The following is a 60,948-nucleotide window of genomic DNA, read 5'->3' on the forward strand; positions in this document are numbered from 1 at the left end:
GGGCCGGTGAACAACCACAAAATGCTTCCCCCATGAGTTAGAGCGAGGCTCCACGAAGCTTAGAAAACCCTTCTTGGACACAACAGATCTGAAAAGAAGAGATTTTATTCATTTATTTATTTTTTAAGAGAGCGCTTGTTTTTCTGAGGAAGAAGCAGAGTTGGTTTGTTTCCAGCTGAAATCATCCAGGCTCAGGAATTTGAATCGATCCACATCATTTCTGCTTGAACTAGAGAACATGAGTGTCGACTTACATTTGGTCTGTGAGACACATGTCATAGTGACAGTATTTGGGTTAATATGGCATTACTCACCCTGGTCGCATTTCTTCACCTTATATTATTTCTCACCTTGCAGTCACTGATGCTGTTCACCAGCTGCTTGTATTCAGTATTGAAGGTGTGTGTCAGAAGGCGCAGGCACTACAACACAACAGGAACAAGACCGATCAGCTCCGAGCAGAGAAGGAAGAAGGCAGCAACAAGAACGCCCACTAAGCCCACGTTTTTCTCACCTTGGTGGCCAGCTCCTTCTCACGCTTTCAAAGGTGGTGCTGGAGATCTGCGAGGAGACGGAGGTGGACGTGGACAGAGTGCCGGAGCTCACGCTGGGGGACAGAGACTCACTCAGGGACTTGGTGATGGGAGCTGTTCCCACGGGAGCCGCCTCTCCCAGAAGGTGACGGGTCTTTTCCACCTGGACGAAAGATGGGGGCGAATGTGAGGTGGGGAGAAGAGGGGAGGTTAGTCATGTAAAGTCTGTACTCTAAGAAAAAACTTTTTAGAATAGCACTTTGGTCTTTGAGTTGAAAAGTCATTTTTCCCTCTACGATATTAAACAGATTTATTTCTTTATGAATCTTTTAAGGCCCCACCTCCTGCAGCTGCTCCATCTTCTCCAGCTCCCACTGGTGCTCTAGGATGAGGCTATCTCCTCTGGGCCTCCAGCCGGCCAGGTTCTCCTCTCCACGCACATAAGCCACTGATGTGTCCAGGACCTTCCTCCTCCTCCTCCTCTGCATCCCTGCTCAGGACATGAGCCCTCATTAGGATGAAGCTCTCCACAGAATTATGATAAAACAGCTGCCGTTCTTTAAACATGTTTCATGGCCGCTCACCTGGGCTTCCAGTGTCAGACATCTTACACAAGCTCAGCTCGTAGATCCCAGTCACTCGGTTGCTATAATGAAGCAGAAGTTTTGAACAAGGAAACTTTGTAACAGGGCAGATATCTTTGATTGTGAAACAGAGATGGCCACAGTGCAGCAGCCCAGATTTACCAGTCAGCAGTTTTGGAGTATCCAGTCCCAAAGAGGTTCTTGAGAGAACGGGGTGGGTAAATCTTGGCGTCTCGGGAGTAAAAGACCGTGCAGATGTCTTTGGTGATAATGGCAGGCTGGATGCAATGGTCCAGCTGCAGAGAGGAGATAAAGGGTGTGTGTTAGACACGATGACATCAAGAGACTTAAAAACACGTACAAACAGGTACAACACGGCGGAGCAGCGGCTGACCTCCAGCTACGCAGATAAGGTCATGTAGATCTTCTCTCCGTAGGGAGTGACGCGGTTGAGCAGGAGGGAACCTTTTAAGGGTGTTTTTATTTGTGCTCCCTGGCCTGGAAATAAACGGTTTCCGATCAGACCTGCTTCATCTTTGTGCCCTTGGTATCTGACTCGCTTGCTCCCCCATGCATTTTAAAAGAATCCTTCTCTTCAGCATGAAGTTCTGGCTCAGCTTTAGTGTCTGCGTTACATGTACACAAAGACTGAAACGTTCAATGATAAAAACACACAGTGGAATAAAATTGTAAGACGTCATCAGTTGATGCAGTTTAAGGACACTTGTTCTTCTGTGCAGTCTCACCTGGAGCTCACGCTTCTAGTTCATGCCATCATCACCAAAGATTCTTCAATTAATATTTAAAGATGTCCATGAATGCACTGCTAACTGCTCTTCACCCTGATAAAAATCAACATGCATTTAGAATAAGAAACACTTTTACAAAACCAAAAGCTTCACTGTACTTAGTGATTTATACGTCTACAAAACAGGTTCAGTTTGTAACTGAGAGAGCGGCTCAGTGGTGCTGAATTATATTTCCAATAGAAACACAATTTCATATGTTGTAGTAACAACACACTGCCACAAGATGGCAGCCTAGGCCTACTTTAACATGCTGTTCCAGTCAAAAAGAAAAAGTGACAGAGCCTTGAAAGAGTGACAGAGACACTTTTTATGAACTCATCTGTAATGTGTCACCTTTTCTGTAGGATGAAGAAGTGCTTCCCTTCTTTTAAAGTAAATACAGGCTTACAAAGATCCTCTAAACATGTTTCTGAAATAATCCTAAACACAATCATTAAATCAAAAATGCAAGAAACTATTTATTTAATCACTCTTCTTAACTTAATTCCTTAACTTAGTAAAAAAAAAAAAAAAATAGACAAGAACTTTTCTGCTGTCTCACCTCTGTCAGTTTTCATGCTGTTGCAAGAACAGGTGGAGGTGCAGGTGGAACTTTGACTTCAGTGTGGTTTGTATGTGCAGGCAGGAGTGTGACATCTCAGGACAGCAGAGGGTTGTCGAGCACGGTGACTCCTGCTGCGACGCCCCCGTCTGACTGTCCTGAGCTCTTGGTCCTCAGCAGACGGCCCACACACTCATTCATCACCATGTCTTTACCCTGCCTGTAAGAAAGCAAAGACAAGGCTAACATTAGAAACAGCCACCAACCAATCCCTTTTACTCCACCACCCAAAAACCAGTGAGAAACACTAGCTAGTATTAACTTGGAATCAAAGTGCACTAATCCCCAGGCTCCCAGCATAACATACAGTCCAACACAAACTCCACAAACTGTCTTGCTTCAGCTGACTTTCCTTCACCTTCTCTCCAGACAATCTGTTGTGCTCTTTTCAGCACAAAGCCACACTCCTGCTCACTGATCCTCACCTCTTTTTAACCTAGTCTCAGCAACTTTGTCCCATAGCTTGCACATCCTTTCCACCTCCATCTTTCTTCCCAGCCAACTGATACATACCTTTTCTCCTTCCTTAAAAGCCAGCCTAAGAAATACGAGTTCATAAACGCCACAGAGAAATAAATCAGAGGAATAAAATGCAAATGATATTGCTTACACTGAACAGCAACACCCAGGTGAGGATTATCTAATGCCAAATTTTCCAAACAATGAAAAAACTGTGCCCTTTTTCTCACCATGTCTAGAGTGTAGAGGTCAGCCAATGTCGCTCGGATCTGCTGCACAGCTTGAGGCTGGTCTGGGAAGAATCTGTCCAGGACTCCAGGTCTGGGGAGCACTTGCTGAACCTTCTTGGTACCAGCCAGGTGAGCGCTGATATCTGGACACAAAGCCATAGGAAAAAAAAAGAAAAAAAATGCATCTATTAATCACCTGGATCACCTGTTGAGAAAGAAAAAAGAAAACAAGCAGAAGAGAACAAGAGTAATAGAATAAACAACATCACAATGATATATGGGAATATGACAGTAAATACTAAATATTAAACATTATTGTGCAGCACATAAGATCAACAGAACACAGTGTGCTTTGAGGTAGGAGCCAAAAAGGGTGAAGTTTGTGTGTGTGAGCACCTGTGAGCATGGACGCGCTTGTTTTTTAAAAAGGTTTCTCCATGTAATGATCTGCTAGAGGGTGTGGGGGGGCACAGCCCCGTCCTCCAGGGCATGAAGCAGGTATGGAGAGATCAAAACTCCAGACATCCAGAGGCCCCCAGAACACAACAGACCAAGAAAGACCAACAGAGGGGCAGCCGCGCCACTGTCCCAGAAAGAGCTGAGGAGAGTCCCAGATGAGGGCTCACTCAGCAGCCGCGGAGCAGAAGCCAGGGGGAGTTGCAGTGACGCGCCCGTGAGCTCCGCCGGCAGCCAGCTGTGCCTGAGTGACCGAGCCCCAGGCCGAGAGGCCGGGGGCACCCCCACCTCCGAAGTGGCCCGAGCGAGCCCCAGGCTCCAGGCCCCGATAAGCGGCCGCCAAGGAGTGAGCCGGTGTGTACCTGGACGCGCATCCCCGGACACAAAGAACCACCAACGCACCGATGTCTGAGGGAGTCCGCCACTGGCAGGGGAAGTGGTGGTGGGGGGAGATAGGCCTCCAAACCTTGGAGGGCCTGAGATGTCCCCAGAGAGGTGGCGTCTGATACCCAACCTGACATATAGACACAGACATACAGGCACACACAGATACAAACATCCATTCCCACCCTCATGCTCTCATATGTACTTACTCCACACTCAACCAACGTGGAGACAGACATAAAGAGACGCTGTACACACGATCACACTCCCCAAGCGTACTCTACGAACCGGGTCTAGGTACCCTTGCCCCTGGAGGGGGGAACTGCACCCAGACCCAGGTAGTGTTACCCTTTTCCCTGCGGTGGGGAGAGGCAGACCACCCCAACTCCGCAGCAGCAGGGAGGCCCCACACTCCAGACCGCAGTCGGACGGCCAACTCCTCCTCCTAGCCCCCCTGCTCCAGCAGGCCGCAGAGAATGGGGGTGAGAGAAGACTCCAAACCTCCCTCCACCCGCTCATTGTAGTGTTGATGCATGTGTGTTCTAAGGTGCATTTAAAACCCAGGAGGGCATGGAGCTACCTGCCAGAGAGCAGCAGGTAAGCGCATAGTCCCTCCTGCTAGCCCTCAATGTCTACGTGTATTTAAAATTGAGAGGTGGGCAACGACACCAGGGGTGGGGTGTACATGTATCGTGTATCCATGTATCCATGTATTGTGCCCACCCCCAAGATCCTATATGTATGTGTAATGAGAGTGTGAGTAATGTGAATGTCTAAGTTGTGGGATAAAATTGAGGCAGAGGCAGCCAGAAGGGGACAGAGGGGGGGTAGCCTCCTCTGCACCCTGGTGACACCCCCATACTCCGCGCCCCGCCAGGGAAAGGGGGCCCAGGCCCATCCAGACCGGGGCCCAGTGCAGCAGCGCCTCCCGGCCCCACAGAGCCCGGGACAGTCCACCCAACCCCACCACAGAGAAAACTGCACCCACCCCACCATCCACTCATCTTCCAGACTACATAAGACAATAGACGCCCAGGCTGAGATCTTCCTCCACCTCTCCTGTATCTCCCCCTCCTGCAGAGAGAGTTCCTGAAGAGCGGAAAGCTCCAGAGAGTTGCAGCATGGCCTGGAGGTGTCACTATCACAATCTGCGGGGAGTATGATCATTTGTTATGAAAAAAGAAGACCCAAATGCAGACTCACAGGCTGGCAAGGATAAACTAAAGGCAGCCTGTTTATTTTGGACGGAGAGAATGATATGAAATATCTGACAGGGAACTCAGAAACTCAGAAACCTATACTGGGGGATAACACTAGGAAACATGACCAGTGAAGCTGGGTGACGAAAGGAGAAGATTAAACAATAAACACACGGGACGGTTATTAGGGAAGAGGAGACGGCAGGGACAAATCAGGAGTAACGAGACAGTTACAGCAAAACTCAACATAACCAACAAAATAAAATAGGAAGCACGTGTTTTGATCGCTGGCTCCAGTCTGCATGCTGAAGCTTCCTTTGGTTACAAGATACAGAACCAACGTTAGTGTGAATGAGACTATGAGAATGTTATATAGCATTTGCTCCACTTTGAATTCAGTTTGAAGAAGTAAAGAGACAAACAAACTTAAAAGAGACCATAGGATTAAAAAAACACAGACACCGCAAAAGGACGAAACACGGGCAAGAAGCAAAGTAAACAGAAAAGGAAGCAAGGAAATAGAAAGATAAGATCCACATGAATAGAATAGACAAAATATGAGTGCTTCAAGCAAACTGTGCAGGAATAAAATATAAATAGCAAACAGCAGAAATAAATAACAAATGGGGGAAAATATGTAGGATGAACAGGAACAAAGACACTGGAGAACAAAGTGGTGAGGGTTACTCAGACCACCATTAACTGATTAAATACATGGGAACTGGCAAAGTGAGACGCGGTCACAGAGAGTGACAAGGTACAAGGCGCACAAAAAGAGGGACTGGCAAAATTAGACGTCTATCAGAAGTACAGAATACAGAGACAGACAGGCAGACAGTGAAACAAACATGGAGACAAAACCTGCTACACACAGAGACAACACTAACACGGCCTGAACATGAAAGGAAACAAATTTAGATCAGCAACTAAGAGGAAGCACTAATTTGGAAGGGAAATAATACCAGACATATGGTGCACTCTGAATATCACCAGTCTGTTGCAAAGCTAACAGAGAGACAGACAAGCATTCACACCTACAGCTAATTTAAAGATACCACTTCAGCGTCACAGCTGGGTCCTTCTCTGTGTTATAAACGACACAGAGAAGGCCCCAGCTGTGACGCCACAGTAGTTCATTTGTTGACTGATACATCGATGTAGTCTCTCAGGAACGAGGGCGAAATGCCAACGACCGCCTGTCTGTTTTCAGGGCTGTATTTGAAGCCATGCTCCAATCAGGCAAAGTTTTAAGTGTTGCACATTTCGATGGGTTTCTTTCAGCTGACATAGTTTCCATTTGGGTCATGTGGTGTTAGATACCCCAGCGTGTGGTCAGAGGGTGAAGAGCCCGGACGATTAGTGGGATTTTAGGTGTGGTGTAAAAATGACGCTGCAACTTTAAAAACGTTGTTGCTTTAAGGATTAACGTACAACCATACTTGGGCTGAGTTTGACACTGGTTCTCTTCAGTAATTAAAATAGCTTTAACACATGATAAGATCAAATGTCAGCTACACTGTGACAGTCGAGGGGCCACACTCAGATATATTTATTCGCTTGTTCTCTTTGTGTGATAAGAGTTTCCATCTGAATTTAACCCCTGTGTGGGGCTGATCTTTCATTTCATTTTATTTCAAGCTCAGATTCTTTGCCTTTGGCACATTTTCTGTGACGAGACTTCAAACCATTCCCACCGTCCTTATTAATCAACATGGTGAAGTGATTCTTCGCAAGGTGATGGGATAGGAAGAGTTTCAGAAAATGAGGCCTTTTGTCTTTATTGGAGAGGTCAGTGCAGACAGGACGGATGGGGGGAAGGCGAGGGGGGAATGACACACAGGAAACGGTGTTGGTCAGACCCAAAGACAGGCGTGGGCAGTGAGGACTCTCACCTTCAGACTCACTGTCTAATCAGTCTGACAGTGAGTCTGAAGACAGAGCAACCCAACACACGTTACTATGTTCATCATCATCATCATTGTTTATTTATATAGCACTTTAAAAACACACAAGGCTGACCAAACTGCTGAACAATAGAAACATAATAGATACCATAAGAATAATAAATACGATACAATAATAAACATAGCGAAAAACAATAAAATACAAGTCAGTCAACCACTGAGTCAAAAGCCAGTGAATAAAAATGCTTTTTCAATCTGGATTTAAAAACCAGCACTGATGTCGATTGCCTAATGTGAAGAGGAAGATTATTCCAAAGCTTAGGAGCCACGATAGAGAACGCTCGGTCTCCTCTCAGTTTCAGCCGTGATTTGGGGACTGAGAGCAACAGCTGCTCAGCTGACCGGAGCGAACGAGTGGGGACATAGGGCTTCAGCAGGTGCCAGACCATTTAAAGATTTAAAAACCAATAAAAGAACTTGAAAATGAATCCTAAATTCAATTGGAAGCCAGTGCAGGGAGGCCAAGAGTGATGTTATCACTAAGCAGGACATTAAATCAAATTAATGAGACACCAAAACAAGAGCTGGAGCCCAAGACAGCCATGAAGTCACAGTGTACACAAATACACAAGAAACACAGAAACCAGCTGGGTGGATGTGGCTCGGGAACCTTCTGTTACCTTGAACGTCGGTGTTTTGAACGCTGGCTGCTCCAGTCTGCTTGTATTTGTCCAAGATTTCCCCTCATATCTTGGTTATGGTTATTTTTTCTTTTATTAAACTGATCACACTCCTGTTCATGAATAGAAAAAAACCCCATCAGTGTATTTTCACTTAAACAAGCAGCTGTTTTTTTTGCATTAAAGTTATATAAAAATGTAACAGTGCAAATTCCTCGCTGACAGTTTAACCAAAAGGCATTTCCAGTGGAAAGTAGCCGACATATCCTCAGCATAACCATGTATAATATCCACAAAACCTGAGAAGGTTGGAGAGAAGGTAGGCGAACTCTGCTGGGATCTGCGTTTAACAAAGTGTCTAAAGACGAAACAAAGAAATCTTTCTGTAAATGTTCAGATGCACAGACTGGACTGAAAAAGAGTGAAAAAGCAGCTAACGTCCAAAAATAAGAAAACTTTGAAAGAACTCCAAAAAAACCTGGAGAACTTTTGCTCAAAAAACAGTTTTGTTTTTTTTAAATTACAAGGCAATCTGACAAAATGTCATCAAATGAGACTCAAGACTTCTGCAGGTCTCTGCCATGACTCAATTTTTTTTTCTTAACGGCAGAAACAATTGTTCCTTTTTTACTTTGTTTCTATTTTCTCTTCTTGTTTTTATCTGTTGAACAACAAACAACATTCATGCTGATTCACATAATATCCTGTCTCTACTCTCTGGGATTTCCTCGTAGCTCTTTGATGCAAAGAACATCCATCAAACGCTCCAGCTTGTGCTCAACATCATCGTGAACGGTGAAGGTACTCTGACGAGAAAATACTCAGTCGACCTTTTGGTTGATTTGTTAAAGAACCCCAAAATAGCTGATTACCTAACAAGGTATGCAGATAATTCACAGCTCTTTTCCTGAATAGCTGCTTTAAAACTCTGCTGAAAGCCTTTGTCCATTTCCAGGTATCCCCACTTCTCGGCATGTGTGTCTCAAGTGTTAGGACTGCTGCATTGGAAAGACCCAGACCCTGCAGCCAAGGTGAGAGACGACAAATATGATAACCCACACCAGCTGTGCTTAACTCTGTAAGTTCCCAGTATTCCCTGAAACCATCACGTGTGACACAGTTTACATCAGACGTGATGCAGCTGACGTCAACACTGACCTTCTTGTGGTAACAGAGACTTAAAAAAATAATAATAAAGCAACAAAGTGGGTCGCTCTTTGACAGTAAATTCCAGTGCGGTCCGCTCCAATCTCCTCAGGCTGACTCTCTTCTAGGCTCTCCTGACTGTTCCCTTTACATGTTGATGATGTGTCTTGTAAATCTGGATCCCTTTCCAGCAGGACGCTCCTCTTTTTCAGACAGTACCTCAGCTGCTCTCTCTCCTGACAGTCAGCTGTCCACCTCTGCATGGCCAGTCGAGCCAGCGCCGGCATTTGAGGCAGAGCTCGGAGCAGAGCGGGCAGCCAGGCTGAGCACGGAGCAGAGGTTGAAGGTCGCAAACTGACATCCACGTCTTCCAGAGAGCCCAGACCTCCTGCTGCAAACAGACTGCACCAACCGTTGTCTCCCACCAAGCTGTTGTAGGACAGATCCAGTGCACGGAGTGAGGAGAGACAGCCCCGTCTGCACACGGCAGCTGCACAGAGGAAGAGGACCCATTGATAACTGATCACTTTATGCCTGTTCACTTTACTGTTTTGTTCACAATGTTTCTGATGGAGACAAAAATAACACCGAATAGTTTCATTGTTTTGTTTTATACGACAGCTACAGATGCTGGCAGCATGAAATAAATGAAAGAAATATCAATTTCCTTCAGGCTTTACTTGTCTTAATATACATTTATGCAGCCTAATGATCCACTACAGACCAAAAAAGAAAAAGTATAATGTCATTGTGTGTTAGTTACCCAGATGTAGCATGTCATCAGTGGTGAGCTCGCAGCTGCAAAGACGGAGCTCGCTGACGACTGATGGCTGCAGAGCATCCAGCAGGAGCGCCAAGTGACCGCCAACCACTTTACACCAGGAAATATCCACCGTGCGCAGATAGGACACCGCCAGGGCTGATGCATAAACACAAAGTTTTCACCATTTCATGCTAGAGGGTGGAAGAGGTATTCAGGGAGAATGACTTGAAGGAAAACTTCTATAAATAAACAAGTGTGTGTGTGTGTGTTACCCAGAGCAGTGAAGGACTCGTTGCTCATGTAGCAGCTGTTGAATGGCAGCCGCCTCATTTGTGTCGCAGGGAGGGCGGAGACCAGCAGGTGGACCACACCTCCCACTTCCTTATTGGATGACACATCAAGCTCGGTCAGTGCAGTGAGAGAGGGCAGCACCTGGACTGAAAAACAATGTCACATGACTGCTGCAGCGAGCATGCGATTAGTGTCCGGCGTGTGAGATTGGTAGCAACTGACTCAGAGCCTCTAGATCATCTCGCGTGAGGAAACACAGGTGGAGGTCGAGTCTCTCCAGGTGTGTGACGTGAGCCAGGTGAAAGGTGAGGCGGCTCAGTCCACCAGCTAGAAGCAGCTTTACAGTATATTAATCAGAACAATGCTGCTCTCTAATGTATCTTGGTAAAGTGCAGAAAAATCTAATGTTTTATATGATACAGTGTGATTTCAGTAACATATCATAATGGAGGCTTCAGCAAGTACTTACGAAGGAAATCTTTCCTCTGCTCTTCAGTTAGTTCATCAAATACCTCCCAAAACATCTGTATGGTGGGGTGGCGGTCATGATATCTCCAACCATAACTTGTGTTCTGAAAACAGTGAAAATGACTGTTATAATCATAGAGTTTGTAAGGTCAGGCATACACTATGTTGCCAAAAGTATTCCCTAACACATCCAAATCATTCAATTAATGTGTTCCAATCACTTCCATGGACACAGGTGTATTAGATCAAGCACCTAGGCATGCAGACTACTTCTACAAACATGTGTGAAAGGACGAGTCGCTCTCAGGAACTGAATGAATTCCAGCATGGTAATGTGATAGGATGCACCAGTGCAACAAGTCCAGTCATGAAATTTCCTCGCTATTAAATATTCCATAGTCAGCTGTTAGTGATATTATAACAAAGTGGAAGTAATTGGAAATGACAGCGAGTCAGCTGATGCTAAGGCTCATAGTGCACTTAAGTCACCAATATCTGCAGTCTGCTGTTGTTACAGATGTCCAAACTTCATTGGTTTCCATGGCTGAGCAGCTGCATCCCAGCCTTACACTGACAAACACAATGCAAAGCGTCAGATGGAGTGATTTAAGCATCTCAACACTGGACTCTAAAGCAGTGGAGATGTGTTTACTGGAGTGACGAATCACACTTCTCTGACTGGCAATCCGATGGATGTGTCAGGGTTTGGTGGTTGCCAGAAGTACTTGTCTGACTGCACTGTGCCAAGTGTAAAGTGTGGGCATGTGTGCACATGGCTGGGCACCAGTGCACAATACAAGGTCCATAAAGACATGGATGAGTGAGTTTGGTGTAGAAGAACTGGACTAGCCTGCACAGAGTCCTGACCTCAACCTGATAGAACATCTTTGGGATGAATTAGAGCAGCAACTGTGAGCCTGGCCTTCTCCTCCAACGTCAGTGTCTGACACCATAAATGCACCTCTGGAAGAATAGTCAAAAAATTCCCATAAACACACCTAAACCTTGTGGAAAGCTTTCCCAGAAGAGTGGAAGCAGTTATAGCTGCGAAGGGTGGGCTGACTATTATATTATACTATCATACAAAAGTCTGGATTAAGACTGAGATGTGACTCAAGTTCATATTTGTGTTAAAGCAGCCGACTGAATGCTTTTGACAGTATGCAGTACACAGTTATTGTGCTACAGGACAGCTGTGAAACTACAGCCTGTGTCTGTTTGGCTGACTGTACCTGTTTGAACTTTTCCCAGTCATGCACGTCCTGGCCGACCAGCACTCCCTGCAGCTCCTCTGGTCGAAACAGCCTCACCAAATCCTGCTCACACACCAGGAAGAAGCCTCGCTTGAACTCCTGGAACAGACTCTCCACTGATGTGTTGAAGGCATGATTCACATAGGCCTCCACAAACTCCTTCCTGTTTAGGAGGGAAAATGTTAAATTAGCAAACATTTCACAGAGACAAAGGTGCTGCAGATGAACCTCACAAACACTTCATGTTTTATATGCTTACCGTATTTCCCGGACTACAAAGCGCACCTGAATATTAGCCGCACAAGCTAAAATCAGGGGAAAATCCTGTTTTGTACATACATTAGCCGCACCTGACCAAAAGCCGCAGGTGTTTCAATATTGACTTATCATATGTAAGAGAATATGCACAAAGCGAATTGTCAGGAAAGAGATGGCTGTTTGGAGACACACCCCTTTTATTAATATTTTGAAAATCAAGTTATGGGTACATATTTGCACATGTGCTGTGCTTCATAAATGAGTAACAAATGTAGTACATAACAGTAACCTACAGCACACCAGAAAAATAGATTCAGACTACCTTTTAGGCTCAGGTGCAGTGACACGGCTTTAACAAGAAGAAAAGTCAGTCATTCACCACCATCTTCCTGCGCACTAAAACCACCAAAGTCCTCTTCTCCAGTGTCGGAAACGAACAGGCTCAGGATGGCTTCGTCATCCACTCTCAGCTTCTTTCCTTCGTTGTCACTTTCAAAACCAAAGATAATCCTCATTGTCATTGTCAGTGTCGGAGTCGAACACCCTCTGAAGGGCCGTGGCGGTGTCCTCCTCTTCATCATGCAGCAGTCCAGCCCTTCGAAATCCGTTGGTGATCGTGGATGTTTGCACACTTTTCCACGCTGTCAGAATCCACCGGTAGAGTTGAGCACAACTTGCTTTTCGCAAGTTTATCGCCGCTCGTCATCCACGACTCCCGCTGAACGCATAGCGCTACTTTGAAGTTTGTTTTTCGCGCTACTTGTACGGCACTATGTTGCCTGGCGGATGGACATGTGACCAACATACCACTCTTGAACCCCGATCCTTCCGCCAGGCAACGTAGTGCCGTACAACAGCGGAACAAACAAAACAAATCGTCTTACGATATCACAAAAATCATGGACAATCTATAGAAAAGCCGCACCTGACTAAAAGCCGCAGGGTCCTGGTGATGATACGGGCAGCAGAGTTCTGGACGCGTTGAAGCTTGTGGATGGATTTTTGAGTATAAAAATAACCTGAATAAATACAAATAAAGGGAAAGAGCTGTCCAGACCTCTGTCTCTGACCATCTGTGTTAACACTTGAAATCGGAAACATGTAAATGTAACAAACATGTTAAAACATAAGAAATCAGGAAGGGGCAAAAAAAGCATTTTGCTAAAAAAAGATTTAGAGCAGAAGTTTTTAAAATGAAGATATATTGCATTTATTTACAATTAAAAACACACAGAGCAGAAAGTGTGTTACTGTTTTACATCCACAGACACACAAGAAAAGAAGCCGGCAACGTGAGGTCAAGTTATGGCATTTTTATTTGTGTATTTCAGTACATGTATTCAGAATAGAGTTTTTAAAAACAAACAAACGTCCCAAGTCAAGTTTGGGGGGATTTTTGTGAAAGAAAGGTTGAGAGAGGGGGAAGGAGGAAGAAACTATTGCTCTCCTTAAACTTGATGCTGCTGGGTCAGTTTTTTCTCAGCAGTCTGCTCCAGAATCCACTCCTGTCCTCGGCTTTCTTTTCTTTTTCTTTTGCCTTCAGCTCTTTTAAAGTTTTGTTTAGCTGCTCCTCGGCGTCTTTAAATGCTTCTTTCAGCTGCTGTTTGGCCAGTTTGACTTTCTGTTTCAGGAGCTCTTTAGCTTCCTTTTTGTGCTTTTGCATTTCTTTAAGTGCATCTTTGCAGCCTTTCTTGGTCACCTCAGAGGCTGTCGTTTCTTTCTTGAATACCTTCAACTCAATTTTCTCTTCTGCAAGTTCTTCTTGCACTTTCATCAGTTTCTTCTTCAGAGTTTCACTTTCCTGTTTTGCCTCCCATTTTCCATGTGTCTCTTTTTCTATTTCTTCCTCTGTTTCCAGCAACTTCTTCCTCATGTTTTGAGTGAAACTCTTTGTATTTTCCATTTCTTTCTTTGCTTCCTGTATTTTAAATTTCTCTTCCTCCAACACTTTTTGAGCTTCCAACAATTCTTTCTTCATATTTTCAATCTCATTTTCTGCCTCGTGTTTACGTTTTTTCTCCTCTTCAAGTTGTTGCTTTACATGCAGTAATTCCTTCCTGAGTATTTCAGCTTCAGCCGTTACATTTTCAGCTTCTTGTGCTGCCAACTGCATTTTCCTTTTCTCCCCTTCAAAAGCTTCCTGCACCTCCTGTAATTCCTGCATCACATTTTCTGCCTCCTTCTTTGCAGTTTGATATTTATTTTTAGCTTCTTGTGCTGTGCTTTTCTCTTCCTGCAATGCTTTTTGAGCTTCCAACAGTTCTTTCTTGATGTTTTCATTCTCATTTTCTGCTTGTTGTTTTCCCATCTTCTCTCCTTTAAGCTTTAGACCCACATGCAGTAATTCCTTCAATACTACTTCGGTTTCAAACTTTGAATTTTCAGCTTCTCCTCTTGATTCTTCTGCCACTTCTTTTAATTTGACATTTTCAGCCTGTATTATTTGAAATTCTTCTCGTAGTTTAATCAGCTCAGACTGTTCTGTACTGTATGGTGACGCACTCACCAATCCTCTTCTCGATCTCCCTTGATTCATTTTGGCCTTTTAAACAAAGGAACCAAAGTTTTGTAGAGAAGTGAAGTTTTCGATGTGTTTTTTTCTTCAACCGTCGTCTGTCCTGCACAGAGATGCTGCTGTAGATGTGTCTCTAGCTGTGTCTGGATAAAATGAAAAATGCTGTAACTAAGTGCTTGTGTTGCACAGTTCTACAAAACATTCCATTCCATGCATGCTCCGCCCACATGGTCAGGAATGTCAGGTGCTGCATCACCAAATGCTGCTCCCGTTGCCTAGCAATAACAGCTGTTTACTTTTTGGGGTCTGGTTCATTATTTAATAAAGAAAACATGTCCAAGTATTGCAACCATGGTGCTGAGGCTCAGTGCATATTCTAGCCTGCTGTGTGGGTGGGCAGCTAGAAATCACTGGTGGGCAACATGAGAGAGGAGAAAACTGGAGCAGCCAAGCAGGGAGCTGCAGGTTGCTGGTTTGAGTCTCTGTTCAGATGCTGGTGTCTCCTCTCTCTGAGATGTTTGCAAACAGTCCCAGATAAAACAATAAGGATAATAAACAAACACGTGACTAAACTAACATTTATGACACTGATATATTTTATGTGTAGCAGGATGGCCTCTAGTTTGCAAAACTGTTGGAGCGTGGTACTACAGTGGCTTGCAAAAGTATTCGGCCCCCTTGAACTTTTCCACATTTTGTCACATTACAGCCACAAACATGAATCAATTTTATTGGACTTCCACGTGAAAGACCAACACAAAGTGGTGCACACGTGAGAAGTGGAAGGAAAATCATACATGATTCCAAACATTTTTTACAAATAAATAACTGCAAAGTGGGGTGTGCGTAATTATTCAGCCCCCTGACTCAATACTTTGTAGAACCACCTTTTGCTGCAGTTACAGCTGCCAGTCTTTTAGGGTCTGTCTCTACCAGCTTTGCACATCTAGAGACTGAAATCTTTGCCCATTCTTCTTTGCAAAACAGCTCCAGCTCAGTCAGATTAGATGGACAGCGTTTGTGAACAGCAGTTTCAGATCTTGCCACAGATCTGAGGGGGGCGAATACTTTTGCAAGCAACTGCAAGTGTGGGGGAAGGCTGAGTGAAGTATTTCTTTGATATTGTTTTTCAATAAGCAGATGCAAATATTTACTCCTCTGTTATGTTTCTGTACATACAGACTGGGCGTGCCAAAAGCGATGCACTGCAGCACAGCTTTCTTGATGAGGAAGAGCAGCTGTGCTGTGATGTCAGCTTCAGCTGCCCAGCATGCACACCTGAAATGTTGGCGGTTTCAGTTGATGGTAACAGAAAGCTATATCACTTTCAGCAAAAAGAAAGGTGCTCATTGTTGATGTTCTTTGTGTTTGTGTTTGTGTGACATAATAGTTTTTACTATAGTAACCAAACGACTGTCTTCTGCAAGATGACTACTGTTAAATTAGAGTAAATGGAAAATCTTGTCATTTACTTTATAATTTCTTGCTATTTTATTATATTTGTTACATGTCGTAGACACGGGGAAGAGGCACATGTGGGGATTCCCAGTGGACAGCAGCACGAGAGACTTCAAGGAAGGCCTCCAAACTGGATGAAGAGGAGATGGAGGTCGCTGTGTGTCGACATGGATTGTGTCTTTTGTGTCACTTTCACTTCAGGGACGGCAAACTGTGGCGTGTTTCAGGAACGGTTACATGCCCGACAACTACACTTCTGAACAGGTCCAACTTTTGATTTGCACTCAGAATGATTACATCAAAGAGTTTAGTTAAAAACACTAAATGAAACCTGCAGACTTGCTTAAAGTGATTCGTATTCATGAGAAACTGGAGCGTCATTATCATTGAGTTTATTTCTTTCCCTGCTAAGCAACACCAAGTCTAGCCCTGATTGGCTGATATAAGTGACCACAGACCTGTCGCTGTGTGAGTTTGAATGGGTGATTAGAGACCAACACATGTTTGTTGCTGCTCCATGTTTTCTGCAACATTGTGTGTAGTTACTGCAGCTGTGTATGCATTCTGCTGGCAGGAAACAAGTGAAAGAAAACTGGCGAGCATCCTGGAAGGAAAACTTAATCGGACATAACAAGTTAAAACAGTTTGCAAGCTTCAAGCCAAACTGCTGAATCTACCGTCCAGGTTCTCCTTGATAGCGTGACTCTGTGTTGTTCTCCTTCATTCTTCTGTCTCTGTCTGTCAAATCTCAGCGTATTATAAACCAACTGTTGTCACCCTCTGCTGCTCAGTGTGCTGGCTGTTTTCTCGAGAATCTCAACCACAAGAAAGTTTATACGAACGAAGCTAAAAAACCTGTGACAGTTTGTGAAACGTCATTAGCAGCAGTGAAATAAGTTAGTTAGTGAAATGATAGAGGCTATTTTATGCTGGAAAAATTCTTCTAGCACAAAGTGGCCCAATAAACGGAATTTTTTAATACAGAAATACATCTAATGATAAAAAGCAGAGAATTCATTGTCTGTTTTCCATTGCAGAGCTGGGATGCTCGTCTCCTCATGGAGCGCTCTCGAGCTGTGAAGTGTCCAGATATCAGCGCTCACCTGGCTGGTACCAAGAAGGTTCAGCAAGTGCTCCCCAGGTACAGGATTGGTGCACATGTTGTTTCCTTATTACTCACACAGTGGTAACTGCTTCCTTTGTACACAGTTGAATATCTTCTTTTAAAGCGTAATGTTGCTCTAGCTGTGCTCACTGTGATCCTGAGCTCCTGTTATGTTTGCTGCAGGGGATCCAGCGGAGGATCACAGTGACCCTCATCCACGAGAAGGGCAGCGAGCTCCATTGGAAAGATGTTCGTGAGCTGGTTGTAGGTGAGCAGCCTGCCTTTAGGGTCTAGTCGTGCTATACCTCTGTGTAGAAAACAAAACCCCAAAGCACCGAAACAATGTTTTATAGTGTTTGTGTGCTTTTGATAGAGGAAGACAGGACAGAACATCATTAAAGGGATTTGACTTTGTGAGATCACCCTGAAAACGCACCACTCGGTTCACTCTGAGATATTTTCAGTCTGGAAAGATGAATCTGTCGGGCTTCAGGCTGCTTCTCACTTTAAGCAGTTCATGCTGTAGCTGATGGACCAAAAATGACATTTGATATTTTAGACATTCAGCTGCTGACTCTGAAGCCAACAGGCTCTTGAGTGTGGATGATTGTGTTGGTACTGGATGCTGTGATCAAACAGCTGTTCTGATCTGTCTTCATTCATGCCTGTTGTTATTAAGCCTCCTAAGCTCCAAACCAGTAAAAGCAATCTTTGGAGGCAACACCCTTTTTAGTACTTTGCTGTATTTGTTTGTGATTGTGTGACACTGAACCACAGTGCTATGTATATCCTCTGTAACACTCAGACGTTTCCAGATCAGTGTTTCCCCCTCAGCTGTTTCTCACTATAGAGTCTTTCCTCTGTAACAATGAGGCACCAGCAGAGCATATCTGGCTCCCAGTCTGTGGCTGATAGTGCCCCCTGCTGTTAATAACAGGAACAGTGTAACCTTGTATGGAGCTCATAGTGATGGTCTGAAGATTGCTGCTGCAAGGCAGTAATTTGTATCCATGTGTGCTGTCTATTCTGAGCATATGCAGTTATGTGAGCTCTCAGGTTTTATGTATCAGGACATAATTAAAAACAATCAGGTCCTTAGTAGGTCTTAATATGAGGTAAATATAAAACATGAAGTGTTTGTGAGGTTCATCTGCAGCACCTTTGTCTCTGTGAAATGTTTGCTAATTTAACATTTTCCCTCCTAAACAGGAAGGAGTTTGTGGAGGCCTATGTGAATCATGCCTTCAACACATCAGTGGAGAGTCTGTTCCAGGAGTTCAAGCGAGGCTTCTTCCTGGTGTGTGAGCAGGATTTGGTGAGGCTGTTTCGACCAGAGGAGCTGCAGGGAGTGCTGGTCGGCCAGGACGTGCATGACTGGGAAAAGTTCAAACAGGTACAGTCAGCCAAACAGACACAGGCTGTAGTTTCACAGCTGTCCTGTAGCACAATAACTGTGTACTGCATACTGTCAAAAGCATTCAGTCGGCTGCTTTAACACAAATATGAACTTGAGTCACATCTCAGTCTTAATCCAGACTTTTGTATGATAGTATAATATAATAGTCAGCCCACCCTTCGCAGCTATAACTGCTTCCACTCTTCTGGGAAAGCTTTCCACAAGGTTTAGGTGTGTTTATGGGAATTTTTTGACTATTCTTCCAGAGGTGCATTTATGGTGTCAGACACTGACGTTGGAGGAGAAGGCCTGGCTCACAGTTGCTGCTCTAATTCATCCCAAAGATGTTCTATCAGGTTGAGGTCAGGACTCTGTGCAGGCTAGTCCAGTTCTTCTACACCAAACTCACTCATCCATGTCTTTATGGACCTTGTATTGTGCACTGGTGCCCAGCCATGTGCACACATGCCCACACTTTACACTTGGCACAGTGCAGTCAGACAAGTACTTCTGGCAACCACCAAACCCTGACACATCCATCGGATTGCCAGTCAGAGAAGTGTGATTCGTCACTCCAGTAAACACATCTCCACTGCTTTAGAGTCCAGTGTTGAGATGCTTAAATCACTCCATCTGACGCTTTGCATTGTGTTTGTCAGTGTAAGGCTGGGATGCAGCTGCTCAGCCATGGAAACCAATGAAGTTTGGACATCTGTAACAACAGCAGACTGCAGATATTGGTGACTTAAGTGCACTATGAGCCTTAGCATCAGCTGACTAGCTGTCATTTCCAATTACTTCCACTTTGTTATAATATCACTAACAGCTGACTATGGAATATTTAATAGCGAGGAAATTTCATGACTGGACTTGTTGCACTGGTGCATCCTATCACATTACCATGCTGGAATTCATTCAGTTCCTGAGAGCGACTCGTCCTTTCACACATGTTTGTAGAAGTAGTCTGCATGCCTAGGTGCTTGATCTAATACACCTGTGTCCATGGAAGTGATTGGAACACATTAATTGAATGATTTGGATGTGTTAGGGAATACTTTTGGCAACATAGTGTATGCCTGACCTTACAAACTCTATGATTATAACAGTCATTTTCACTGTTTTCAGAACACAAGTTATGGTTGGAGATATCATGACCGCCACCCCACCATACAGATGTTTTGGGAGGTATTTGATGAACTAACTGAAGAGCAGAGGAAAGATTTCCTTCGTAAGTACTTGCTGAAGCCTCCATTATGATATGTTACTGAAATCACACTGTATCATATAAAACATTAGATTTTTCTGCGCTTTACCAAGATACATTAGAGAGCAGCATTGTTCTGATTAATATACTGTAAAGCTGCTTCTAGCTGGTGGACTGAGCCGCCTCACCTTTCACCTGGCTCACGTCACACACCTGGAGAGACTCGACCTCCACCTGTGTTGCCTCACGCGAGATGATCTAGAGGCTCTGAGTCAGTTGCTACCAATCTCACACGCCGGACACTAATCGCATGCTCGCTGCAGCAGTCATGTGACTCGTTGTTTTTCAGTCCAGGTGCTGCCCTCTCTCACTGCACTGACCGAGCTTGATGTGTCATCCAATAAGGAAGTGGGAGGTGTGGTCCACCTGCTGGTCTCCGCCCTCCCTGCGACACAAATGAGGCGGCTGCCATTCAACAGCTGCTACATGAGCAACGAGTCCTTCACTGCTCTGGGTAACACACACACACACACTTGTTTATTTATAGAAGTTTTCCTTCAAGTCATTCTCCCCGAATACCTCTTCCACCCTCTAGCCTGAAATGGTGAAAACTTTGTGTTTATGCATCAGCCCTGGCGGTGTCCTATCTGCGCACGGTGGATATTTCCTGGTGTAAAGTGGTTGGCGGTCACTTGGCGCTCCTGCTGGATGCTCTGCAGCCATCAGTCATCAGCGAGCTCCGTCTTTGCAGCTGCGAGCTCACCACTGATGACATGCTACATCTGGGTAACTAACACACAATGACATTATACTTTTTCTTTTTTGGTCTGTAGTGGATCATTAGGCTGCATAAATGTATATTAAGACAAGTAAAGCCTGAAGGAAATTGATATTTCTTTCATTTATTTCATGCTGCCAGCATCTGTAGCTGTCGTATAAAACAAAACAATGAAACTATTCGGTGTTATTTTTGTCTCCATCAGAAACATTGTGAACAAAACAGTAATGAAGGAAATTGCCTTCCCGGGTTTCCTCCGTGGCGTGAGCTATAAGCAGAGTTCTGTCCTTTCCTTCTAAGATTCCTAATTATTTAAAGTAACACTCAGGTATGCCATTCAGCGTGTTAGTACGAGCTCGGGAGCAGCTTGGGAGAACAAGAAAACAGAGACTGCTTTAGGTTGCCTTCCCAATCGACTCAAAGGTTTATTTGATACACAGCAGTTTATATAGATGAAAAAAAAGGTTCGTGTGTCAGCTTTCCCAGTTCAAACCGGTACAGACCAAATAAGGAAACGTCTTCCTGCCTTGTGAGCCAAGAAGTATCCTGTGTGTAGTTTATCAGTTCAGCTATAATTTATGATCATCCCAGCAAAATACACTCCTAGACATAAAATACAGAGTTCTTTCATCAGTGAATTCTGAAACAAACCACCTAGCCTTTAACGAGCCTTTTCCAGGAGATAAAGAAAAAGGGAGGATGGGAGTAAGGAAGTGGTCTCATCTCTGTGGTGTTTTCGACCTTCTGGTACCAGCCTGTGAGTCCTACACATTAATTCTTGGGTCACAGAGAAAGAGAAAAACAACTAGTAGATCGGCCTTATTGAGTAACAGTTTTCCTGTATAAAACAATATCCTGTAAATGCTAACCGTGGTATCAAAATATCATAACAGTTCTCCCCTTTTATCATGTAATGATAACATAGTATAAAGACAGAATGTAATAACATAATATAAAGATAAATCATAAATGTGAAACAAATCATAAATGTAACTGGTCCTTCGAGCAAGCTTAATATCAAAATTGGAAAAAGAAGAAAAGAAAAAGAAGAAAACGTCATTCTCTTCTTTGACAATTGAGTAATTCACAATCTAATGCTCAATACATACATCAGGATCATCGATGACATCTGACACATAATCTGGGTCAATTTGTGCCAATTGCAAATACATTGAAGTAGCTGTACTAGTAGCCATACGGGTTATCATTGAACGTACACAGGATACCACACAACAGACAATAATCATCAAAAACATGCTGCAACGGTTACAAAGGCTACAATTAGTTCCTTCCATCTTCCAAACGTGTCCTGTAGCCACTTATGTAGCCACTGACCGTGACCTGTATTGGCAATTAGTTCTATCTGCAATGCTTCAAGTTTATTCATAGCTTGTGTGAATGAACCGTTAGGAGCAGTATTATTGGGAATGAAAGTACAGCATACATCAACGGTTACTAGACCACAGGTACCGGTCCAATTAACAGGTAAAGCTAATCTAAGGGTATTATTGCACAACCAATAAGCATGTGGGATTGGTCTAGTTAGGCGCGTGACCATGTGTGATTTAACTAACTCCCCCCAGTCAGTGTCATTCAATACACCGTCTGGGGGAACAATGATTGATTCTCTGCTCGAACTTGAACTGTGTGTGTGTTCCTCCAGATATGATACAACTTCAGCCATAGAGACAGCTAGCCATGTCTCATTACAGCGTGCACCTGGGGAGTCAGAGAAGAATGTATAGTTATCCTTTGTATAATCTATGTGTGTGTCTGGGCCAGTTAACTTTAGTCTGCGCAGACATATCATACTAGTATTAAAATGGAGAGGGATCTGTCCTAAGGGCAGTGAGGGCTTTAACCTATTCTTAGGGCGTTTCATTGGGGCGCAGGTCCCTGCGGTGTCATTAGATAACTTCAATAATTCGCCTAATGGAGTCTCAGGGTTAGTTCGTGTGTGTGTGTGTGTCTAAGTAAGCAGTCGAGAGGGCTCAGAGTCAACTGTAAAGCGTCTTTAAAGAGAGCATTATTTCCGCTGATTTTCTCTAGTCCCTCAGTGAGGGGGAAACCGGATATGGGGTATCCTACTATTACCTGTTCTGGATTAGCCTTTGAACAGACATAACAGTTACTGTTTCCTAAATCACGAGCGGCTGTTCTGGCATTTTCATACCAGGCGTTAGCTCCTGCTCTAGAGGGTGCATAAGATGGTTTATTAGTGGCGTCTATGTTGCTATTTACTGATTTTAGGGAGCGTGAGGAGTGCATTAAGTAGGTGTCTTGCAAAATAGAACATGAGGTATCGTCAGCAAAATATGACCTGCAGAAATGTGAACATGGTTGCAGTTTACAATACAAAATAGCAAAGAGAAATCCTAAGGTTAATGCGATAGATATGATAAATAACCTAAATATATAAGAAAGTATATAAGAAAAACAGTTCTTCAGTTGTCTCCTGGCCTGGTCCCAGGTTCGAGAGACACAGAATAAGCGCCGTATGATGACAATGGGCATTTCATTTTCTCCATTATCAGGATGAAATGAGTCTGGCTTTATCAGGTTAGACATCATGTGGTACTTTTGGCTTTCTGTTCCTGCTGCATGTTTGAGTACCTTGTTGTTGTTCTTTCAGACGTTGTGTCTTAATCAGTGATTGCGTGTGTGTATGTAACTTTTGGATCCGGGCGCTGGCTCGCCTGAGATGTCATCTACCCGTGTGTGTTTATTTGCTCTAGTTCCGGGCGCTGGCTCGCCGGAGATGTCGTCTGCTTGATCCGACGCCTGAGATGGTCCGATTGGGCTGGTCTTAACCCTGCTGGCATGAATCCACTGAGGTTGTCCGTCTGTGAGGATGCTGGTTCTTCGTCACTGCCAGTAAAGCCTGGGGGCTGGAACACGCGGCCTCCCAGAGTGTCCTTGGTTTTAGTGGCTTCTCCAACATGCGTCTCCTTGTCTCCACTGGTGGAACTGTGGAGGGGAAAAGCTGAGAGAGACAAACTTTCTGATAGTTATTATTCAGTTTTTCTACCAGGTTGTGAACATCAGTGGACAATGCAATATACATCACCTTCTACTAGCGGTGCCCCTCTGGAAGCTGACCATGGTGTTGGAAATAGTCTTATTTCAAATGGAGATAATTTGGTTACTGCAGATGGAGTCATTCTAATCTCACACAGGACTTGAGGAAGTAATTTGACCCAGGTCATTAAAGTTTTAGCACACTTTTGAATTACTTCTAATGTGAATGAAGATCCTCTATCACTGTTAATCTGGTGAGGTATTCCGAATCTGGGTATTATTTCATTGCTCAACTTTTGACAGACTACTTCTGCAGTTTCTTTTGAGGTTGGATAAGCTTCTACTCATTTACTAAATTGATCCACTATTACCAGTAAGTACTTGATGCTTCCTTGCGCTGGCATATGTGTAAAATCAATTTGTAATGTATGAAATGGAAAATCTGGTTATGGTAAATGCTGATGTTTTGCTTTTGAGCTACCTACATTAGTTCGCGCACATGTTAGACAGGTTGCTAATATGCTTTTTACTGCATGTCATGTTTTCTCAATTACAAATCTTGATTTTATTGCCCCTATTACCCCTCTTTGTCCGACATGACTCACACAGTGAAAATGTCGGGCAAGGACTGGCAGCAGGGAAGATGGGAGGGCAATCAAACCCTTAAGATTTTGTATAAGCCATCTCTGTCATCTAAGGTACAGTCATTATTCTATGCAGAGGCTTGCTTTTGTATGAATTTTAAATCAACATTTCTTTCTAAATAGTCTGGGAGTGTAACAAGTGGCAGCTGTAGGGGCACAGATAATACTTCCTGCGGAGGTGGGAGCTGTGATGCAGCTGCAGCCTTGGCTGTCACGTCTGCTAAAGCATTACCTGTTGCTTCGTCTGTGTCAGCTGTACTGTGTCCTTTCGTTTTTACAACTGCAACGGCCGATGGCAGCTGTATAGCCTGCAAAAGTCTTTTAACAAAATCAGAATTTGCAATTTATTTTCCATCAGCAGATCTAAATCCTCCCTGTCTCCACAATGTGCCAAAGTCATGCACAACGCCAAATGCATAGCGGCTGTCTGTGTAAATTGTCACATGCTTATCCAAATGTAGCTCACAGGCGCGTATTAAAGCCATGAGCTCTGCTTTTTGTGCTGAGTGAAATGGTAATGAGTGAGCCTCTAGTATGATGTCAGGCAATGTCACCACTGAATAGCCACAAAGAAATGAGTTGTCACTCGGCCTTGAACAGGACCCGTCCACATAAACCGTGGCTGAGTCTGGGATAGGTGTTTGCTCTAAATCTGGACATGGTGCTGTGGATTCCTGTATACGTGTCATGCAGTCATGATCGTCAAGCCTGTCTGAGCCATCCTGTCGGTCAGAAGAACACAGAATAGTATCAATAAATGTCATGGCGAATCAGGTGTGCTGCTCGCTTTTATAGTGAGATTTGCATATGTTGTTTAGTTATGTTTGCTACAATGGTCGTGACCTGGTGATTGGTGTGTAGAATAGTGTCATGTGAGAGTGTGAGCTTCCCGCAGTCCCTTATCATGATAGAGCAAGCTGCTACTGCCCTCAGGCAGGCCGGCATTCCTGAACAATTCAGGCAGCACCTTTGAGTGGCGGAGGTCAGCACTCCCTGTAATGCATTGAAAGAGGCAGTCATTTCTGTGGACCACAGTATTCGAGGAGGCTTGTCTTTTTTTTTTACAACAGTCACGCAGAATGTGGTCATGAAAAGAACAGTCTGGTATCCACTGTCTGCAATAGTTCACCATGCCTAGGAAGGACAACATTTCCTTCTGTGTAGTGGGACGAGGGACGGAGGTCACAGCTTTGACCCTGTCTGCAGTCATGGAACGTTTTCCGTGAGACAGTGTGAATCCCAAATATTGAACAGAAGTCTGACAGTACTGCATTTTCTTTGCAGATGCTTTGTGGCCAGTCTTTTGGAGGTGCTGGAGAAGCATGTGTGTAGCAGTTTGACATAGTTTTTCACTTTCAGCACAGAGGGGAGGTCATCCACATGTGGATCAGGGTGCAGCCCTGGAGGAGTGAAGCACCATTGAGAAAGCAGCAGAGCTGTCTATCATGCCTTGGGGCAAACGAGTCCAAGTGTACTGCTTATTTCTATGTGTGAATGCAAATAACGGCTGTGTGTCTTCATGCACAGGTACTGAAATCCACCACGGTAAAGTGTGTATGCAATGCATGTCAATATGCTGTGAACATCTGAAACGAGAGGTGGCAGAGGAATGTTGACTGCATTAATTTGCCTTAAGTCTTGTATGAAACGCCATACGCCAGGTTTGTTAGGCTTTGGCACAGGATTGACAGGAGTGTGGGCTTTATTACTCCTGTAGTCAATAAATCTCCTGTGATGACATCTAGGGCTGCGGCTTTTTCCGTGGAAATGGGATGCTGCTTGACATATACTGCTTGTTGTGTTTTAATAGGTGTACGTGATAAAGTGTACAGTCAATAAATCCTATATCATTCTCACTTTTAGACCACAATGTCATATTCTGGTATTCAGCTGGCAATGTAACTGCAGAAATAGTACAGTGGATAGGGTAGGTTAGATCTATGTGACGACATGGTGTAGTTATGTCATAAACTATGTCTGAGTTATGTGACAAAATCACTGTTTGACCTTCACTTGTGTGAGCAGTTATCATGTTGTTGAACAGTGTGAGAGAAACAAAAGTGTGGCTCCCAGTCATGGGATTACCTGTTAGTGGCGTCTGTACACGTTTTTTTTGGCACAGTGTGTGACATAGAGTACCGGACAAAAAGGATGTTGAGTTCATTCTCTGCTGAGGGTCCAGCTGACACAGAGGATGTTCCTTCTCCATCATGTCGGTACATAGGGCAGAGAAAACATAAGCTGTTATCAGTGTCAGCAAACATTTCACCCTTTGTGTTAAATTAAATACACAAATTCATTTTTGCTTTGGGTGTCTGCGGCTGCTGGAAAACTGAGCTAAATTTGCACCTCTAGCTTGTCCAACAGTGCATAAAGCGTTTTATGAATACTAGGATAGATTCATCAGGCTTCTGTTTACACATAGTTACTGCATTTAAGTCAATTTTGTCTCTGGACATTGTTAGCAGGAATTTCTTTAGATTCTTAAAGAAATCGGCGACTTTGTCATTATTTACCCTCCTTTTGTCCATAGCGGTAACATTTGATGCATCACGTCGCGGCATTCTATCATATATTTTCTACAGGACTTTTTAAGCAGACTACTTTTCTTATCACAAATGATATTCAACATTTCTACTGACCTGTTTTCTGGCGATAATCGTTCGGGATAAGGCTCCGAAAAGAAATTAGAATGCATTGAACTTCTTAAGTTGTAAACAAAGTCAGTCACATAAGCACTCCCGCATGTTCTGGATACGTGATCATGGACGTCTTCACCGATTCGCGGACGTAGGTTACACGTAACCGGAAATGGGAGTTATACTGAGCCGTTATTTGAGACTTTATTTTGTATTTTATTAATTTTTGGTTTTACAGGTACTTTAGATTTTTTTATCGGACCTGTCTGTGGTCTTTGAATAATTCTGACCCATGTTCAGTGATTTCCAGAGGGGTTTACACGCTAGGAGGATTTAGGTTAGTATTTTCGCTGCGGCACAGCTGAGGTCACTTTAAATTTATTGCTAGCAATTTTTTGTTTGTGTGAGCAACTCTCACTTAACAACAGGCAACTCCCTGTGTCTTTCTGCTTTTAATTTACTGCTTTTAACCCTTGAGACCCGTGTTTTTTCTTTTTTTGTTTTTTTTGTTTTTTTTGTTTTTTTAAAGAAAAATTAAACAATTAATTATTATTATTATTATTATTATTTACGTATAAATGTGTTGTGTCTTTCCACTTGATTATAACTGATTTATTTATAACATTTTATATAAAAGAAAATTGTTTGATAGTGTTAATTTGGAAAGCCACAACTCTAGCGGGTCCACCAACACCACACAAGGGTTAATTTACTTTATTCGGGGACTGAGGAAGTCAGTCAGTGTATCTCTCTGGATCACTAAGTGAAACTTCGTCAGCATATCCCGTTTTTTTTTATGGATCGATCACTGAGAGAGGTATAATAGGTCTTTATATAAATATGAAAGACGCATATTTACCTTCTGTCAGCCATCCCACTTCTGACACCAAGATTGAAGGAAATTGCCTTCCCGGGTTTCCTCCGTGGCGTGAGCTATAAGCAGAGTTCTGTCCTTTCCTTCTAAGATTCCTAATTATTTAAAGTAACACTCAGGTATGCCATTCAGCGTGTTAGTACGAGCTCGGGAGCAGCTTGGGAGAACAAGAAAACAGAGACTGCTTTAGGTTGCCTTCCCAATCGACTCAAAGGTTTATTTGATACACAGCAGTTTATATAGATGAAAAAAAAGGTTCGTGTGTCAGCTTTCCCAGTTCAAACCGGTACAGACCAAATAAGGAAACGTCTTCCTGCCTTGTGAGCCAAGAAGTATCCTGTGTGTAGTTTATCAGTTCAGCTATAATTTATGATCATCCCAGCAAAATACACTCCTAGACATAAAATACAGAGTTCTTTCATCAGTGAATTCTGAAACAAACCACCTAGCCTTTAACGAGCCTTTTCCAGGAGATAAAGAAAAAGGGAGGATGGGAGTAAGGAAGTGGTCTCATCTCTGTGGTGTTTTCGACCTTCTGGTACCAGCCTGTGAGTCCTACACATTAATTCTTGGGTCACAGAGAAAGAGAAAAACAACTAGTAGATCGGCCTTATTGAGTAACAGTTTTCCTGTATAAAACAATATCCTGTAAATGCTAACCGTGGTATCAAAATATCATAACAAGTAAAGTGAACAGGCATAAAGTGATCAGTTATCAATGGGTCCTCTTCCTCTGTGCAGCTGCCGTGTGCAGACGGGGCTGTCTCTCCTCACTCCGTGCACTGGATCTGTCCTACAACAGCTTGGTGGGAGACAACGGTTGGTGCAGTCTGTTTGCAGCAGGAGGTCTGGGCTCTCTGGAAGACGTGGATGTCAGTTTGCGACCTTCAACCTCTGCTCCGTGCTCAGCCTGGCTGCCCGCTCTGCTCCGAGCTCTGCCTCAAATGCCGGCGCTGGCTCGACTGGCCATGCAGAGGTGGACAGCTGACTGTCAGGAGAGAGAGCAGCTGAGGTACTGTCTGAAAAAGAGGAGCGTCCTGCTGGAAAGGGATCCAGATTTACAAGACACATCATCAGCATGTAAAGGGAACAGTCAGGAGAGCCTAGAAGAGAGTCCGCCTGAGGAGATTGGAGCTTTATTATTATTTTTTTAAGTCTCTGTTACCACAAGAAGGTCAGTGTTGACGTCAGCTGCATCACGTCTGATGTAAACTGTGTCACACGTGATGGTTTCAGGGAATACTGGGAACTTACAGAGTTAAGCACAGCTGGTGTGGGTTATCATATTTGTCGTCTCTCACCTTGGCTGCAGGGTCTGGGTCTTTCCAATGCAGCAGTCCTAACACTTGAGACACACATGCCGAGAAGTGGGGATACCTGGAAATGGACAAAGGCTTTCAGCAGAGTTTTAAAGCAGCTATTCAGGAAAAGAGCTGTGAATTATCTGCATACCTTGTTAGGTAATCAGCTATTTTGGGGTTCTTTAACAAATCAACCAAAAGGTCGACTGAGTATTTTCTCGTCAGAGTACCTTCACCGTTCACGATGATGTTGAGCACAAGCTGGAGCGTTTGATGGATGTTCTTTGCATCAAAGAGCTACGAGGAAATCCCAGAGAGTAGAGACAGGATATTATGTGAATCAGCATGAATGTTGTTTGTTGTTCAACAGATAAAAACAAGAAGAGAAAATAGAAACAAAGTAAAAAAGGAACAATTGTTTCTGCCGTTAAGAAAAAAAAATTGAGTCATGGCAGAGACCTGCAGAAGTCTTGAGTCTCATTTGATGACATTTTGTCAGATTGCCTTGTAATTTAAAAAAAACAAAACTGTTTTTTGAGCAAAAGTTCTCCAGGTTTTTTTGGAGTTCTTTCAAAGTTTTCTTATTTTTGGACGTTAGCTGCTTTTTCACTCTTTTTCAGTCCAGTCTGTGCATCTGAACATTTACAGAAAGATTTCTTTGTTTCGTCTTTAGACACTTTGTTAAACGCAGATCCCAGCAGAGTTCGCCTACCTTCTCTCCAACCTTCTCAGGTTTTGTGGATATTATACATGGTTATGCTGAGGATATGTCGGCTACTTTCCACTGGAAATGCCTTTTGGTTAAACTGTCAGCGAGGAATTTGCACTGTTACATTTTTATATAACTTTAATGCAAAAAAAACAGCTGCTTGTTTAAGTGAAAATACACTGATGGGGTTTTTTTCTATTCATGAACAGGAGTGTGATCAGTTTAATAAAAGAAAAAATAACCATAACCAAGATATGAGGGGAAATCTTGGACAAATACAAGCAGACTGGAGCAGCCAGCGTTCAAAACACCGACGTTCAAGGTAACAGAAGGTTCCCGAGCCACATCCACCCAGCTGGTTTCTGTGTTTCTTGTGTATTTGTGTACACTGTGACTTCATGGCTGTCTTGGGCTCCAGCTCTTGTTTTGGTGTCTCATTAATTTGATTTAATGTCCTGCTTAGTGATAACATCACTCTTGGCCTCCCTGCACTGGCTTCCAATTGAATTTAGGATTCATTTTCAAGTTCTTTTATTGGTTTTTAAATCTTTAAATGGTCTGGCACCTGCTGAAGCCCTATGTCCCCACTCGTTCGCTCCGGTCAGCTGAGCAGCTGTTGCTCTCAGTCCCCAAATCACGGCTGAAACTGAGAGGAGACCGAGCGTTCTCTATCGTGGCTCCTAAGCTTTGGAATAATCTTCCTCTTCACATTAGGCAATCGACATCAGTGCTGGTTTTTAAATCCAGATTGAAAAAGCATTTTTATTCACTGGCTTTTGACTCAGTGGTTGACTGACTTGTATTTTATTGTTTTTCGCTATGTTTATTATTGTATCGTATTTATTATTCTTATGGTATCTATTATGTTTCTATTGTTCAGCAGTTTGGTCAGCCTTGTGTGTTTTTAAAGTGCTATATAAATAAACAATGATGATGATGATGAACATAGTAACGTGTGTTGGGTTGCTCAGTCTTCAGACTCACTGTCAGACTGATTAGACAGTGAGTCTGAAGGTGAGAGTCCTCACTGCCCACGCCTGTCTTTGGGTCTGACCAACACCGTTTCCTGTGTGTCATTCCCCCCTCGCCTTCCCCCCATCCGTCCTGTCTGCACTGACCTCTCCAATAAAGACAAAAGGCCTCATTTTCTGAAACTCTTCCTATCCCATCACCTTGCGAAGAATCACTTCACCATGTTGATTAATAAGGACGGTGGGAATGGTTTGAAGTCTCGTCACAGAAAATGTGCCAAAGGCAAAGAATCTGAGCTTGAAATAAAATGAAATGAAAGATCAGCCCCACACAGGGGTTAAATTCAGATGGAAACTCTTATCACACAAAGAGAACAAGCGAATAAATATATCTGAGTGTGGCCCCTCGACTGTCACAGTGTAGCTGACATTTGATCTTATCATGTGTTAAAGCTATTTTAATTACTGAAGAGAACCAGTGTCAAACTCAGCCCAAGTATGGTTGTACGTTAATCCTTAAAGCAACAACGTTTTTAAAGTTGCAGCGTCATTTTTACACCACACCTAAAATCCCACTAATCGTCCGGGCTCTTCACCCTATGACCACACGCTGGGGTATCTAACACCACATGACCCAAATGGAAACTATGTCAGCTGAAAGAAACCCATCGAAATGTGCAACACTTAAAACTTTGCCTGATTGGAGCATGGCTTCAAATACAGCCCTGAAAACAGACAGGCGGTCGTTGGCATTTCGTTACAAAGTTTCCTTGTTCAAAACTTCTGCTTCATTATAACAACCGAGTGACTGGGATCTACGAGCTGAGCTTGTGTAAGATGTCTGACACTGGAAGCCCAGGTGAGCGGCCATGAAACATGTTTAAAGAACGGCAGCTGTTTTATCATAATTCTGTGGAGAGCTTCATCCTAATGAGGGCTCATGTCCTGAGCAGGGATGCAGAGGAGGAGGAGGAAGGTGCTGGACACATCAGTGGCTTATGTGCGTGGAGAGGAGAACCTGGCCGGCTGGAGGCCCAGAGGAGATAGCCTCATCCTAGAGCACCAGTGGGAGCTGGAGAAGATGGAGCAGCTGCAGGAGGTGGGGCCTTAAAAGATTCATAAAGAAATAAATCTGTTTAATATCATTGAGGGAAAAATGACTTTTCAGCTCAAAGACCAAAGTGCTATTCTAAAAAGTTTTTTCTTAGAGTACAGACTTTACATGACTAACCTCCCCTCTTCTCCCCACCTCACATTCGCCCCCATCTTTCGTCCAGGTGGAAAAGACCCGTCACCTTCTGGGAGAGGCGGCTCCCGTGGGAACAGCTCCCACCACCAAGTCCCTGAGTGAGTCTCTGTCCCCCAGCGTGAGCTCCGGCACTCTGTCCACATCCACCTCCGTCTCCTCGCAGATCTCCAGCACCACCTTTGAAAGCGTGAGAAGGAGCTGGCCACCAAGGTGAGAAAAACATGGGCTTAGTGGGCGTTCTTGTTGCTGCCTTCTTCCTTCTCTGCTCGGAGCTGATCGGTCTTGTTCCTGTTGTGTTGTAGTGCCTGCGCCTTCTGACACACACCTTCAATACTGAATACAAGCAGCTGGTGAACAGCATCAGTGACTGCAAGGTGAGAAATAATACAAAGAAATAAAAAAATAGCCTTTCTGTGTCACATCAGGGAGTTCCTATATTGACGTCTACCTCATCCTGCTGTTGTTTCACTTCAGCTTTCTCTCATCTCACCGATCGGACGTGATCCATCCGTGACGAGCTTCAGCAGTGCCACCCTCACCCCTTCCTCTACCTCCCCCTCTCTGTCGGACTCCCGCTGTGGCTCCATGGGCCAGAAGTAAACATATTTTTAGGAACATTGACCTCGATCTGCAAACGGTTATTGACAGGTTATCTATTTGATTCTAACTTGGTGTGATTTGTGTTAAAGGACCCCTGAGAACAGCTCACGTGCCTCCAGTCCCTCCTGCTCAGACTGTGAAAACTTCCCGATGGTTCCCACTCTGGAGACCTCCTACCTTGCGCGGGCTGCAAAAGAACGAGTTCCTGAACTTGGTGCCTGATATTGAAGAAATGCGACCAGGGTGAGTAATGCCATATTAACCCAAATACTGTCACTATGACATGTGTCTCACAGACCAAATGTAAGTCGACACTCATGTTCTCTAGTTCAAGCAGAAATGATGTGGATCGATTCAAATTCCTGAGCCTGGATGATTTCAGCTGGAAACAAACCAACTCTGCTTCTTCCTCAGAAAAACAAGCGCTCTCTTAAAAAATAAATAAATGAATAAAATCTCTTCTTTTCAGATCTGTTGTGTCCAAGAAGGGTTTTCTAAGCTTCGTGGAGCCTCGCTCTAACTCATGGGGGAAGCATTTTGTGGTTGTTCGCCGGCCCTACGACTTCATCTACAACAGCGACCAGGACCCCGTGGAGCGAGGCGTCCTCAACCTCTCCACAGCACAGGTGGAATACAGCGAAGACCAGCAGGCCATGCTTAAGGTTTGAGGCAGGATAGAGAAAGGCTGGATGTAACACGTTTGTCTTTAATGAGAATTCATTCAAATTGTTTTGGTGCACGTTGATTGATGAAATGGCAAATGGACTGGGATTTATCATTTGAATGAATATGAATATAATGTGATGTTTTCTTTTCAGACGCCCAACACATTTGCAGTGTGCACAAAACATGGAGGCATCCTCCTGCAGGCCAACAACGAGAACGACATGAACGACTGGCTGTACGCTTTTAATCCTCTGCTAGCAGGAACGATAAGGTACACACACACAGACACACACGCTCCTCTCACACCACAGTCAAACGTGCAGCTTCTGCACCCTTCAAAAACATTCCCTTCTTCTCACAACGTAAAACTCTCCCTGCAGATCTAAGCTGGCGAGGCGGCGCAGCCTTCCTCCAGCAACCCCGCTGCCAGCTCAGCTTTCCTCCTCTCTATTCCCTCCCCTCAGCTTTTTGTGTTTTTGTTTCGATGACAATGTTTGGGTCTAATCTTGTTCCGCTTGGTTGTCATTCCCAAACTCTCCTAACTAAGTAGCATGTTGTAGTAGTCTACTTGTGTGTGCACGACTCTTTAGAAACTTTCCGTTTGCCAATCATCTGTACAAAAAAAATGTCTCTATCAGTGCTATTTGTCTCCTGAAATGAGTTTCATTCTATTTTGGGGGTTTTTGCTGTTGGTTTTTTTAATAAATTAACATGCTCGCATGATACCTGCAGCAGTCCTCAGGAGAAGACCAGGTTTGCTCAGTTTAAAACAAAAAAACAAAAATGAACCAAATCAGCCAGCTTACATTTGAAACCATGAAGGAAAAATCTACAGTTATCTCCAAGTGACGTGTTAGTTTATGCTCTGTGTTACGACCCGGCTCTGCTAGGCGACAGTGGACGTAACATAAACGAGCCCAGAGACTAGGGGGTTAGATAAAAAGAAAAACATAAGGTTTATTAACACAACTGAAAACCGTTAGTGAAACAACTCACTAGGCAATAGAGTGATTTTAAACAAACATAACAACTCCAGTAACACCAGTAGAACACTACTCATCTAAACATCTCACAGGAGGCAACTCAAAACAAAGGCTCACATGGCAGCAGTGCAAAGGCAGGAGGGACCGTCTCCACAGTCTGTTCAAATCAACAAGTCCCTCCACGAATGAAGAATCCTCAGCCTTTTATCTTCTCAGGTGATTGCAGGCAGCTGTGTCATTGGTCTGTCGTACTCAAGGCTCCCTCAGCAGCCAATGGTGTGAGTGGTCTGGCACGCTCTGACCTGAATGAAGGTGGGGCGGGCATAGGTCCGGGCCAGCCAATCCCCCGTGAGTCCTGGAACACGTTGATTTCCATAGAGGAAGGCGGGGCCACCCCTCCCCTTAAAGTACCACCTATGTTGGGCAGAAGCAGACATTAAAGAGTGTGAACAAAAACAAAGAACAAACACAGCAAAACATGTTTACAAGCGGGACAGACCATCAGCTAAAACATTTTCAGACCCCTTCTTATGGTGAATACTTAAGTTGTATTCCTGCAACAACAGAGCCCAGCGCATAAGGCGCTGGTTATGATTAAACATGCGAGTAAGGAACACAAGTGGGTTGTGGTCGGTGTACACAACAAGAGGTAACATGCTGGACCCCAGGTATACGTGAAAGTGCTGAAGAGCCAACAACAAAGTCAGGGTCTCCTTTTCAATGGTGGAGTAGTTTAACTGATTTTTATTGAACTTGCGGGAAAAGTAACAAACGGGGTGGTTCAAACCCTGCAAGTCTTCTTGCAACAGCACTGCCCCAGCCCCGACAGCACTGGCATCAACCTCCAGTTTGAATGGTCGTGTCAAATCAGGTGCAGCTAACACAGGAGTGTGGCAGAGGAGGACTTTCGCACTCTCAAAAGCATCTTGACACTCACTTGACCATATAAACTCAACTTTTGGGCTGAGTAGGTCAGTCAATGGCTTGACTACTGAGGAGAAATTTTTACAAAGGTTTCTGTAGTAGCCCACCATCCCTAGAAACCTACGCAACTCACGCCTGGTGGTAGGTGTGGGAAACTCTTTAATCACTGCCACTTTGGCATCTATGGGCCGGACCTGTCCACGTCCCACCTCCCTGCCTAAGTACATCACTATAGCTTTGGCAAACTCACACTTAGCTAAGTTGAGAGTTAGAGTAGCTTGAGCCAAACGGTGAAATACCTGGTGTAACGTTTCCAAATGATCTTGCCATGTTTCAGTATAAATTACTAGATCATCTACGTAGGCACTGCAGTTGGACAGGCCACGGAGGACTTTATTTACCAGCCTCTGGAAGGTGGCAGGAGCGTTACACATGCTGAAAGCCATGACTGCGTATTGTAGAAAATCATCAGGTGTAACAAAGGCAGAGATGTTAGAGGCACGTTCAGTTAAAGGGACCTGCCAGTAACCATTAAGAAGATCTAATTTAGTGACATACTGAGCAGTCCAATACTGTCCACACAATCCTCAACTCTTGGGAGAGGATGTGAGTCAGCCACAGTCACAGAGTTCACCTTCCGGAAGTCTGTAATAAAACGGGGCGAGCCATCTGGCTTAGATTCCACTATACAAGGCGAGCTCCAGGGGCTTTGACTGGGCTTCGCTAAGCCATGTTGCAGCAGATAGTCAGCCTCCTGTTTCATGAGCAAGCGCTTATGGGGGCTGGCTCGATAAGGATGCTGCTTAATAGGTTTAGCTCCCTGGACATCAATATCATGCTCTAGCACCGTAGTGCAAGTTGGCACATCCCCGAATAAACAGGTGTATTCCTTAATCAAGAACACAGAGACAGAATCAGAATCAGAATACTTTATTGATCCCTGGGGGAAATTATTTTTTGTTACAGTGCTCCATTTTAAACCAACATTAAGACAAGACAGACAATACGCTAACTAAGAATAATACAATATATACATATATATACATACATACATACATAAGTCACTCATAAATAAATATTTGGAAAAGAAACATGTGTAGTTGTAGCAGCAAACAGTGTGTTAAGTGGATGCGTTGTACAGGGAGATGGCCACAGGCAGGAATGATTTCCTGTGTCGTTCAGTGGTGCTTTTCGGTAATCTCAGTCTCTCACTGAACGAGCTCCTGTGACTGACCAACATGTCATGGAGTGGGTGGGAGGTGTTATCCAACATTGTCTTTATCTTGGACAGCATCCGCCTCTCCGACACCACCTTGAGGGAGTCCAGCTCCATCCCCACAACATTGCTGGCCTTACGGATTAGTTTATTGAGTCTGTTGGCATCTGCGACCCTCAGCCTGCTCCCCCAGCATGCAACAGCATAGAGGATCGCAGTTGCATGCTGGGGGAGCAGGCTGAGGGTCAGAGTCAGGAGCTGTGATAAGAGGCCTGGTGGTGCCGACCTTTTCAATAAAAGGTGATCATCATGTCTGGCGATTATACCTCAGCAGAGACTTTGTTTGGTGAATGACACAGGTCAGAAATAATAGAAACAAACTTCAGAGTGACAGATGAGCAACCACACACAGCAGCGCCATCTTGTTACCAGTCAGGTGTGAAGAGCAGTTAGACCAAAGGTTCATTCAAGACTTTTTATGTGAAGGGAAGGATTTTAAACTGGATTCTGGATTTATCAGAAAATCAGTTCAGCTCGATCTGTTTCAGGATGGCTGAGTGGTCTAAGGTGCTGTGTTTAGTGCTCACTCTCCCCTGGAGGTGTGGGTTTGAATCCCACTCTTAGCAGTTTCTGCTTCATTGTCTTTCTCGGTGTTCACATCTCCTCATTCCTGAAATGGTCTGCTCACATTCACGTCCAGTCCAAAAAGGCTAGGCAAGCGCCTGTACCGTCTCCGACAACTCAGGAAGTTAGCAGGTTTTTCCAGTGGTCCTCAGAACTTTCTATTCAGGCGCTGTGGAGAGCATCCTCACACAGAACATCACTTCCTGGTGTGGGAATAACTGTGTCCAGGATTGAGAAGCAGAGTGATCCGTGCGTCAGAACGCTGCTGCGTTACAAATGCAAATACAGTATGATCCACAAATATAACTTCCCTACAGGACATTTACACCAGGAGATGTTGGTCCAGAGCATCTCAGATATTAAAGGACTGGTCCCATCCCAGTAACAAAATGTTTCGACTTCTGCAATCAGGCAGAAGGTTCCACACCATCGGGGCCAAAACAGACACTCGAGGAGGAGCTTCTCTCCTCAGGCCGTACGAGTCCTAAACCAGAACACGCCCCCACTCCCCTCATAGCATCAATAAGTGACTGAAACAGGACCTTATATCAATCTGTTCACACTACCCTGGTCGCATTACTGTTTACACTTCTCTGGTCACTCAGTTGAATTACTCTGTTTATATTACTCTGCTCACTTGTTTACTTGCACAGCTCTGTCAATACGTTGCTGTGCTAATATGGCACAAGACACTTTAACACTCCATTTGCGCAAAGTACATTTTCAGATTTTTGATTTAAAATTTCCAGACTTTTAAAATCTATTTACTTATTGTATATAATGTCTTTTTTTGTACAGTCAAAGGAGCAGTTCAGGAGACATTTCACTGTTTGTTTTGTAATTTAATGACTATGCATGTGACAAATAAAAAATCTTCAGTCTTGAACGTTATGCTCTCTCTTTCTAGGCCCTGCCAGTACTCTCGCTCCAGCATTTTGGATCAGCTGAAGGCTTTTGAGGGAGTTTTTATGACATCTGAAAATAGCAAATTACAGTTTCCCAGGACTTGCATGAACAGTTCAACAGCAAAGCCCCAAAAACCAAACAGGCTCATCAGGGATTTGAACCCAGGACCGCTTACACCCAAAGTGAAAAGGGAAAAGCTTCCTTAGGCATTTTCCAGGTCACAGCAGAGGTGTGCTTGCAGGCGGAGGAGGAGTGAGGTGCTGAGGCTGCTCCTGCTGCCCTCCAGCGAAGCCCAGGTGGCTGCTCTCAAACCTGCCCACAGCAAAGAGGAGCAGCTTCAATTACATGTTTCTTAGATTGTCACAAATAAGCTTTCGTCTAATTTTCAGATGATCACTTTTAATTTTAAATTAAGAACCAATTTAGGTGGGTTATTTAGAGCTTCCAATGAGGTGCATGTGTTTAGATCATGGCGGACAAAAAAAGAGTACCTGAAGAAAAACCCTGCAACATGGAGCATGCACCCACCTGCAATCAACACAGTGGCATGAGCATATAGTCATACAGATGAGCATGACAGCGTCAAGCTTCATAACCAGAAACCTTACACCACAAATTAAGTCACATTTTGACCCTAAAATCTGAATTTTGCAGTTAAAATCATCACATAATTTTCATCTGTAATATTTTATTTCACTTGGTACATAAGTTACATGTGTGCATAATGCACTGAAAGAGATTCCTTCGTGGTACTGAAGTACTAATGTTTACTGATGTTTATTTTTGGCCCTTTTGTGTATCAGTAAAACTGATGTGTGTTCTTCCACATGCATATTGTTAAAGTCGTGTGAGAGAGTTACACATTTATAATATATGATACATAACTGTGTATTGTAGTAGTTCTGTGTACAAGTTTGAATTGAATTCTCTTATTTAATCTAAAATAAAACTCTGTGTTATCTTGAATAACAAATAATTACCTTAGAAAAACTTTTTGGAGAATTTAAATGGTAAACAATAAGAACAAGGCCAACAACATCCTTCATATCAGATCTGTTAGCTGTCCCTGTATGAGGGACTATGGGAACATGTGTGCAGCTGCAGAGATTCTTTCAAATGGAGCCTAAACAGCATGTGGCAGCTGAGAGGCTCTATAGACAACACGTGGGCTCGTCCAGGATTTGAACCCGGGACCTCTCACACCCAAAGTGAGAATCATACCCCTAGACCAACGAGCCACACAAACAGTCCAGCAAGTCTTTTTTTCACAAAGTCTCACATCAGAGCAACTAGATGAAGAAGAATGTGTGAAAGATTGTCTTGAACGCTCAGAGAATCATCTGTTTGTGTGCTTGATTCTAGATTTTATTCTAGGATTAATTCAGTAGAGATTTATTGGACATACTATAAGGACATATTCTATTTAACTTGAATTCTCAACAACAACAATGAGGGCTGGCCCTAAATAAATAAAGTTAAAATAAATCATATCATACTAACTGCTCTGTGTGTACTTTTTAAAAGAATCTTCTATCATTTGAATATAGCAGACATGCTTTATAAAAGCCTAGTATATATTATTTTCTTTCTTCCCTTAAACTGAAAGAATTACAAGTATGTAACTAGTATAGCAAGTTGAGAGTCATACTGTACCAAAAGAAAACAAACCTCTTCTGCCAAAGAGGAGGAGTGTAGAGATTAGAATATTATTTTACTGTTACTATTCATAACATTATCATTACTGTTGCATTACGTATCATTTATCATTATCATTTCATTAGAGCATTTATTGAAACTGTTGATGTTACATTAAAGTTTGTATTTCAGGTGTGAGCATAATTACATAATAATCTTTCATTGCAGGTGCAACTGTAACCATGTTATCCATATTGCATTTTGTGCTAATTAAAGAGTTGAAGCTCGGTCAAGTTAATTAATGGTCTGAAGCTTCGGTCAGCGCGACGTCTGGCCGATCAATAGGAAGTTAAGGTGACCTGGAGCCATGAAAGAATTGCATACATGCTTACAATACAATACACTACATATAACCTGTAAACAGAATAGAGGCCTGTGTGTGTTCAGCAGCCTGCTGCATTGGAGTTTGCCTAGTAACAGATGACTCGAACGGAGTCAGGAAGTATACTTCTAAGATGTCTTTGTTTGTCGAGTGAGGTCATGCACTGAGGTCAAGACACATAGTCTGCCTGAACACACATACACAGTATATAGACTTGTTTTGCTCGAAACTGCAAAGTTGTTTTACCTGCATACGTGACAGTTTAGTTCCACAAATAAGTGAAGTGCAGTAAGTGAAATAACAGGAAGCATCTGGCGGTGGCGGAGGAACAGAGGAAGGAACTGTTCTTTTTTAGAATATGTCCAAGGTCGGAATTACTGGAACTGATGCATGTTTCTTATCTGCTTTGACGCATGATGCTTGTCATCGACTATGTTATATATATGACTGCTCGTTTACTGTTCTGGGGAGATCGAGGCTGATGTTTTGCAGAGCTCATCTTTCCCACACACGTGTGTGCTTTAATAAAATCATTGTTTTGACGCACAATGGACCTCCAGTCGTTTGTCTCTTACCTCAAATACGAAATCAGGACACTTCTTAAACACTAATAAAAATATATAACATAATTCACAATCCACTTATGACACGTTTTATGAAGTGTCAAACTGAAAGAAAAGCGTGTTTTGTCATGGTATGTCATAACAATAGCTGATGGGCTTCTATTCCTATAAAGCAGACTAGACAAACAGAAACCATCTGTCACGGTCCCCGTGTCTCTCTGGTTGGCCCACGCTCGCTACAGGTTTTGTTGTTGTTAGTTTTGGTTTTTTTTTTGTCTCTCCTCCTCCTCTCTGCCTGGGTGGAGCTCATTACGGGCTCTCACTCTTGGCCCACGCACCCCTGTGGATGGTGTCCACCTGCGGCTGATCCGGCTGATTTCCCCAGCTGCTATTTAAGGCAGTGGCACAGAGCAGCTCACCGCTGGAACGTCGAACCACCTGAGTTCGTGCTCGCGGCATATTCAAAGAAGGATCGCTTACACGTGTTTTATGTTGTGGAACTAACCTTGACCTTCTGTCTGTAGATTCTGGACCGAATTACCGGACCTGTCCAAGTGGGGCAGTGTGTGGAGTGTTGGAGCGAGTGCGGCTGAAGAGGAGTGCGTGTGTGCGGAGGAACGGTGGCGGTGACTGAGTGGAAGAGGAAGCGTGTGTGTGGATTCCCCCCCCCCCTTCTCTCCCTGGAGCCCTGGACCCCCTCCCAACTCACTGTACATATATTTTGCGCTAAGGTGATCCCTATTGTAAATAAATCCCCTTTTTGTTTCGTTGAAAGAACTGTCTGCGCTTGGGTCCGTTCAGTAGCCATGACACCATCCATCCATCCATTCGCTTCAGCTTATCCTGTTCAGAGTCGCGGGGGCGCTGGAGCCTATCCCAGCTATCATAGGGTGAGAGGCGGGGTACACCCTGGACAGAAACACTTTGTTGAAAACAAAAGTGAAAGGGCGACTCACATCTGACTGTGTTCCCTGTGGGTTGAGTCACTTTGTATATAAAGCATTTGCAGCATTTTTAAAAATCTATTGTTCCAAATTTCTCTGTTTTCTCAACTTTTTCTCAAGCTGAGCACTTGGTCCACTTTTACAAGCGATGGCAGCAGCAGCAGCCTTTTCCAGAGGTTTTAGTTTTATGTGCAATAAACATTCATTGTGTCATTTATTAATTCATCCTTTTTTTATTTTCACTTTTTAAAAATCCACTACATGTTGTGTTGTGTTTAGTTGTGTTTAGTGCCGATGTGGGACAGTTTCCAATTCCATTGTACTATTGTACCAAATATGAATGTGCAATGACAATAACGAGTTATTCTTATCTTATCTTATATCTGATCTCAGATGCACTCCCTGATGTACCCACAGTGTCTGTGCATTTAGGATACACAGACAGCTAGTATAAATCCATGCACGCACATGCATATTCTGAATATAGTCTCTGTTTCGTTTTGTTCACTGTGGAAGGTCTTTCAAGGTCACAGTAGTTCATGTAAAAGAAGCTGATATTTTCATGTAAGCAGAACGTGACTTTTTGGAATTCAAATGAAAGAGGTGCTTTGACTCAAAACATATTGCAGGCAGATTTTCATGCAACATCTCTTAAACTTAGAAAGTTCTCTTTGTACATTTCTTTACAAATCTTTATTTCCTTAAATCCTTATTGATACTTTCTCATGTGTTTCAGAAACTTTGATGGCAGCGGCACAGTTGACCATGAGTGGTGTCACAACTACCGAAGGCTTAGTTAGGATTTTGCTGTGTCTGCTCCATCTTTCAAGTTCACTGATAAACAAGGGCGAACTGGTAAACTGACTGTTAACTTTCTTTTTGTTGTTGTTGTTTTAATAAAGAATGTAACTTTTAATTAACCACCTTTACCATTAAATCATGACCGTCCGATCACTGGTTAAGCTTTTCTCCTTACTTGTAAAATGCTCATTTTGTCCCAGTTACATGTTTCGCACGCATGTTTGTTGACGTTCTTTCTGGTTTTGCAGGAGGAGCTGAAAGGAAACGTTGAAAAATTACAAAAGGAAACAGCAAGAAGGAAGGTGAGTCTGTCAATGACATGGATGTTGACAGACTCCAAACAGAAAAACATGCTTTGCTATGACAACTAAAACAAAAAAACAATTTCCCATCATACAAAAGTCTGTTTGCACTCTTTACACTACATACTTTTGTATATTTTGTTACATTAATTTGGTTTATTTTTGTCCTCCAGGCTGAAAATAATTTAGACAAAGCCTATGTTCCTGCTGTCCTTGATGATGTTAAACGTCTCATGGATCCTTTGTACGAACTTTTGAAGTCAGTGAAACGTTTTACATCACTGCTTACACCAGTGCTGGATTTAATGGATGACCTACAGACTTTCGTGGGAGCCGGCAAGGAGTACATGAATAAGTACTTTGAGACAACAGCTGCAGAAATCAATCACAATGAAGAGAACCTACGCAGAGTTATGGCAACACTAACACAACTAGAAAAGAATAAAGATGAACTGTAGCATATTAGTCAGCGTCTGTCTCTGGTAAATGTTCTGTGAAACATCTCTTTCATACTGCGCTGCTTCTACACTCAGAAAAATTATGGTTCTTAAATGGTTCTTCAGATGTCTTCATGGTTCTTTAAAGAACCATCATACGTCAAAGAACCTTTTTATTTTGTGGATGGTTCTTCAGCTATTACAAATGGTTCTTTAAAGAACAAAAGGTTCTTCATCCTTAGCAATCTAAGTTTGATGGTGTAAATGGCATAAATATTTATTCACTATAATGAGGCTGTGAATTATACTGTGTGTTTTCTTTGTGTGCATGTGTGTGCGAAGGGGGAGGGCGGGATACCTGGCAGTTACCCTTTAAGAGAAGATGGTAGGAAGCTGAATATTCAAATAAAAGTTAGAAATATTTGCAAACAGTAGACACAATACACACATTCAAATACTGTACTTTAGTTTTAAATTTTAATAAAGCATTACTATTTTCTACTCCAAGGCATTACTTGTGAGATTATTATATATTTTTGAAAATATAGCATAATGATAATACTAGTTATTGTAAACTTTACAAACCACTCAGCAGTATGTAAAGTCAAATTATAAAATACAAGTAAATAACAATTGCAGAACAGAATGTCAGTGTAATGAACACACACTTCGTTTTGACAAAGCACTGCTTAGGTAAATGATCTGAGTAGTTGTTCATCACTGAGCAATTTGTTAATATGTGTTTCGAGCCAAATAAATGACAGGGAGAGAGAGAGTGACGTCAGAACACGTCATACTATAACCTCCCGGGAGCGGACGGAGGGGTCCGTCGTTGGGATGCGCATGCGCAGACAGAGTGTGCGAGCGGCGGGCCTTGACCTTTCGGGAAAAAAAAACTCACGGACGGTGACAGCGAAACGGATAACAGTCTTCAGTACCTGCTGGACTCTGAAGCTGTGGATTCTGGGACTGTTGGAAAAGGTAAAACATTTTCATTGAAACCTTATTACTGTTTTGTTTTTGTTACTCGTCATTGTAGCTTGCTGTTAATGTTGTGCTAACAGTAGCGATTAGCTAGATACGTTAGCCACGTCAGCGCAATTTAGTATCCGGTATACAGAAACTGTTTTCCTAACAAAACCACTGTTATAATTAAGTGAAGCTGCTCCCAGCTAATTTGAACCTTTGGCTTCTAAAATATGTGGTTCAATTGCGTGCTGCGTACATAACCTAATGTCAGCTAGACCGAAATTAAAATTTAATATATTGTTAAAGTCACTAAAATGGTGCCTGAAGCCTGTTGTGAGCTCTGTGTCTGCTCTAGAAACTCTTGAAATTCTGTAGATCTGAGCCGTACATTAAATACTCACATGAACCTCTACTTTGAATTCTGTATGAGCTGTATAAAATACAGCTATGCATAAGTGTTTTGAATGAATAATTAGATTAGATAACTCTTTATTGTCTAATCAAATTATATAGAAATGAATAGAAACGTGACATGAGAAGGTGTGTCTTTGACTGTTCCTGCATAACTTAGTTTCGGACTAGTTGACAAGTTATGCTCCGGTCATTTGATGTTTCCAAGATAGATGTTCTTTTGTAATATAGTTAATTTTTTTGTATTGTAATTTTTTATCCACCATCATACATCATACATACAAGCTAAGAAGAGGTCGTTATACTAACAGGTATCAACGCTGGGCCAAAGTTCAGCACATGGTTAAAGTTTGTAATCCAGCCAGGGTGTAAATATCACTCAGCAGCCAGAGCTGAAGCAGGTAGCATCAACACATAAATCTACTCTACCCGGCTTAAATCACAAGAGCACCTCTGACCAAAAAGCTGTAGATTTGTCTTGTTTGCACAAATTAATCCAGATTCACATTGTGTTCACAGCTTCAACAAAATGAGGAAGAGGAGGGGGAGAAACACAATTAGATTGAATTACAATTGGATGGAAGGCGAGGAGAAGGAGAAGGAAGCTTAGGATGAGGAGGAAGAGAAGCAGCAGGAGCATCTTTAGGGCTCCCTATGATGAGGTTTGTTTCATTAATATGGTCCTCTCACAAAGAAAGATGACTTGTTTTAGTTCACCTACTTCCTGTATTAAATAGTGATGTGCAAAATGTTGTGAAAAACCATAGAGCAGGCACGTATAGTGCATCTGCAGGTAAATGAACATCAAATCTCTAAGACAGACTGAAATCTGTATATTTATCACCCTTATGATAAAACCCACGTCAGCCATTGGTTTATGGACTTTGTATTTTGAAGCCTCAACATTTGCATTATTGCTGTTGCTATGTTGGGACCATATTAGGATGAGGGATCAGAATCTGGAGTCATCCACACTATTGTTTCATTTAGTGTGTATCCATAAGATTCGTACAGCAGATCCAAGTTGTGCCTTGAAAACAGGAAAGTTGTCTGCATAGAGGAGAACTTTAATAGCAGGCTTGTACAAAGTGAGGCTTTGTGCACTCGTTTTACTTCTGTCACCCTGTTTTGATGCAGATTTCACTTGAAATCAGGCAAGAACTGGACTTATTTTTTATAATGTGTTCTTGTGAATTAATTGTGTATCGCATATGTTTGATTTGACTTTCTGCAAGACAACAGTCGTCCACTGGCCAAAAAAGTTTTCCAAATACCTCCACGTGATCAAGCCTGGATTTAGAAAAGAATAGCACAAAAAATCTGCACCTCCTGCTTCAGATGCAATTTGTGTTTCTGTGTTCAGAGGCAGCGGTGAGAGGGGAGACCTCAGCTGGAGAGCCTGACCAGGAGGAGTCGAACATTAACTCAGCTCTTCCAGGGCACCCTGCAGACTCGGCTGTTGGCAACAACGAGGGATGACGTGAACGCCAAACAGGAGTCCATCACAGGTCAACTGCAGGTATGCGAGTCAGACCTTCTGAGGAGGGTTTCACTTTTCTCTCTTCTTTATAATTGACTCTTTTCTCTCTCTTTCAGCTCCTTGTCTCAGAGTGGGAGGGGTTTGAAGCACAAAGGGAGGAACTTGTCGTTTGGTTGGCTGATATGGATGTGAGGTTGACCAGCTGACAGGAAACACCAGTGAAAAACTGAAACAACTGCAGGTGTGGGCTTGTTTTGATATGACATATATTTGATATGATACATACGTCAGAGACATTGTTCTAAACTGGACTAACCAAGGACCATGAGTACAACATGAAACGTACATTACATAGCGTAAGGCTGAAGTTCATTGATCATTTTAATCATAAACTTGTTGTTGAAATGTTTTTACTGAACATGCAAACATCTGCTGATGAAAATGTGTTGATTTATTGGTCTGTTATGAAGCTATTGCTATTTCTAATGTGTTTTATCACTTTCTGATGTTTTATTAATTAAACAATACATGTAGTATTTGTTGTGTTATCTGTAGCTATAGTATTTATATATATTTATTTATAGTATAGCAAATATATTTAATTATTACTGTTTAAAACACTAATATGTGACATGTATTAGTAGTGATGTTTTGCTGAGGGTTAAAATGCCTTTTTGTCTTTTGGTAACTACAAAATGACAATAAACCATTAATATATGTCTATGCTGTGCTCGTATTTATTTTACCCTACTCAAATTCAATTTATGATGCATTTTATTTTGAAAGATTTAAAATGGTTTTTTAAAGAACCACTCAAAAAAGGTCCTTCAAATGGTTCTTTTAAAGAACCATTTGAAGGACCTTTTTAAAAATGGTTCTTTAAAGAACCATTTTTAAAAAGGTCCTTTGAAAAACCATTAAAGGTGCCCCAAAGAACCATTTCTTGATGGTTCTTTGGGGCACCTTTAAAGGTTCTTCAATGAACCACTGAAAGAAATGGTTCTTCAAAGAACCATTGTTTGAAAGGTTCTTTGTGGCACCAAAAAAGGTTCTTCTATGGCATCAGTCTAAAGAACCACTTTTGGTTCCAGTTGGCACCTTTATTTTTCTGAGTGTAAATCAAAGCTAACTGTACACTTGATTTATAAACTTTGATGAGAAAAAAATCTTTTCTTTCTTTCTTTCTTTTCTTTGTTATATCAGGTCTAATGCGAACACAAAACACAAAGCTGAGATTTTCTCTGTTTAGAAATCACATTAAATCTGACAGTTGTTAATGATTCATATGTAGAAACACTTTCATGTGAATAAAAACATTCAAACTGTTATTATTGCAAATTGTGACGTTTGTAAGAATAGAAGCGGTGGCTGATTGTTCTCTAGTGTTTGTGTGTGGATCAGTGTTGTTCAAGTTACTTGGAAAAAAGTAATTAGTTACTTATTACTGATTACTTCTCAAAAAATGTTATACCGTTACATTACTGATTACTTAATTTCAAAAGTAATTATTTACTTATTACTTAGTTACTTTTTGGTACACACCTGAATACTTAATAAAGCAATAGACCTTTCAGCCCAGTTCTATTTTTATGCATAATCCATCATATAAAAATTCAGTCAAATGGAAAAGTCTCTTTTTAAAAATTGTTTTATTATTTTTAATCTCTTAATTTTAGGGAAATCGCATCAAGCAAAAATGTAATTCTATACAACAGTTTTTAAAAAAAAACTATGTGAAAAAATCTATTTTCACCTGTTTAGCAGGAGTGGGGCCGGTGGTCATATCAGTGGGGGATCTGGTGGTTTCTCTGTGAATTTCCGTTCCCATGGTAGCGTGCTAGGTGCTTGTTCAGATTTGAAGTGTAATTTTTCGCAGAGTGTACAACGGACGCTAATGTTTTTGCCACTTTTTACAGAATAACACTTGAAGTAATATAAGTACTTCCACGCTTTTAACGCTGCATGGTCGTACTCTCTCCTGCACTCCATATTACCCATTGTTGATCTACGCACGTCTGCTGTTGCCACGTATATGAACACGCATGATCAGCACAGCGCACCAGGTAGAATCCAGTTTTCAGGCCCCTCTTCTGTGGAATCAGCTTCCAGTTTGGATTCAGGAGACAGACACTATCGCTACTGTTAGGTCTGCACTCGCAGGCTCCACTAGTTCAGAGATTTATCACCATGAACGAATCAAGACGATCAGAGCTCGATCGGTTTTAAACTTGCAAGGGAAGTGTCGGATCCGGATCTTGGAGCTACAAGCTCCTCACATGATCCCAGACAACTCCAAAAATCCAGCGTCCCCAAGCAGGCTTTTATTCAGTGACAATAGTTACACAAACACCCATGGTAAAACCCTATTGTAATAATTTGTGATAAATAAAAGTAGAGTCTGGGGAATATTTGATGAAAGCTTATTGTGATTAATGCTGGGGTGAATTTCAAAGTTGATGTGACGTCTGTTTGAAGTTGGTGTGTTATGTGTGTGAATGTGTTACGTCAGCCAAGAAACGAGATTAGATTAGGACATTTGGATAGGGGATTTTATTCCCACATTGATTAGCAGGGTTGGACTCGGGCACCAGATAATTTAACTGTGGAATCGACAGTGGTGCTTTTAAATTTATTTAAATTATTTAGGACGGGGACGGTAATCCCTAGGAGCGCGGTTGCTCAGCGTGTGGCATCGACTCCTGATCACAGATGCGTGGTCAGGCCTGGCGGCGTCCAGTTAGCCCGAGTGGCGCCCGCGGGACTTCGGGAACCCATTAAAAACCAAGTGGTCAAGGACCACTTCTTTACCGTGCTGTTTGAGTAAAGAGCGGGCCTCAGGTGTGACCATTTCAACGTGGCTGACAGGTAAGCTTTAAGTAAAGCTTAAAGTGGGATATTTAGGACTTCCGGTCAGCATGCGACCCGAATAGACGCAGGAACGAGCTGCTGTGGTGAACTTAACTCCGCTTTGACCAGTTTCACCCCTTCAACTGCCACCTTTAAGTCGCTTACACTCGTAACTACTTTTCTAGTGTTTTGAACACTTTTGACCCTTTCCAATGGCTGCTAAGAGTGCAAAAGCGAACAAAAAGGAGGACGCTAGCTTAACACTGGAGGCTATCACCACGCTGCTCCAGCAGCACCGAGAGTTGGCATCTGAATTTAAGACCTCATTTAACGCCCTCGATTCAAAACTGGACCAGGTACGACAAGCCCAAGAGGAACAGGCCGAGAGAGTTTCATCCTTGGAGCTTGCAACTGAAGACCTGAGCCAACGTGTCGCTGACCTTGAAAACACGTGTGCCGCTCTTCGCGAAGACAACAACCAGCTAAAGAACAAAGTCACTGACCTGGAGAGCCGTAGCAGGCATCAGAACATCCGCGTCCTTGGACTGCCTGAAGACACTGAAAGTGGGCGCCCCACTCACTTCTTTTCCAACCTTCTCTGTGAGTTATTGGGCAAAGAAATACTTCAGTCTCCACCGGAGCTCGATAGAGCGCACCGCTCCCTCGCAGCGAAGCCGCCCGTGGGACGCCCACCTCGCCCGGTGATCATCCGCCTGCACCGATACCAGATCAAGGACCTCATCATCCGAGAAGCTAGGAGGAGAGGGAAATTCGACTACCGAGGCGTGCCTATCCGAATTGTGGAAGACTACAGCCCCGAGGTCCTCAATCAGCGGGCGCAGTACAAGGACATTATGTCGGAGCTCTACGGGCGAGGCCTGAGGCCGGCTCTCCTCTTCCCAGCACGGCTTCGCATAACGCAGGCCAGAGGCGCCAGAAAGTTTTTCAGCTCCGTGGACCAGGCTCAACAGTACATTGAGAGGCTCCCAAAGGCTCCGGAAGCCCCGTGAAGAATTATTACTGATAAAACAATGGCACCAAATGCAGGTACCAAACATTCCATATAGGTATGGAGGCGCAGTCGGGATCCACGTAAGACGTTGCTTTTCCTCTCCGAGTGTAGCGATGTAGTCTGAGTGCTATAGCACTGAAATGCTGATTATTACTTTAATTTAACTCGATAATCTTATTTTGTTTTCTTTGTTAAATAAGGAGACAACCTCATTGACTTCTACCCGTTGGCTAATGACGTAATACCTGTTGCACGGAGACGGGGAGTTTTGTTATCTACTCGTAGCCTTCTGTCTGTTCTTATTCAATAATTCAGTTATAACGGTAGTACTTATTGAACTACATCATCTTTTTGTGTTTGGTTGTTTGTTTACATACTTGGACTCTGCTTTGAAACACTCCAGCAATTACATTTGGACTTGGTGGCTGATACAGTTTCGAAACTTAACAGTATTATACGGGGTTTCAGCTTACTATGCTATGGCCACCGGAGCAGTGGTTCGACTGCTTCAATACCTAGGTTATTGGTATCATAGACAGGAGGAGTAACACTCTAAATATGTTAAGTTTGAAGAGCTCGCTGCTTGTTCTTGTTCTTTTTTTTGGCAGCCATTTTCTGTTGTGGGGAGGGTTTGGGGAGGGTAAGGGTCACTGCTTTGAACCTCATACACTGTTCTTTTTTTTAACCTGTTCTGAACTAATTTCCACCCACTGTAAAGTTATTCTGTTCTTATCATCTAAGGCCAGTGTGCATAGTTTCTTTGCTCTACAAATCAGATGAGTCTGCAATTGAACTTTCTAAGCTGGAATGTTAAAGGTCTAAATCATCCAGTCAAGAGACGGAGGGTTTTGTCACATGTTAAACACCGTAACACTGACGTGGCTTTCCTGCAGGAGACCCACGTCAGGGCCTCTGATAATGTCCGTCTCTTCTCCCGTTGGAGGGGCCAGTGTTTTCACTCACTTTTCCAAGCTAGGGCACGTGGGGTCTCTATATTGGTCAGGCAGAACATTCCCTTTGAGGCCCACAATGTCATAGCAGACAAATATGGTAGATATGTCATAGTCATAGTCCTCAACATGAAGAAGAAGGCTTTCAGGAGCAAAGTGAAAGAGGAGATGAAAGCAGCACAGCGGGAGGTGAAACGCTGCCTGAGGGAAGCAAAGGACACCTACAGGAGGAAGGTGGAGCAGAAGTTGGAGAGGAACAATATGAGGGAGGTCTGGAATGGTGTGAAAACCATCACAGACCACAACACCAAGAAAAGCACAGTGGGGGGGACTGTGGAGAAGGCAAACGAACTCAACAACTTCTTCAACAGGTTTGACCAGCCCACAACCCCCCCACCCTCACCCTCACCTTCACTACAGAGTCCTCTCCCCACTCTCCTGCCTCCCTCGCTTCCCCCCCTTCCTGACACCATGACACCCCCCTCCTCCAATCCCTCTCTCAGCAGCAAGACATCTCCCCCCCTCCCCTCCTCCCAAACACCTCCCAGTGTCACAGTGGATCAGGTCAGGAGGCAACTGAGGAAGCTTCGCCCCAGAAAGGCAGCAGGCCCAGACAAGGTGTGTCCTAGGATGCTTAAGGCGTGTGCTGCTGAACTTGGGGAGCCGCTACAACGAGTCTTCAACCTCAGTCTGCGACTGGGGAGAGTGCCCGCCCTATGGAAGACATCCTGCATCGTCCCGGTCCCCAAAAAGAACCGGCCCAATGAGCTGAATGACTTCCGACCGGTGGCACTGACGTCACATCTTATGAAGACTCTAGAGCGGCTCTTCCTCAACCTCCTCCGACCACAGGTACAACATGCCCAGGACCCACTACAGTTTGCATACAAGGCGGGTGTCGGAGTGGAGGATGCCATCCTGTACCTCCTACACAGAGCCCACTCACACCTGGATGGGGGAAAAGGCACGGTCAGGATCCTGTTTCTTGACTTTTCCAGTGCCTTTAATACCATCCGGCCCTGTATGCTTCAGGAAAAACTGAACAGGATGGAGGTGGACCCCTGCCTGGTGGCTTGGATCTCCGACTACCTCACCGACAGACCACAGTACGTCAGGCTGAAGGACATCACGTCTGACACTGTGGTCAGCAGCACAGGAGCACCACAGGGAACTGTGCTGTCCCCTCTTCTCTTCACCCTGTACACCTCTGACTTCTGCTACAACTCTGAATTATGCCATATTCAGAAGTTTGCAGATGACACGGCCATCATGGGGTGTATCTGGGATGATCAGGAAGAGGAGTACAGAAGTCTGGTGAGGAACTTTGTCGCATGGAGTCACACAAACCACCTGCAACTCAACACCTCAAAGACTAAGGAACTGGTTGTGGACTTCGGGAGGTCCAGAGAAGGTCCACTGCCGGTTCAGATAGAGGGGGAGGAGGTGGAGGTGGTCAACAAGTACAAGTACCTCGGGCTGTGGGTGGACAATAAACTGGACTGGTCATGCAACACAGAGCACCTGTATAAAAAAGCCCAAAGCCGACTGTACTTCCTCAGGAGGCTGAGGTCTTTTAACATCTGCAGGAAGCTCCTGAGGATGTTTTACCAGTCGGTGGTTTCTGGAGTACTTTTCTATGCTGTGGTGTGCTGGGGGAGCAACACAGCAAAGAGGGACTCATCCAGGCTGGAGAAACTGATCAGGAAGGCTAGCTCTGTGGTCGGCATGAAGCTGGACACTCTGGTGACAGTGGCAGAGAAAAGGACATTAAAGAAACTGATGGACATTATGAACAATGCTGGGCATCCTCTGCACACGGCCATTAACAATCAGAAGAGTCTGTTCAGTGACAGGTTGCTTCTCCCCAAGACAAGAACTAACAGACTTAAAAACTCCTTTGTCCCACACGCCATCAGACTGTTTAACTCCTCTCTGGAGGGGAGAGGGAGGGGAGACAGGAGGACAAAGGAGGGGGGAACAACTAAGCTGTAGTGCCTCTTCACCTCACTGTACAATACCTTGTGCAATACTTTTTGTAAATAGTCAACAGTGCAATAGACTCAATACTTGAAATGTGCAATTCACTTGTATTTTTATTTTTTTATTCCTATTTATTCTATTTATCCCCTTTGTATATTTTATTTATATTTGTCTCTGTATTTATATATGTGTGTGTGTGTGTGTGTGTGTGTGTATATATATATATATATATATAACAATTCTGTAACTGTAACTTCGGTCGTTGCTATGCTTTTTTTGGAAGTCGAATTTCCCAGAGGAACCCACCCGAGGGATTAATAAAGTTCTATCTTATCTTATCTTATCTTGTCAGTGGGAAACTGTATAACAGTCTTGTTGCTCTAGTAAATGTGTATGCTCCTAATACAGATGACGAGAATTTCTTTAAACAACTATTCTCCTCTTTGCCCGACTTAAATGTCTACTCTCTTTTTCTGGGGGGTGATTTTAACTGCTGGTTAGACCCAGCCCTGGATCGCTCATCCACTAAGAGCAATGTTTTAAGCAAATCTGCATCTGTCATTCATGCCTTTCTATCAGAATATGGAATGTGTGATGTTTGGCGTACTCTAAATCCTCATAAAAGAGATTACTCCTATTTTTCACATGTGCACCATACATATTCAAGAATTGATTACTTTATCATTGACACTAATTGTCTGCAGCAGGTCCACTCCTGTGCCTACCATAGCATAGTTATTTCAGATCACGCCCCTCTTACTTTGTCTCTGTCTCTTCCACATCCTCCTGTTAAAGCTGCACAATGGCGTTTCAACTCGACCCTCCTGTCGGATGAAAATTTTGTAAAGTTTATCCAGGATGAGATACGCTTTTACTTTGCCACCAACTCTTCCCCAGAGACTTCCAGCCTTGTCGTATGGGATGCCTTTAAGGCGTATATCAGAGGCCAGATTATTGCTTATTCGGCAAGAATTAAAAAACAGTCCACCCATGAAAGGAACAAGTTAATGCAACAGATTAAGGAGACTGATGAACAGTATGCTCTCAAACAGAGTCATGAAATATTTAAAAAGCGTGTAGAACTTAAAACAAGACTTGACCTACTCACAACGTACTCGACTGAACGTTTACTCTTACATGACAAATCCAAATTTTATATGCATGGTGACAAACCTGATAAATTACTGGCGAGCCTTCTAAAAGGTTCTCGGGCAAGGCAAAGTATTCTTAAAATTCGACAACAAATTCAAATTCAAATTCAAATTCAAATTTTATTTGTCACACACACACAACCATACACAGTATGACATGGGGGTGAAATGCTTGTAGCTGTACAATGCCCGACCATTAAATGACAGAAGAAAAGTTTTACAATATTTACAATTTACTACAAAAATTTACAAATTAACTTAGGAATTTACAGTAAAAATGTGCAAATAGCAGAAGAGATTATAAAGATAAGGATTGTAAATTATAGGAATTATAGGATTATAGGAAATGTGTGGTGGTGCGTGTGGTGACGTGTGTGAGAGTCCAGTCTTATAGTGACGTGTTTGGGAGAGTCCAGTCCTACACCTGGTTCAGGGCCCGAATAGCCTGGGGGAAGAAGCTCCTCCTCATTCTCTCTGTTTTGGCCTTAAGGGAGCGGAAGCGCTTCCCAGACCTCAACAGTGAGAAGAGTCCATTGTTGGGATGGGAGAGGTCCATCATAATCTTCCTAGCTTTGGACTTGCACCGCTTGGTGTAGATGGACAGCAGGTCAGGGAGCTCTGATTGAATGATGCGTTCTGCCGAGCGCACCACCCTTTGCAGATCTCGTCTGTCCTGCTTGGTGCTGTTCCCAAACCAGGTGCAGATGTTTGACGTCAGGACGCTCTCGATGGTGCAGGAGTAGAAGTTCTTGAGCACAAGATGGCAACATAGTCACAGATCATGAAAAAATCAATGAAGTGTTCAGGGATTTTTACTCACAGCTTTACACCTCAGAGTCCCAAACTGACTGTAATGCAATTAATGAGTTTTTAGCTAAACTTAACATTCCTGAAATTCCAACAGAACTTAAAACAAGGCTGGATGAACCCATCTCCCAGTTAGAAGTTTCCTTGGCTATAGCTTCGATGCATTCTGGTAAGTGTCCAGGTCCGGATGGCTTTCCGTCAGAATTTTTCAAACACTTCTCTTCATTACTGTCCACGCAGCTTAGTGCAACCCTCACGGACTGCAAGGAACAAGGATCTCTTCCTCAATCATTCTATGAAGCCTATATTACACTTATTAAAAAGAAAGGAAAAGATCCGTTGGAATGTGCCTCCTATAGACCCATTTCTCTACTGAACACAGACGCTAAAATATTAGCCAAGATACTTGCCCGTAGACTAGAAATAGTTCTTCCAAAAATTATTTCGAAAGACCAGACAGGCTTCATTAAAGGTCGTCATTCATATTTTAACATAAGGAGGCTATTTAACATAGTCTACTCCAGCTCTACAGACTCTGATGAATGTGTGGTCTCGCTTGACGCTGAAAAGGCCTTTGATCGAGTTGAGTTTGATTATCTCTTTGCAGTCCTTGATAGATTTGGCTTTGGAGCGAAATTTACTTCATGGATCAAATTACTCTATTCTCAACCATCTGCTACAATACGAACTAACCTCCAATTGTCAAAACCCTTCAAACTTCACAGAGGCACACGCCAGGGATGTCCTCTCAGCCCCCTGCTTTTTGATCTGGCCATAGAACCCCTTGCCATTGCGTTCCGCAGTTGCAAAGAGGTACACGGCATTTGGAGAAACAATACAGAACATAAGGTCTCGCTCTATGCAGATGATCTCCTGCTCTTTATTTCTAAGCCCTTAGCCTCACTACCATCTGCATTGAATCTGCTTAGTCAATTTGGTCAGATTTCAGGGTATAAACTGAACCTTAATAAAAGTGAGCTCTTCCCGCTAAGTAGCAAAGCCAGTATGTTAGACTTCACCTGCTTGCCCTTCAGAGTTGAAAGGACAAAAATTACATATTTGGGAATCACAGTGACAAAAAAACATAAAAACCTTTTCACAGAAAATGTGAGTGCATTGCTGAACCAAGTGAAGCGGTCCCTTACCCACTGGACACCACTCTCTATGTCTCTGGTAGGACGTATCAATTCAATTAAAATGACCATTCTACCCAAATTTCTATACCTTTTCCAGGCCATACCCATTTTCATTCCCAACACTTTTTTCAATAAGCTGGACTCTGTCATCTCATCTTATCTATGGCAGGGTAAACGCCCAAGGCTCAATAAGATGCATCTTCAAAAATCTAAAATTGAGGGTGGGTTTGCACTTCCCAACTTTCGTTTTTATTATTGGGCTGCTAACATACGATGTTTGGTGTTTTGGTATTTTTACCATAATCGGAGTGGTTGTCCTGACTGGGTCACTATGGAATTGCATAGTGACAACAGTATATCCTTACTAGCTGCACTTTGTTCTCCACTCCCATCCTCTTCATTCAACTTCATTCCCAACCCTGTAGTGGTGCACTCATTAAAAATATGGGGCCAGTTTAGGAAATATTTTAAACTTTGTGACTTCTCCCTCCTCAGCCCCATTGCATCTAACCATTTCTTTAAACCTTCTACCCAGGACGGTGGGTTTGCGGAGTGGCACAGAAGTGGAATAACTTGCTTTAAGGACCTATTCATAGCCAACAAACTAGCATCATTTGAACAACTTGCTAATAAATATATTCTTCCACCATCACACTTTTTCAGATACTTGCAAGTCAGGCACTTTATTTGTTCCCAGATTTCAGGCTCAAGCCCTTCACCAGAGCCTACACTACTAGAAACTATTCTACAACTCAATCCAACCAATAGAGGGCTGATTTCCTTGCTTTACAATAAAATGTTAAATTTGACACATACCTCTTCATCCAAGCTCAAGACACTGTGGGAAGAAGACTTAAACATGACAACCTCTGATGAAACATGGGCCTCTATACTCAAACATGTCAACACTACATCACTATGTGCCCGCCATTGTTTAATCCAGTTCAAAGTGGTGCATAGAGCCCATTTCTCAAAATCCAGATTATCCCGTATCTACCCTGAAATCACTCCATACTGTGACAGATGCAAAACTGCTGAAGCCTCACTGGTCCACATGTACTGGTCTTGTCCCAATCTCACTCAGTTCTGGTCAGAGGTTTTTCGTACCCTGTCCAGAATTCTCAGTGTGACGCTGGCCCCCGGCCCCCTTCTTGCTCTGTTTGGCATCAGTGGGAATGAGGTGCTTCTACCGGCCTCTAAAAAACAGGCATTATCATTCTGTTCCCTGTTGGCCAGAAGGGCAATCCTACTGAGGTGGCGGGACGCTGCCCCTCCCACTCACAAACAGTGGTTATATGACCTCATGGCCTGTCTAAAACTGGAAAAGATAAGACACTCACTTCAGAACTCCACTGGGAAATTTCAAGACATGTGGGGACCCTTCCTTGATGCTTTTCAAAATCTATAAGAATTTTTCAGCGAACTCTCTTAAGTCAGGTGTGGAAATACAGTGTGCGGGTGCAGGCAGTGACCTGGGTGGGAATGAATGGGATTGTTTTGCAGGGATTATGTTACTTTGGGATATATTATACATTTGTTTATATTCTTTTTTTTTCTCTTTCTTTCCCTTTTTTCTTTTTCTTTTTTTTTCTTTTATTTCACAGCCGAAGATACATTTTTGGACTCATTTCACAGCTTAAATGTACTACTTAACCTTAATGTACAGACCACCTGGGTCTGGGTGCAGTTCCCCCCTCCAGGGGCAAGGGTACCTAGACCCGGTTCGTAGAGTACGCTTGGGGAGTGTGATCGTGTGTACAGCGTCTCTTTATGTCTGTCTCCACGTTGGTTGAGTGTGGAGTAAGTGCATATGAGAGCATGAGGGTGGGAATGGATGTTTGTGTCTATATGTCAGGTTGGGTATCAGACGCCACCTCTCTGGGGACATCTCAGGCCCTACAAGGTTTGGAGGCCTATCTCCACCCACCACCACTTCCCCTGCCAGTGGCGGACTCCCTCAGGTGTCGGTGCGTTGGTGGTTCTTTGTGTCTGGGGGTGGGCGTCCGGGTACACACCGGCTCACTCCTTGGCGGCCGCTTATCGGGGCCTGGAGCCTGGGGCTCGCTCGGGCCACTTCGGAGGTGGGGTGCCCCCGGCCTCTCGGCCTGGGGCTCGGTCACTCAGGCACAGCTGGCTGCCGGCGGAGCTCACGGGCGCGTCACTGCAACTCCCCCTGGCTTCTGCTCCGTGGCTGCTGAGTGAGCCCTCATCTGGGACTCTCCTCAGCTCTTACTGGGACAGTGGCGCGGCTGCCCCTCTGTTGGTCTTCCTTGGTCTGTTGTGTTCTGGGGGCCTCTGGATGTCTGGAGTTTTGATCTCCTCCATACCTGCTTCATGCCCTGGTGGACGGGGCTGTGGCCCCCCCCCCCACACCCTCTAGCAGATCATTACATGGAGAAACCTTTGGAATGCAAGCATGCTGATCCACACAGGTATGCACACAGGTGTACACACGGATATTCACAGACGCGGACTACAGCTTTCTTGGCTGCTGCCTCAAAGCACATTGTGCGCTGTCTATCTTGCGTGCTGCACAATATCGTTTATTATTTAGTATCTACTGCTAGCTAGTTTATTGTGATGGTGCCGTTTTTTTTATTATGTTGCTCTTTGTTGTTTGCTTTCTCTTCTGTTTTTTTTCTCCATACAGGTGACCCAGGTGTTTTTTTGTTTTTTTTTGTTTGTTTTTTTTCTTTCTTCCCCCCCTTCTCACCGTCTCTTCTCCCCTTTGGTTTTCTTTCTCTCCCTCTCTTTCTTTCATTCTTTCTCCCTGTCCTATCCCCCAGTCATGTCTGTCCCGTTTGTAGCAACTGTAAATAAAATAAATTCATAATTATAATAAAGGTCAATCAAATGGACCAATATCGCAAGGCCATGATGATCCACTTGGTAAAATAAATCCGCTTGGCATCTTTCTTGGCCTTAAGACAACAATTCTGATGGCTATAGATCCAAACGGGACACACAAAAAAAAAAAACCCCTTAATGTACAGATCATCTGTAATCCTTCTCTTTTCTTTCTGTCTATATGTATAATATATATGTTGATGTTTATGTGTACAAAAGGAAACCTCTTAATAAAAAAGACATTGTTTAAAAAAAAAGTGGGATACTTAGACGCCGGTTAAGTGGAGCTTCCTGTTAAGCTGCGGGAAGCGCTTATAAATTAACATAAGACTTAGAAATCGGCCCGCTGTCCTGGACAGAGAACGGTCAATTGAACAGCAAGGTGGGCAAACCTGGGCTTAGAGGCTTTTAAATCTGTCGAAAAGGTAGGATGACCGATATCGGAGGCAGAGGAAGTGACGTTGAAAATGTTTGTTTTCTCTTTGATCTTTTAGTAGAATAAGCGGTTATAATGCACACTTTCTTACACATACTGAAAAAGTGCTCATGAAGAGATGATCTGTTGTGAAAGGTGACTTAGAGTGCAGTAAAAGGTCAATGCATGCACGCTTATGGTCACAGATATTACGTAGATTTATTTCTAGGGTAGAGGTGAAACATTTTGCTTTGTCTTTGCTTAGCAAGTAGTGATGCAGAAGGTGTTAAAGATATTCATGCCATGAATAAGTCGACAGGAAACATATGGAGAGTGAGACACCTACAGTGGGGCAAAAAAGTATTTAGTCAGCCACCGATTGTGCAAGTTCCCCCACCTAAAATGATGACAGAGGTCAGTAATTTGCACCAGAGGTACACTTCAACTGTGAGAGACAGAATGTGAAAAAAAAAATCCATGAATCCACATGGTAGGATTTGTAAAGAATTTATTCGTAAATCAGGGTGGAAAATAAGTATTTGGTCAATAACAAAAATACAACTCAATACTTTGTAACATAACCTTTGTTGACAATAACAGAGGTCAAACGTTTACTATAGGTCTTTACCAGGTTTGCACACACAGTAGCTGGTATTTTGGCCCGTTCCTCCATGCAGATCTTCTCGAGAGCAGTGATGTTTTGGGGCTGTCGCCGAGCAACACGGACTTTCAACTCCCGCCACAGATTTTCTATGGGGTTGAGGTCTGGAGACTGGCTAGGCCACTCCAGGACTTTCAAATGCTTCTTACGGAGCCACTCCTTTGTTGCCCGGGCGGTGTGTTTTGGATCATTGTCATGTTGGAAGACCCAGCCTCGTTTCATCTTCAAAGTTCTCACTGATGGAAGGAGGTTTTGGCTCAAAATCTCACGATACATGGCCCCATTCATTCTGTCCTTAACACGGATCAGTCGTCCTGTCCCCTTGGCAGAAAAACAGCCCCATAGCATGATGTTTCCACCCCCATGCTTCACAGTAGGTATGGTGTTCTTGGGATGCAACTCAGTATTCTTCTTCCTCCAAACACGACGAGTGGAGTTTATACCAAAAAGTTCTACTTTGGTTTCATCTGACCACATGACATTCTCCCAATCCTCTGCTGTATCATCCATGTGCTCTCTGGCAAACTTCAGACGGGCCTGGACATGCACTGGCTTCAGCAGCGGAACACGTCTGGCACTGCGGGATTTGATTCCCTGCCGTTGTAGTGTGTTACTGATGGTGACCTTTGTTACTTTGGTGCCAGCTCTCTGCAGGTCATTCACCAGGTCCCCCCGTGTGGTTCTGGGATCTTTGCTCACCGTTCTCATGATCATTTTGACCCCACGGGATGAGATCTTGCGTGGAGCCCCAGATCGAGGGAGATTATCAGTGGTCTTGTATGTCTTCCATTTTCTGATGATTGCTCCCACAGTTGATTTTTTCACACCAAGCTGCTTGCCTATTGTAGATTCACTCTTCCCAGTCTGGTGCAGGTCTACAATACTTTTCCTGGTGTCCTTCGAAAGCTCTTTGGTCTTGGCCATGGCGGAGTTTGGAGTCTGACTGTTTGAGGCTGTGGACAGGTGTCTTTTATACAGATGATGAGTTCAAACAGGTGCCATTCATACAGGTAACGAGTGGGGGACAGAAAAGCTTCTTACAGAAGACGTTACAGGTCTGTGAGAGCCAGAGATTTTCCATGTTTGAGGTGACCAAATACTTATTTTCCACCCTGATTTACGAATAAATTCTTTACAAATCCTACCATGTGGATTCATGGATTTTTTTTTCACATTCTGTCTCTCACAGTTGAAGTGTACCTCTGGTGCAAATTACTGACCTCTGTCATCATTTTAGGTGGGGGAACTTGCACAATCGGTGGCTGACTAAATACTTTTTTGCCCCACTGTATATAGGGCAAAATGTGGTTGAGCTTGTAACCGAATGTGTGCCTGCAAAAGTAACAGTGTTGTACAAGACGTGCTCGAGATGATCAGATAAGAGAAGAAGAGAGCGAGCAACAGGAAACAGCTGGAGGGA

The 60,948-nt window shown here is 43.4% G+C and overlaps 1 protein-coding gene, 4 long non-coding RNA genes and 1 other non-coding gene across 6 annotated transcripts; 3 read left to right on the top strand and 3 right to left on the bottom strand.

Moving 5' to 3' along the window:
* Nucleotides 1-1,002: 1,002 nt before the first annotated feature.
* LOC143418955 (uncharacterized) lies at nucleotides 1,003-3,358 on the bottom strand. The gene is made up of 6 exons (XR_013098899.1): nucleotides 3,217-3,358; nucleotides 2,468-2,687; nucleotides 1,864-1,959; nucleotides 1,512-1,743; nucleotides 1,118-1,413; nucleotides 1,003-1,023 (listed from the first exon to the last, which is right to left on the bottom strand). It is a non-coding gene; the product is annotated as an uncharacterized LOC143418955 (long non-coding RNA).
* A 7,160-nt stretch (nucleotides 3,359-10,518) lies between these two features.
* Nucleotides 10,519-12,955, bottom strand: LOC143412328 (uncharacterized). The gene is made up of 3 exons (XR_013098898.1): nucleotides 12,341-12,955; nucleotides 11,740-11,923; nucleotides 10,519-10,611 (listed from the first exon to the last, which is right to left on the bottom strand). It is a non-coding gene; the product is annotated as an uncharacterized LOC143412328 (long non-coding RNA).
* Nucleotides 12,956-32,442: 19,487 nt separating this feature from the next.
* On the top strand, nucleotides 32,443-40,814 carry LOC143418953 (kinesin-like protein KIF1B). The gene is made up of 5 exons (XM_076884683.1): nucleotides 32,443-32,475; nucleotides 32,569-32,722; nucleotides 32,949-33,141; nucleotides 33,298-33,416; nucleotides 37,800-40,814. The coding sequence occupies exons 2-5, from the start codon at nucleotides 32,712-32,714 to the stop codon at nucleotides 38,002-38,004; spliced, it is 528 nt and encodes a 175-aa protein (XP_076740798.1). The 5' UTR covers nucleotides 32,443-32,475; nucleotides 32,569-32,711; the 3' UTR covers nucleotides 38,005-40,814.
* trnap-ugg (transfer RNA proline (anticodon UGG)) lies at nucleotides 38,965-39,036 on the bottom strand. Its single transcript has one exon. It is a non-coding gene; the product is annotated as a tRNA-Pro (tRNA).
* Nucleotides 40,815-41,179: 365 nt separating the features above from the next.
* Nucleotides 41,180-42,936, top strand: LOC143418956 (uncharacterized). Its single transcript, XR_013098901.1, has 3 exons — nucleotides 41,180-41,268; nucleotides 42,059-42,177; nucleotides 42,372-42,936. It is a non-coding gene; the product is annotated as an uncharacterized LOC143418956 (long non-coding RNA).
* Nucleotides 42,937-43,594: 658 nt separating this feature from the next.
* Nucleotides 43,595-45,628, top strand: LOC143418957 (uncharacterized). The gene is made up of 3 exons (XR_013098902.1): nucleotides 43,595-43,843; nucleotides 44,762-44,904; nucleotides 45,606-45,628. It is a non-coding gene; the product is annotated as an uncharacterized LOC143418957 (long non-coding RNA).
* The last annotated feature ends 15,320 nt before the right edge of the window (nucleotides 45,629-60,948 follow it).

Source organism: Maylandia zebra, linkage group LG6, assembly GCF_041146795.1.
Source record: "Maylandia zebra isolate NMK-2024a linkage group LG6, Mzebra_GT3a, whole genome shotgun sequence".
NCBI lineage: Eukaryota > Metazoa > Chordata > Actinopteri > Cichliformes > Cichlidae > Maylandia > Maylandia zebra.

Excerpts from the sequence above, each read along its gene's own strand:
- LOC143418953 (XM_076884683.1), top strand. Across the intron at positions 33,142-33,297 it reads ACCAGCAGGCCATGCTTAAG|ACGCCCAACACATTTGCAGT; the intron begins GTTTGAGGCAGG and ends TTTTCTTTTCAG. Across the intron at positions 33,417-37,799 it reads CTGCTAGCAGGAACGATAAG|GCCCTGCCAGTACTCTCGCT; the intron begins GTACACACACAC and ends CTCTCTTTCTAG.